General features: G+C 45.1%; 1 protein-coding gene across 1 annotated transcript; it reads right to left on the bottom strand.

The window, feature by feature from the left end:
• Window positions 1-204: 204 nt before the first annotated feature.
• Window positions 205-22,159, bottom strand: LOC142460811 (coagulation factor VII-like). The gene is made up of 8 exons (XM_075562591.1): window positions 22,090-22,159; window positions 15,960-16,120; window positions 11,673-11,697; window positions 11,457-11,570; window positions 6,591-6,731; window positions 3,028-3,137; window positions 1,531-1,663; window positions 205-797 (listed from the first exon to the last, which is right to left on the bottom strand). Exons 1-8 carry the CDS (start codon window positions 22,157-22,159, stop codon window positions 205-207), a joined length of 1,347 nt encoding a protein of 448 aa, XP_075418706.1.
• Between the last annotated feature and the right edge of the window lie 43,572 nt (window positions 22,160-65,731).

Consider the following 65,731-nt stretch of genomic DNA (forward strand, 5'->3'; position numbering starts at 1 on the left):
GGCTCTCTGCCGTTTCCCCTCTCTCATTCTGTCTACTCTTTGTATCTTGGTTCTCTCCCTCTCCCAGTCTCTCTCTCTCTTTCTGTCTCCCTGATTCCCCTCCCAAGGACCGCAGGAGAATTTTGGGGATTTGATGCAAGAACAGCTCCAAGGAATAGCAGATTGATTTTCACACGGAAGGGGGCCCCAGAGCTCACATGGAGCTTAGGGAAATGGAGCTCGCAGTACACCTGAGCTTCGTTCCCGGTCCATGTTCCTGTGCAACCACTCAATATACTGGGAGACCCTGGTGTACACCCCAACATGGCCTATGGCTGCACAGCCCTCGCCCCAGCTGACGATTCCTGTCAGGTACCATGTGCTTCTGTACTTGGTGGAATGGGGGCCACCACTGTCACCCTGGCAGGCATCTTTGCTCCCATCCAGGTCGCCGGCACAGAACATGTTCTCTGTCAGTGCAGGGGCATTGATACTCCTTTTTGCTTTCTCCTCACAGTCCTGGTTCATCATTCTGGGCACGTTGATGGTCATGAGCTGCAGGGCTGTGGAGCCTTTGTAGAGGAGCTGACCCCAGCCGCTCACCGAGGAGAACCTGATATTGATGAGCGTTTGCTCAGATAACTTCTTGTCTGGCAAGCAGAGGGGCACCACATAGTCGGTAAAGTTCACTGGTGAGCTCAGGCGGAGCAGGATGATGTCATGGTCAGCCTGGCCTATCCTGTACTTATCAGGAACAATCATTTGAGCAATTGACCGTTCTTGTTCAGTGCCTTCCTCTTTGCCAAGGTCATGCTCACCTGAAAGGACACCAGTCATTATCGGGCTGGTGGTTGTTTGGTCAGGAAGTCTTTCCCCACCTAAAAGCCTGGCATGATGGCATTCTCATTTTGCCCGCCTAGAGCCAGACTGCAGTGGAATGGGGACATAATAGTCCATTTGGGATATATGGAAAGTGTGAGAGTGGGTCTCCCTTTGGATGAAGTGGATGAGACCTGCCCCAACTATTTAAAGAAAAAATCACTCAGAGTCTTTGCTCAGATGTTTGTTGCCCTTTCTAGGAGATAAGCTGAGACCATGTGGGAAGAGTGTGCCTGGAGGGTCCCTCCGGAACATGAGATGTTAAAAGGGTGGTAGGTTGCAGATAAGTGGGGGCCAGCAGGAAGAGGGATAGGAGCTGACAATCCTGCACTGGTCTCCCCAGACCGCATCTGACACACCTCTGCTGCCCTCTCACCTTAGGCTCTCTGCTTGCCTCACTGAGCCCTCCTCAACAGCGATTGCCTCTTGGCACAAGTGACAGCATCTCTCCCCCTGTGTCCTTTCTATGTTCGGGTCAGGAGTGGAAAAGAGGCCGAGGGGACAGTGGCCACAGGGGGAGAAGCCCTGTGAGCAGAGAGGTGGGCCCGGTGGGCAGACTGTGGGTCCTCTGAGCAAGCTCCTCTGGTCTGCAGATGAGGAGTGGAGTGTGCTGAATCCTCACTCCTTGCACCCTCATTCAAGGACTACCTTTGAGACAAAGACCACACCTACCTAACACCACCTTCACAGTCTTCCATGTAGAGTTTGGGTAGATTTTGTCGAAACAGTGGGCTGCCGAGACCACCCAGGTGGCATCCAACAACACCCCTCCACACAGCAGTTCCCCTTTCAGGGTCAACGCAGCCTGCACAGGCAGAGGAGACATGGAAGGTTACATTGCTCTCACAGGTTCCTTGATTTCTCACCTCCCCACACCCGCTTCAGGACAGCTCAGCCATTCATTTCTGAACTCCTGGCACCTTTGCAAATCCTGTCGTTGGCTTCATTTTGCACAGGTAAGGGGTCTCTCTCTCTCATCTAGCTGTTCCTGCCTCAGTAATTGGAGGGGCAAGAGCATTATGCTGAGGAGAAAGCTAGAATGCAGCTACTGTGGACTTGATTTAGACTCATGGTCCCCGCAGTGTGTCAGAGTAGAACTGTGCTTCAGTTTTCAAGGACTGATTTCCCCCCACTCCTTCTGAGGTGCTGGTGATTCGCAGCTGAGCATGGTAATGGTTATCCCTGCCCTGGCCCTCCACAGAATTACATAGTCCTTCCTATGGGAATGGGAGTCCTGATGGTGTAGTGGACGATGCACTCAGATGCTCACCACAAAGACAGCAGTTCAAATCCAGCAGCTACCCTGAGAGAAAAAGATGTGGATTTCTACTCTTATAAGCAATTACAGACTTGGAAACTCTCCAGAGCAGTTAGTTCTACCCTGTCCTGTAGGGTGGCTGTAAGCTGGCATCCTCTTCATGTCAGTGTGTGTGTTTCATTCTATATTCCCTAAAACTATACCATCGGGGACAGTAGTACTCATTTGACCATTGAGTAGCATGGAGATTGGGATCAACATCCTGAGGAGCAGTCTGACCCTTGAACAACAACATGAGTTTGAACTCTGCTGTCCACTTACCAGTTGATGTTTTCCAGCTGTGTCAGCACCAGGCTTATGAGTATCATCGTACAGATCCATGAGACACTGAGCACCCCTGAATTGCTCATCGGAGATGACTAGCACCACCCTGGGTTACCCACATCCTTGCAGGCTCTAAGCTCACTGCAAGAGCAACCGAAAAACTCTTATGCATCTTAATGGCCTGTGAAGGTCAGAGCATGTGATTCAAGGGCCACCTGCCTTTGTGTGGGAGTCCACTGACTGATCGGTGTTTTCATGTCCACTGATTCCACCAAATCCACCCTTGCATCTCAGTTCAAAGTGCTGTTGTGAGGATTAAATTATATCATATTCCAGTCTATGAAGCAACTCGTGTAGTTAGGCTGCAGTTTGAACCACCAGCTGCTCCGAGGTAGACCGATGAGGCTTTCTGCTTTCTGTAGGGTCCTTCTGAACCGGAATGTACTTGGGGACAGTGAGTTTGGGTGTGAGTTTGGGTGAGTCCTCATTCAAAAGTCTGCAACCACACCAGGGCCTGGACATTCATGGAGAAAACCAGCGATGAATGACAGGGTTCTGAGCAGCTCATCCGGCCAGTGGAGACTCACCTGCCATGGACATTCCCCTGGGGGACACAGCACGCCACCCACAATTCGACCTAGAGAGGCGCTGTTGTTTCTTTTTTCCAGGACAGGTATTTTCCCACATGGATATTTAACTGTGTAGAGCAAAAGTCAGTCAGACACAGGGGTTCATGAAGGAGAGATGCATTTGTGGATCAAGGGGCTCAAGGGCTTTCTACTCAGAGATCTGAGGCTGTGGCTTTCTGTTTCCCCTTTTAGTGCATAGCTGCTCCTTCCAGGAACTGGAGGGGAGGCCTTCAGGGCTCAGAGTGGGAGAGAGCTGAGCCCTACCCAGATGCCCCTTGATCGGGGACCCTGCTGGATTGGAGCTTGGGGAGAGGCTGTTGGGAAGCTGTCAGATGAAGAGATGGGGCACAGGCTGGTGTGGCAGGAGGTAGTCCTACTTCTTGAAAGTTAATCCTGCTGTGATTCTGTGGGCTCCCTCCACTAAGAGCCCTGGTGGACAGAGTAGAACTGCCCCAGGGTTCCCAAGCTTTTCTTTGTTATGGAAAGAGCCCAGGTGATTAAGCACTGGGCCACCTGGCTGTTTGAACCCAGCAGGGGAGATTTGTGGGAGTCTGCTCCCCTAGAGACTGGAACCCTGAAGCCCTCTGGGGCATTCTGCTCTGTCCTCTAGGGCTGCTGTGAGTGAGCCAACTCAGCACCAGTGGGGATCTTGGTGGAAGCAACATGTTTCTCTGGCCCAGAAGCTGGTGGGCTCAAACTGCAACCTTTCCATTAGTGATTGAATGTTTCAAAACCACACTGTCAGGAACCTTTTCTCAAAGCCAGCTTCTGGTACATTTTTCAGAGAAAAAAGGTTTGGCATGAATGGCCCAAAATGAACTAATATTGAGAACAATTGTAGTGCTGTTTTGGGGATGGGGGGATTTCATTTTAAAATATTTTTTCTGGATATATATGTATTTTTGTGGATATATTTGTATCTAAATATATTTATATATAACTTAATACATACTTTTGTAAAATATGTAGAATGAATGAATTTATTATTTACTATACACACACAGGGCCATTTTAACTATTTTTAAGTGTACCCTTTCACTGGTATTTATCCCCAAAGATGTTTCATCACCCTAACTGAAACTCGACCTTCTCTAAGCAAAACTCAACCATTTTCTCCTTGCCTTTTGCCTGGCTTCTGGGAAGAACTACTAAACTTTTGTCTTTATACAACTGTCTATTCTAGATATAAGGAACCATGGTGGTGTAGTGAGTTAGGCTTTGGGTTGTTGACTGCAAGGTTAGTAATTTGAAACCACTAGCTCTGTCTAAGAGAGAAAGATCAGGTTTGGTATTCTTATAAAGACTTACAGTCTCAGAAATCCACAGAGATAGTTCTACACTGCCTTGTAGGGTCACTGTTAGTCACAATTGACTGGGTGGCAGTTTATTTTTTCTAGATATTTCAAATAAGTAAGATCATATGCTTCATGTGTTTGCTATATATCTCTTAGCACAACATAGTGCTAGGTTTACTCCATTTTCTATGCCTCTGGTAGTTACATATTTGGTATCAACTTGAGACTATTAAGAGTAAAGGGGTGGAATTTAGCCTGTCAATCAGGTCACACCTTCATGACCTCATTTGAAGGCACTACAGAGATAAGTAGCTCACTGGAGGTGGGGCACAATGATACTCTCTTAGACACATTCCTGTTGACAAGCCATGTGGAGACACAGTGATGGATCCAGAGTCCTGGAGCTGGAGGAGCCACATGGAGACGCATACTAGGACTGAGATGCTTCTGCCACCACTGGATCCAGAAGACTTTCCACATACTGGCTTGTGATCTTTCTGCATTCAGCATCATTGCATCTGTTGCCTGAATCTAAAGAGGAATTTATGGTCTAGTTTTGACATAGGGGTAATATTGGACTTATGGACTAGGTCTGGACTGGGCTGGGATGTTTCTTAATATACAGTTTCTCTGTTATATAAATATCTGTCTTATACACAAATGAGTGTCTATGAATTGTTTCTCTAGCCAACCCAGACTGACACCCACCCACTCCACCACCACCACTACCACCACACCACCAATCTGCTCCAATAATGTTGTTGGGCCAGCGTGTAGGGCACACATGTTTTGAAGGGCGAGGGTAAATTTCACATGAGGAACATCCATCTCCACATGGCACAATTAGAAAGGGGTACCTCATTCACTCTTTGCATTTTAGTCCTGCTTAGTTAGTGTTTGCTTTGGACCATCTTTTTCATTTTCCTAAAAACGCTTCCCTTTGAAAAGTTTGGTTTCTTGAATTGTGCCACAGGTGTTCCAAACCCTGGGTCGGGAGTCAGTAGATCTAGGAAACCTTGGCAGAAGTCCTGAGGGGCTCTGGGAATCTAGGAGTGTGGAATTGATGTGAGGCTGACAGAGTCTCAGCCTGGTGCTCTGGGCCGACTTAGAAGAGAATCACCCAGCGAGCTACTTTCAGGGTGTTAGCAGCAGGTGTACTGTCTGCTCTGGTTCTGCTACACTATACATTGCAAGTTCTGATCACTGTGGAAGCCATCTGGGTTATCCATTCCCCATATGGATAAGATGTAAGGGCACTTGAAACGATAAACAAGTTACAAGATGTGCCTTCTCAATCAACTAGAAGAGACCTCCCCTCCCCACCACTCCCTGCCAGCCCTCTGTAGGTAGACGTTTTTCAGCTACTGATTGAGAGCTGGTTCCAGCTGGATCCCGGAGCATGCAACAAGAAAACCTTGGCCTCTTGATAAGTACTGGAGCATAAAACCAAGGAAAAAAACTCCCGAAACTACCCATTTGTGCTCCCATGGAGCCATTTCAGAAGCTGGAAGTCCACTGGCCAGACTATAGTCCTGCCTCCCCTCCCCACCACTCCCTGCCAGCCCTCTGTAGGTAGAAGTTTTTCAGTTACTGATTGAGAACTGGTCCCAGCTGGCTCCCCGAGCATGCAACAAGAAAACCTTGGCCTCCTGATAAGTGCCAGAGCATAAAGCCAAGGAACAAAATGCCCTGAAACTACCCATTTGTGCTCCCATGGAGCCATTTCAGAAGCTGGAAGTCCACTGGCCAGACTATAGTCCTGCCTCCCCTCCTCCACCTGGAAGCATGCCTAGCACCTCTGAAGCTACTGCACAGAGATCAGGTCCCCTATCCCCATATGCTTAAAAAGTCCCAATCTCTTTGCTCTGGGAGTCAGTGCTCCAAGAGAGGTCCCCTGTTCTCTTTCTTGTTAGACTGAACCTGAGGATGGGCTGTAGACCACTGAGCCCAAGAAAACTGGCCCCGTAAACTGAGTCTGGACATACTACGCTCTGACCTGCTCTTGGGTGGGAGTAGCCTTCTTGACCCTGGGTCCTTCTCTCTGCCTCACAATGCGACCAGCACCTAGTGGACGCTCAGTAGAGGTTATGCCATCCCGCCTCATCTTTCAGTCATCTGAGATAACAGACACTAGAACAGGACCTCGTCACCACCTCACCTGACTAACAGTAAGTAGCGAATGAGGCCCGATGGCATGCTGGGGAGCACTTCCTGGGAACCAGTTACCTGTGGGCTCACAGGACACCTCGTCAGCCATGAGCTTGTAGTCCTGGTGACATCTGCAGGAGCGCTTGGTCCCTGGGTTGTCACTGCAGTACTGTTGACAGCCCCCGTTTTCATTCAAACAGACCAGCTCGCTGTTTTTGTCTGAGAAGGAGAAGGGGGAGTGTGAGAGAGTCAGTTGTGAGGGGCTGCCTCTGCCCTGGAGGAGAGGAACAGTTTTCTTCTGGACAGGAGGAGGCGCTGTGGCCAGCAGAGACTGAGTTTGGCCTAGCCTTGGCGCTAGGGTTGGAGCTGCATGGTCGGCACTCTTGGGGGTGGGGGAGAGCTGACATCATCTCAGCATCCCTGTGAGTAGGGGAGAAGGGTTGGCTGGACGGTGTGTGGGGAATAAAGGAGTAACGGTAGGAAGGAAGGAATGATGGTGTTTCAGGAATGAAGGGCTGATGGTGTTTGTACTTCCCAGGGTCACTAGGTGATTGGCAGGACACCTGTGTCCTTAGTCTTTCGGTAGCTATTGCTGGGCTGGGATCATTGGAAACGATGCCAGGGCCGTCCTTGTCTCTCACGTAGACTATTTGCATTTGGTTAATTCAGTGATCCCAGGTTGTCTTTACCATGACCCAAATTCCAACCACCAGAGGCACGAGATAGTAGGTTTATGGAGACTGGACTTCACAGTGAAGTTCATCAGGGCACACGGTGGGGAGGTGTGAGTAGAAGTGTTTGTGTTCAGGCAGGAAGATGATGCTGCCCTGATGAATTCAGGGAAGTAAGAAGGCAGCACTTAAATATGTTTTCGTTGCCCACCACACACAAAAACAATGGTGGAAGTTGATCATCTAAGATGCTAATGTAGCTAGTTGGGGTTCCTCTCTGATTTAGCGTTCATTGCTTCGTGTGAAAATTGAAAGCAAGGAAGGCCTAACATAAACATATGTTTCTGATTATTTAAAAATACTGTCTTGTACCTGGAACCCTGGTGGTGAGTGGTTGCTCATCGGGTTGGCAGTTCAAAACCAGCAGCAACTTCATGGAAGTAAGACTTATCTTTCTACCCCAGTAAACAGTTATCATCTTGGAGACCCACAGGGGTCATTATAAGTCAGCATTGACTCAATATCAGTGAGTTTTTTTTAATAACTGCCATATAAAACCACAGTATGATAATCTTCACATCTAGAACTCAGATTCTCTGAACTGATAGACCTAATACAAGACTGGGATCAGGAGGTCCAAGATAAATTCTGGGTGATTATTTTGATTGTGACCAGTAATTTATTAAAAATATTGTTTTTCCTCATTAGGAAGAAATACCAGTAGTAGACATATGTCTGGAAGCCGGACAAAGAAATGCCTCCAGTTGTTTGGGGAAGGAAAAAAATGTATAGAGCTAGGATGAGTCTCAGCGATCCTGTGAACCCTTAGAAACTCTGTAAAATTTTTGTGTACCTGTGGCTTTCTTTGGTTCTTGTATTTGTAAGGTTCTCTACACCTAAGGGTGTATTTCAGAGATCCTAGAAAAGCAGTAGAGGGTGATATTGGGGCCTTCATGCTCGGTTGAGGGGAGGAAATAAAAGAAGAAAGCCCCCAGTGGGATGGATTGACACATTGGCTACAACAGTGGTCTCACACATAGGAACAACTGTGAGGGTGGCACAAGACTGGGCTGTGCTTTTTTCTGGGGTGCATAGGGTCACCACGGGTTGGAACCAACTTGATGGCACCTACCAACATCAACAGCAACAAAAGTAACATTTGCAGAAAAAGCAATGATGGCCCAGTGGTAGAATTTTTTCACATGAGATGCACAGGTTCAACGCCCAGTCAATGCACCTCATATACAGTCACCACTTATTTGTCAGTGGAAGTTTGTGTGTTGATGATGTGGAACAGGCTTTAGCAAAACTTCAGGACTTTAACAGACTAAGAGGAAAGGCCTTGCGGTCTGTTTCCAAAATCTCTATAGATCACAATGGTCTGATCCATAGTTGCTCATCAGGATGGCTCAAAACAAGGTCATGGACCTTTCTGTTGTTCAGGAGTCACCATGAGTTGGAGCAGAACAACAACCACTATAGAAGAGCCCGAGAACCATTGGTCTAATCCCAGTGTAGCAGGAGAACCCGAGGGAGGGTCCTTCTGACACCATGTCTTGTTGTTGTTGTTAGGTGCTATCAAGTCCGTTCTGAAACAGACACCCTGCACACAACAGAGGAAAACACTGTCTGGACCCAAAACATCTTCATAGTTGTTTTGTTTAGATCAGTAATTGCAGCAATTGTGTCAATCCATCTAATTGACAGTCTTTCTATCTTTCTCTGCCCTTCCACTCTACCAAGCCTGATGTTCTTCCCCAAGCACAACTCCCTTCTACTTAACCAAGCACGAGGAGACAAAGTCTTGACGTCCTCTCTTCCAAGGAGCTTCCTCATAGGCAAGAACAAAGGCAGGGAGGCTGCTTCCTCTGAAGGATTCTCCATAATCATGGGCCCATTTTGGGTGGCCTCTCAGGGTAGTCTTAGGGGCCTGAGCAACAGCTTCCTTTTGCATACCGATGAGACCTGCTGGAGAGGCTGGGGCTTTGGAATTCCTTAAATTAATATTTATCCAATATTCCTTATTCAGGGAATGTCTCTAGGAACTTGGTATCCTCAACTCTTTAGGACTGACAGAGTTCAGAGTTTGGGTGTTGTGGTAGTTCCATAATTTCATGTGGACTTGAAGTGTGGGAGTGGAGTCTAGCCTGTCAATCAGGTCACAGCCTGATGGTGCTTACTTGTGGGTGTGACCTCCTCATAAGGAGGGTCTTGGGAACTTCCCCCTCTCTCTGCCCTCACCTTCCTGCTGTTGAGTCACTTGGAGAGCTGCCAGAGCCACTACCATTGGATCCATGGGACTTTGCACCCACCAGCCAGTGATGTTCCTGCATTCTGCATCATTGTTTGTGACTGTATGAGTCTGAAGAGGAACTTATGGACTAGTGTCAAACTTGTGGACTTGAGTTGGACTTGGCTGGGATGTTTGCTTGATATATATATAATTAGTTCTTGATATAAAGCTCTCATTGCACATGTATGAGTATCACTGGATTTGTTTCTTAGTCAACCTGGTCTAACACTGATGTCAAGTCATGTAGTGAGTACATAGCTTTTACAACCAATAAGTACATAGACTTCTTAGCAGGATAACAGTGTGGGATGGAGTGTTGTGGTGAGAGTTTGATTTTAGATGTGTGCATAGTAACTGTGCCAGGATGGAGCCCATCTCAAAGTAATTGAGAATAAACTTTGATTTTCTCTCTTTTTCTCGATGGTTTATTATGCACCTACTCAAGAATTCTGGTCAGATATATACATATATGACAGGGACATTTGAGTAATAGATGATCACAATTTGTGCCCTATGAGGTACCCAGGTCTGGCGTCTTTCCTTCCACTGCCCCTCACAGCTTCTGCATGTCCCTGAGTTCCAGGGAAGACGAGAAGGAGCCAAGAAGGGAGCAGGTATACTGTCTCTCCAATCGCTCCCCCAACATCACATCCACAGAGCAACCAGGGGCTCCCCTTGAAAGCAGATGTGTCCCAGCAAAGCGCACTCAATATCAGAACATACACTTGTGCAGGACAGAATTAACCTTGCCCAGAAAGAGGCTTCTGTCCTCAACCCCTGCAGGGTCATCCTTAAGCCCTTTGGAGTAATCAGCCTAAGAAGAGTGTCTTTGGTTACCTGGGGACCTTGGGCCACACTGTATGGCCTAGGCCAGGGCTATAGAACCTTTTTATCTGCCAAGAGCCATTTGGATATTTACAACATCATCTCAAGAACCATTCTGTTCAAGTATTAATTAACTCAACCAGAAGATGATAGCTAGAATGACTTCTCTTTGGTGAAATATAATGTTAGCAGATCTTGCTGATTATTGGGCTGGATGTTCCCAGCCCTGGTCTGGTCGTATTACCTGAACTGCTGGAGGAGCTGGAGAGAAGGTCAACCCCACGGGTTGCCTATGTGTACACACATACAACTATTATGTATGTATACATACGCATATACCTATGTATATGTGACTATGCTATGCATATGTGACTGAGCCCCAATTTAAGACTCTGAACACCAAGGCCCATGTTAGCGCCCTTGATTGGCAATGCACCTTGTTACTCATCAGCACTGTCCACAGCTCCACTGGGCGATGACAACAGGTAGCTTTGTGCTTTTACCCTCCTGCACTCTTACCCATGTGCCTCTTCCCTTGACAGATTTTTAATATGCATTTCTTGACTCTAATGAACTTTATCCGAAAGTATAACAGCTTCTCTTGGATTCTATCAACCTTTCTAGCGAAGCATCAAACTTGAAGGGAGTCTTTTGGAGTCTTAAACTTGTCATTGGTGTCAGAGGTAAGTGTGCTGTTGGAGGCCTACCAGATTTTGAAATACTTTAATATTTGAAGGTCAAAAAAATCCCTCTGTAATAACAAGGAGCGATGGCACAATAATAATACCAAGCAAAGTTTGCCAAATTGTCTAGGCTGGTGGGATATGTAGGCTGTAGGAAGTGATGAGGTGAGTCTCACCTGTCCTCTCTGTGCATATCAGAAGGACCCAGTGCCAGGAGGCTGAGATTTTTATACTTCTCAGAAGTGGATGTGGGGTAATAAAGTATGAGAAGTGTCATCTGAAAATTCAAGATTGAAGACGGGCACATTGGAAGTTCACCTAAATCACTATCTGACCAGAGCTCAACTCTGGCTGGACCAGTCCCTCTACTGAGGATGTTCACTCAGAAGCTCTCTTGATCAGGTGGGCTGGCTCCCATCAGTTTCCCAGGGACCCCGCTCTGTAAATTATGGGATGGGAAGTAGGGGCTTACTTTTCTCACAGTTCCGACCCTCAAAGTCCTCTAGGCAGAAGCAAATGTAATATTGTAAGTCGTCCATACAGGTGCCTCCATTCTGGCATGGATTTGAAGCACATTGGTTTCCATCTGTGGAAAGAGTTGTTGTTCCTGAGTATGTGGAAGAGAACGGGGATGTGGCAGGGGGGCAGGTGGGTGGGGCCAAAATAAGTAAAGGATTTGCTTACTCACCAGTGTAAGAACGCCAGAACTGGTTCTGAGGAAATGAGAGAAAATCATATGAGACACATAGTCACCCAAAGGAAACATTTACTGCATGGAATTCATGGTGTGGACCAGAGTGGGTGGGCGGGGGGCTTCTGATTGTGGCCCTTTGTGATGGATTGAGGACACTGGGGAGGTTTCCTGTGGAGATGAAACAGTGCTTTCCTGCTTTTTCCCCTGCCCTCAGAGGCTCTTTGTCCCTATTCCAAATTAGAACATCCAGGTTTTAGCCCTAACCCTTAGTGGTCACACTTTGGGCTGCTAACCTCAAGGTCAGTCATTTGAAAGCCCCAGCTGCTGCAAGGGAGACAGAGGAGAGTTTCTACTCTTGTTCCGAGTTGCAGTCTTGGAAACCACCGGGGCAGTTCTGGTCCCTCCTGTAGGGTACCCATGAGATGGAATTGACTCCATGCAAGTGGGTTTGAGTTTGAGCCCTGACCCTACTGCCTGTGAAACTAGACCAAGTCATAAAACCTGTCTGTGTCTCCACTTTCTTCTTTGATGATTATGTCCAACTTGATCAATTAATGCAGTAAGGTATAGAGAAGTATTTTATCATCTGCAAAAGCCAATCAAATCAGCTACTGTCAAGCCAGCTCTGACTCGTGGAGATCCCATGTCGTACAGAGTAGAGCTGCTCATAAGGTTTCCTTCAGGGAAATCTTCAGGAAAGCAGATTTCCAGCCCTTTAGTCACGGTGATGCTCCGTAGGCTCCAACTCTCAACCTTTAGGCTGTTATTGTTAAGTGCCGGGAAGTCACTTCTAACCCACAGCAACACGCTGCAAAGCACACAGAATGCTGCCTCAGGAAACCCTGGTGGCACAGTGGTCTGTCTTGTCCTGCAATCCACAAGATCCATACTTCAAAAGCACAAATCTCAGCCTAGTCGGGTGCCCTCATCACAATTGTTCACTTGGATCCCATCATTGCAACCACTGTGTCAGTCCATCCCCTTGGCACTCTTCCTCTTCTTTGTTGACCCTTACTTCACCAAGCTTTGTGTCCTTCCTTTTCCAGAGACTAGCCTCGCTTAACATGCTTCAAGTAACTTAGACAAAGTCTCACCATCTTCCCTATTAAGGAGCATTCTGGCTGTACTTCTTCCAAGACAGATTTGTTTGTTCTTCTGGCCGTTCATATACTTCCAATTTCTCACCAACACCATAATTCAAATGCATCCATTAATCTTCAGTCTTCTCTACTCATTGTGCTGTTTTCACAGGCATCTGTTGTTTGGAGGCATTGAGTCAGCTCTGACTCATAGGGACTCCATGTATAACAGAATGAAGCAAGGCCGGATCCTGGGCCATCCTCACAATTGTTCTAATGTGTGAGCCCTCTATGGCAGCCGTTGTGTCAGTCCATCTCATTGAGGCCCTTCCTCTTTGTGGCTGCCCCTCCACATTCCCAAGCGTGATGTCTCTATCCGGGCACTGTTCTCTTCCGCTAACGTGTCCAAAGTACATGAGACCAAGTCCCACCATCTTTACCTCTAGAGAGCGTTCTAGCCATACATCCTCCAAGACATATCTGTTTGTTCTTTTGGCAGTCCATGTACTTTCAATAATCTTTGCCAACCTGGTAGCTCAAAATGCATTAGATTTTCTTCATTCTTTCTCATTCAGTGTCCAACGTTCACATGAGCATGTGACGATTGGCTTAGTCAGGTGCACTTAGTCCTTAGAGTGCTATCCTTACTCGTCTAGTTTAAGGAGGTCTTATGCAGCAGTGTGCTTTCATGACTGCTGATTCCGTGAACATTGATTGTGGCTCCATGTGAAATGCAATGCTTGACCACTTCAGCCCTTTCTCTGTTCATCCTGATTTGGTCTATTGGTCCAGTTCTTAGGATTTTTGCTTTTCTTTACATGGAATTGAAATTCAACCTGAAGGCACCCTTTGATTTCCATGACTATGTCCTCCTACTTTTAGCAAGCAGAGTTTCATGTGCGTATCACATGTTGTTAACAAGTCTTTCTTCAATCCTGAAGGCTCCTTTTGCTTCACATAGTCCAGCTTCTCAGGTTGCTTGCTCAGTGTACAGACGGAATAAGTATGATAAAAGGATGCAACCCTGATGCACACGTTTTCTGACATTCAGCCATGCGGGAACCCTTGCTCTGCTTGAAAGACTGTCTCTTGGTCTCCACACTACACCCCATGAGCACCATGATGTGTTCTAGAATTCCTATTCTTCACAAAGTTATCCCATAGTTTGTTGTGATCCGTACAGTTGAATGTATGTGCACAAAAAACGCCAGCAACATCTTTGTGGTATTCTCTCTTTTTAACTAAGATTCAACTGGCATCATCAATAATATCCCATGTGCTTCATCCTTTTCTGAATCGTACTTGTATTTCTGACAATATGCTGCCAAGTTACTGCTGCAATTGTAAACTTATGTTATGGAAAAATTTACTTGAAATTGATATTAATGATGTTCTTCAAGATTTGTACACGTTGTTGGGTAACTTATCTTTGGACTGAACACAATTAAGGATATCTACCAAAAACCTTGACATGGATGGTAAGTGCTTCTGGTGCTTCGTCAGCTTGTGAAATCATTTCTTTGATATCTGTCCATTCCTGGAGTCTGATTTTCAGATGGATGCAAACCATTTGTGTTACACAGTATTCTACAAACTTCAAAAACCTGAAGCTAAAACTCACTGACATTGAGTCAATCCCAACTCATGAGGTTACTAGAGGAGAGGGTGGAACTGCCCTTTAGTGATTTTTGAGGCTGTAAATTTTTATGCGAGCAGAATGTCTCAGCTTTCTCCCAAATAAACTTCAAAGAACTGTACAATAAAATTAATTGTTGAGGTACCTGTTTACCTAGAACTTATATCTCACAGTGTTGTTGTAAGGATAAAATGAAAGAACATGTTGAAAATGCTTTGAAAAATTAAGTGGTATGCAAATGCAACACCCCCAACACACACACACACACACACACACACACACACACACACACACACAGCCTTCCAGGTGATCCTGTCTGATAAGTGAACTTATAGGACAGAGTAGAATAGCTCTGGTTCGTTTCTGGGACTGTAATTCATTCTGGGGGAAAACCATCTCAATGATCTCTGCTGGAGTGGCTAGTGGGCTCAAACTAGTAATCTGTTACTTAGCAGTGAAATGCATAACTCATTCTGCTACCCAGACTCTTTATACAAATGCAAGGTATGAATCTCTTCAACCTATGTGGGAAGAAAAATGTTACATCTGTCACAAATTGTTCTGTCATGGTAAGGGTGACATGTGTCATGATGTGTTGTTTGTGAGAAAACACACATGACCAGTATCACTAGCAAACAAAAGTCATGAAGGTCTACAGCACAACCTCCCCAGGAACTCCTGGTCCTGTGCCCATCCTGCTAAGAGAGAACATTGGAACCTGTCTCTGAACCCACAAGTGCTTGTCTCCATCATAACCTGAGCTCAGGCTACTGATCAAAATCTTCAAGCGGATGTCATATAACTTACACATGTATCTTATAGAAACCAAACCAAAAATCAACACTGCCATCACATCAATGTTGGTTCATAACACCCTATAGGACAGGCTTCAACTGCCCCAATGGGTTTCCCAGTGTGTAACTCTTTCCAGGAGTAGAAAGCCTCATCTTTCTCCCAATGAGCAACTGGTGAGTTTGAACTACTGACCTCATGGGTAGCAGCCCAGGCAGTATAGAACTAACTATGCCACCATGAAGATGGCGTTCACCATGCTGCCAAAGCACAGCAGGAGGCCTCCCTGTAGGCAAGGTAGAAAGTGGGCCTCTCAAGGGTGAAGAGTCCCTTCGTGTGGCACAGGCCGACCCTGATTCTTCAGGGGGCATGGGAGGGTCTTCCTTGGAAAAGCAAGGTACACATCAAGTGTGCATGTCAAAATGAGGGTGCGTGGTGTGATAGGAAGTAGAGAGTGTGTAATGCAGGGGAGGTTGTCTCTGAACACCGGAGGTGGTATAGGTGACACTGGGAGCTCTGACTGAGGAGAAGGAAGTCATCCTTTGGGAAGAGGAGCAGTCCAGACTGGAGGGGGTGGGGACACTGGCAATGTGTATGCATTTCCCTCGGTGAGGAGCATGCCCAGCCCAGCCACAGAGAAACCTGGACTTCAATGGAAGAAGCATCCCTGAAGCATCCTCTGGTGCAGTCCCCTTTCTAGCAGCTCAGAGAAGATATCCCGACACCGTTCAAGGCAGAGAGAGCTGACGGCACCCTCTTTGATGAGGTACTTACGGTCCTCTCTAGGATCTGGAAGATCTCCCTGACTTCCTCAAAGGAGCACTGTTCCTCATAGCACTCCCTCTCCAGTGACCCTGCCCACATTTCTTCAAAAAACTCGTTGGCTCGCCTTTGCCTGTGCAGGATGCTGTTGGCCTCCTCCTGCCTTATGAAGACTGAGAAACGGAAAATACACGAAAGTCACAGCCAGTTTCCACACCAAGATGGCATGGCCACCATTCACACAGATGACTTCCTGTTTAGCAATGGGAACCATAGTAGAGCATCCAGTTTGCAGAAGGCAATGGATAACAGTGAAAGCCCAAACCCATTTGCAGATTCTCCACCTGGAAAAAGCCTCCATTGAATGCCTTCTGACCATTTATCAGCAGGAGTTCTGGTAGTGAAATGCATTACATCTTGGGCTTCTAAACTCAAGGTTAGCAGTTCAAAACAACCAGTCCCTACTTGGGGAAAGATGGGGCTTTCTACTTCTGTAAGCTGTTTGAGTCTTGGAAACCAACAGGACCAGTTCTAGCCTATCCGATAGAATCTCCATGAATCAAAATGGGTGGCATGGCTGTGAGTTTGGGGTCTTGCTTTGTTGGGGTGGTTGTTTTATTGTCATTCAACAAGGATGTGACAAGTCTTGCCTTCAGGTAGAGTGCATTGGGAAGTAGATTACCTCCACGCGTCTAGCCAGCCCAGGGAAGAGCACTCTCCCCTCAGTGCTTGCCTGCTGTGTCTGTGATGGAGAGTATAGTACTTGGGTTACATAGTTCTGAGTCAATCATGTCTTGACTGCCTTCTTCAGAGGGCCCTGGACCAATTGGGTAAGCTCTTCTGTCTAACATATTGCCCATGTCCCATCCATTTCCAGCTTTTGTAGCCCCACCTATAACTGGAATATTGATCTGGTTCCAATCATATGTGTATGACAGCATCTTCTGCCCTCCCATGGTCTTTCCTGGTCTCTGAATCTCAGCAGACCCACAGACACCATTGTGGCCTGCTTCTCACAGCCTTTCTCAGCTGGATGAGATATCTTTGTCTTGTCTATTTCCTGGTGAAGACTTAATTGAAGTTCTCTTTAAATTACATTTGAGATTTGGGGTCTCTTTTGTACCCTGGCAGGTGCTTCCTCCGTGCTCAGGCATGTCAGAAGGCTCGACTGCAGGTTCCCTCAGCAGGTTTCTCTGTCTCTGTTGGCCCAGGGATGGAGGGAAAGGGCATATTCTACCAGCCTGGTCTGATCCTCAGTTGACATGTGACTTCTTGTGCATGTCCACAGACGTGCTCTATGTTACAGCTCTTACAGTGAACATTTATCAAGGAACTTCCATCCTGTCATTTCCTCTACCTTCTGTTGTATATTGGATAAGTCATGGGAGTGCTAACTTCAGGAAAGCCGTTTGAACCGACCAGCAGCTCCTTGGGAGAAACTCTGGTCTTCTCTTCTTAAGGGATTTATCCTTTCATAGTGTTACTTTCTTGAAAACCAACAGGCGCAGATCTACTACTCTATGTTACAGAGTCACTGTGAGTCAGAAGTGACTCAATGGCAGTGAGTTTTTGTTTTTTTGTCCAAGCCTCATCTATTGCCTAGAAATATACTTATGCTTATAAATAGAATTTAAAGAAAAATTCTCCATTTACCTTATTAGAGAGCACGTTACATGCTTATCCTAATCAGAAGCCCGCGTTAAAAAATCAAAGCAAGTACCACATAGTGTCCTAAAGGACCTGATTTTAAATTAGACTAAACTGCTTCTCACTGTTAATAGCTGAATAATTCATTTGTGGTTGAAAGTGACTTTCAGAGAATCAGAAAAAAAGTCTAAGCACAAAAAGGTACCACATTATTATTGTGGAGATTTGGGGAAAGAGAACAAAAGAGAACTAAGAAGAAAATTTCAAGTCATGGTCCTCTAAATATTTCCTTTGTTGCCATGAGTCAGAGTCATGATAAGGAAGGACAATGTGTAGCAAACATGAACTTCCTCAGATGCAAGACGTGCTCTCTTTGGACACGTGGCACGTAGTGCAGCGTAGGGAAAAACTGCCCTCAAGCTGATGCTGAGTGATAGCAACCGTACAGGATAGGGAAGGGGTGCCCCTGGGAGTTGCTGAGACGGTAACGTTTAGGGGAGCAGAAAACGATCGTTCTCCTTTGGAGTGAGTGATGGTTTCAAACTGCTGACCTTGTGGATCGCAGCCCAATGCATAACCACTAGTGGACCTACTTCAGAGCTCCTCATTTCAAATATGTTGTATCATGATTTGGAGGAAAAGTTTCAGAGCAATTGCAGATTTTTTTTTATAAATCATTTTATTGGGGTTCATACAACTCTTATCACAATCCACACGTACATCAGTTGTGTAAAGCACACTTATACATGCGTTGCCCTCATCATTCTTCACACTGGCTTTCTGCTTGTGTTCCTAGAATCAGCTCCTAATTTCCTTTTCCTCTCCCTCCCTCCCCGTTCCCCCTCCCTCATGAACCCTTGATAATTTATAAATTATTATTTTATCTTAGCTTACATTGCCTGGCATCTCTCTTCACCACTTTTCTGTTGCCTATCCCCCCAGGGAGGAGGTTATATGTAGATCCTTGTGATCGGTTCCCTCTTTCTATACCCCCTTCCCTCCCGTTATTGCCACTCTCACTGCTGGACCCCACTGCTGGGGTTCATCTGTCCTGGATTCCCTGTGTTTCCAGTTCCCATCTGTACTGCTGTGCATCCTCTGCTCTCACCAGGTTTGCAAGGTAAAATTGGAATCATGATAGTTGGGGGGAGGAAGTGTTTAAGAACTAGAGGAAGGTTGTGAGTTTCCTTATTGCTACACTGAACCCTGATTGACTCATCTTCTCCCCACTAGTCCTCTGCAAGGGATGTCCAGTTGTCTACAGTTGGGCATTGAGTCCCCATCACCTGCTCCCCTCATTCATGACGATATGATTCCCACCCACCCCCCGCCTTTGGTGCTTGAGACCTGGTCCCCTTGGCCCTTCATGATTCCACTTGTTAGTGTGCTGCTTCCATGTGGGTTTTGTTGCTTCTGGGCTAGATGGCCGCTTGTTTACTTTCAAGCCTTTAAGACCCCAGATGCTATATCTCTCAGTAGCCGAGCACCATCAGCCTTCTTCACCACACTTACTTATGCACACATTCGTTTTCAGCATTTATATGGGGAAGGTGATCACACAATGATAATTTTTTTCTTTGTTGTCTGCTACATGATCCTTTCATCACCTCGTGATCACACAGGCTTGTGTGCTTCTTCTCTGTAGATTTTTTGCATCCGAGCTAGTTGGCCACTTACTTGTCTTCAAGCCTTTAAGACCTGAGATGCTATATCTTTTGATAGCCAGGGAGAGGGCAGACCACACTTAGGGAGGTACATGTAAGTCCTACATAAAGAAGGAGAAGGGGCCCAGGTGTAGGGAGAATCGGGATGGGGAGAAACTGAGTTGCAGATTTTTTTTTGACTCAACAATCAGACACATTTTGATTGGGGGTTGATTGACTGCCCCACAATATCCTCCGTTCAGAGCGCCTCTTTACTGCCACGTTATCTGAAGCCCATGAACTAGATCTTGAAGCAGAGTGTTTGCCAGCTTGTTTCTAGATGTGAATGACCCCAGAACAACCCTAGGTCCTTAAAAATCATGATAAGAATGACAGTTGCTTCTGTGTGCATGGACTTTGCTGCTTGTTTAGCACTGTGTCAAACTATCTCCCATTCAGTTCTGACATCCTATGAGGAAATCAACCAACCAAACAGAAAACCAGACTCACTGCCATAGAATCAATTCTGCCTCACGGTGACCCTACAGCACAGGGTGGAGCTACCTCTGTGGGTTTTCTGAGACTGTAAACCTCTAACAGAGTAGAAAGCCTCTTCTTTCTCCAGAGGTGTGACTTGTGGGTTGGAACTGCTGACTTTGTAGTTAGCCATTCTTAACCCACAGAACCCCCATAGCAACATGGATCTTTTTATTTTACTTAAAAAAAATCATTTTATTGGGGGCTCATGCAGCTCTTATCACAATCTATCCATTGAGTCATTTGTATATTTGTATCCGTCATCATTTTCAATTCATTTTCTTTCTATTTGAGCCCTTGGTATCACCTCCTCATTTTTCCCCCTCCTCATTTCCCCCCTCTTTCCACACCCTTCCTCCTTTAAGAACCCTTGATAATTCATAAATTATGATTTTTTCATGTTTTACACTGACCAATTTCTCCCTTCACCCACTTTTCTGTTGTTCATCCTCCAGGGAAAGGATTATTTGTAGATCACTATGATCAATTCCTCCTTTCTCCTCCCACCTTCCCATCCTACTCCCCACCCCCACCCCAACCTGGTATCACTACTCTCATTGTTGGTTCTGAGGGGTTTATCTGTCCTGGATTCCCTGTGTTTCCAGATCTTTTCTGTACCCATGCACATGCTCTGGTCTACCTGGATTTGTAAGGTAGAATTGGGGTCATGATAGTGGGGGAGGGAAACATTAAAGAATCAGAGGAAAGTTGTTTCATTGGTGCTCTCCTGTACCCTGACTGGCTCATTTCTTCCTTGTGACCCTTCTGTAAGGGGATGTCCAACTGTCTACAGATGGGTTTTGGTTCTCCTCTCTGTACTCCTCCTCATTCACATTGATAAGATTTTTTTGTTCCAGGTCTTTGATGCCTGATACCTGATCCCCTCGACACCTCATGATCACACAGGCTGGAGCGCTTGTTCCATGTATGCTTTCTTGCTTCTCAGTTATATGGCCACTTGTTTATCTTGCTTTAAGACCACATACTCTATATCTTTTGGTAGCCTGCCACCATCAGCTTTCTGCACCATATTTGCTTATGCTCCCGTGTTGCCTTCAGCCTTTGGTTTGGGAAGGTAAGCAACATGGAATGCTAGGTTATTACAACAAAGTGTTCTTGTGTTTAGGGAGTACTTGAGTAGAGGCCCAATGTCCATCTACTACCTTGATATTTAACATATAAATATATGTACATAGATCTTTTCCCCTATTGTTATATATAAATATATTTATGTATGTACACGCCATTATTTAAACCTCTAGAAATGTCCTTTGCCTCCTAGTTCTTTCCTCTTATCCCACTATCATGTTTGGCCTTCATTCAGGTTTCATGAATTCCTCTTGGTTTCATGACCCGTGATCAAGTTCAACCAGGCATCCTGTGACCTCTTCGCCGTGGATTTTCAATCACTTGTTGTTCCCTTGTCCTTTTGTTTGTTAATGCACACTTCCTTTCCTCATCGCCCCTCTCCCATGCCCCTCACCCCCACCCCATGCCAGAACCATCAATCCCATTTTTTTCTCCTCTGGATGGTTGATCTTGCTTATCTTAACAGGGATCTTATATGAGAAAGCAAGCTCAAAACCAAAGCTCACTGTCATTGAGATGCCTCTGATGCATAGCGACCCTAAAAGACAGGGTAGAATTGCCCATATGGGTTTTTGAGGCTCAACTAGTTGGCAAGAGTAGAGGGGCACAGTGTTCTACTTTAAACCAGCTGGTAGATTCAAACAGCAGACCTTACAATTAGCATCCCTACACAGAACCACTATGCAAGTAGTGCTCCTCATGCCACCAGGACTCCTTTCTTAGGAAACAGGGGAAGTAAAATTTTGCAAATGGAGGAATCAAAGCCTAAAGAAACTAAGTGACAAAGTGAGGGCCCTAGCAGTGGGTAGGTGAGTAGGGGTACCCAGGCAGCTTTCCCTCACATGGTCCTACCAAGACCCAGGGCACAAGCACAGTCTGGAGCTGACTCCTGCCACCCTGTGGACAGCCCAGCATGAAAGCACAGTCACCATGCCTCACTCTGAACTTGCCCCAGATCCTGTACCGTGAATCCCACTTCCTGGTGCCATGTTCCTCCAGATTGGCCAGAGAAGCACCACCAGATTTGAAGAGGTCTTTGAAAAACATTTCTGTGATCCTGTGTCATGGAGAACAATTTCCCCCCAGTGCTTAGCAAGTGTTTCTTGGAAAGGAAAAACGGGATCAGATCAGAGCCACAGACAATGCTTATGGGGAGCAGGAAATTCAAGGACAAAGTTGCTGTTGCCCTTCTCACAAGTTTATATGGGGGTGCTGTCAAGACTTACCTGCAGTCAGAGATGGCTGCAACCCGAACAGAAAGCAGAGCAAAGCCAGTGTATGGACTTGGGAAACCATGATGAAATCCCAGCAGTGTCATTCCCTGTCTGTTGACAATTCCAGATGGAAGCTGTTGGATCAAAGTTCTCAGCCTTAAAGGCAGAGAGAGGATGAGATGGGAGGAGCAAGAGGAAGAAATCACCCAGTAAAACATACAGACTTGAACGCTACATTGGATTATTCATTCTAGGTTTGTCGTTGCTAACTAACCTGCTATAGCAAAATACCTTAAAGCAAGTGGCTTTAGAGAACAGAAATGGACTAACTTATGGTTCGCGAATCTGCTGTTGATTTTGTTGGTGCCCTTGAGTTGGTTCCAACTGATTGCGACAGTATGTACAAAAGAACAAAGCACTGCCAGATCTTGCTTTTCCTCACAATCATTGTCATGTGTGAGGCTATCGTTATACCCACTGTGTCATTCCATCTTCTTGAGAATCTTCTCAGATGGATCCTCTGTTGTAGAATAGGCTAGGAGTCTGCATTCAATGCTAGTCAGGATTAGGCTTTCTTTGCCTGCTTGAGGAGAAAGTCATTCTCTCTTTGGATGTCTGTGGGCCCAGCTAAATTCGTAGGCTGCTTGTAGATTGAGCTTTCCATGTGTTTCTCTGTATGTGTCTGCCTCGTGACTTTTGATAAATCCAAAACCAAACTCACTGCCATTGAGTAAATGCTGACTCGTAGTACTTCCTGTGAGTTTTGAGCCCTTCTCTATGTACAAGAGTCGAAAGCCCAGTCTTTCTCCCAAGGAGCCCTTAGGAACAGTGGTGGACTGAACCACCATTAGACAACAGAAACTTGAAATTAGAAAAGACCACCTAAGACCACGAAATGATTTTCAAAAGCCACTAAGGAGATATAAATTTGAAAAGACCTTTGCTAGGCATTCCCACCAGAGCACACCACCACGTGTTTGACTCATTAAAAGTGGCCCCCAGGTGAGACCTTCTAGAGAGCTCTCACCTGAGGCTTGCCTAGAAGTACTATTTGTGGAAGAACGCATCAGCCAGGAAAATATTTTTAGCATTGATCGAGCTAAAAGCGTTCATCTTGTCAATATTCACTCACATAGATTACCCACACTGGTACACTAGCCCAAGAGGATAAGCCTCCGGAGTGCCAACTTTTAGGCAACATGGGCCCCAAAGTCATGCGGGGAACAAATAGCTCAGCTGATTGCCAAAGACTGACATCGCTGCTGACAACTGAGTGGGTCTGATCCATTCATCATAATTTTACCTTATACCCCAGCTTAGGTTAAAAACTCTCTTTAAATTTTCTACAGATTTTCCAATAATGCTAGTTAAATTCTGTGGGAAATTAAGTTGTCATTACCCTAGGGGAAGCGCCAGTAGTTGCAAAAGGACTTCATGAATCATTCACTAACCATATCTCCTCCCCCAAGCACTTGAGGGAGCCCCTACATAGTTTATGGACCGACCCCTTCTCTGAGTCCTTTCAAAACAGAAATATTTGACTTCATTCTGTTGTGCAAATGTGTGAAGCAGCCTATTGATACAACGGTGGCTCTGCCTATGTAGTATAGGCGTGCTCTTTCATTGAAACAGCCAAGCTTAAAAGGGACCCACACTCCCACATTGGTGAGTTACGCCTCACTTTAAAAATTCAAATTAGATCCCACCTCCACCAATTCTTTATCAGACACATGTGGGTGCACAGTCCATTGCTGGTTGCCATGGGAAATGCAAACTCTGACAAACCAACTCGAAAGGTGTCACTCACATTTGCCCTCCTGAGTGCTGATCATCAAAATCTACAAAACACTGCAGTCAGCCCAAAGAATAGATATCACTTAGTTAGGGCTCAGTCCTGACAAATGGTCAGGGAGTGTGCATTGCCTTAAGGAGGGAGCCAGTGGAGTTCATCCACACAGGGATAAAGCCAATGCATTATGGCAGTTGGTACTGAAGTAGCTTCCTTTGGACCCCTAGGAGCTGTTACGATAGATACTTTCAGGTAACTAGAGATACTTTCTCAGGATTTTTGTTGGCATTAGCCATGACTGAGGAATAAAAACAAACAAACATGTCATTAGCCATTTGATGTCCTGTTGTCTGTGGTGGGTACTCCAACCTATTTGAACACAGATAATGGCCCTGGTTACACCAGCAAGAGGTTTCACAATGTTTTTCAAGACTGGAGTATTCATCACATTACAGGCCTTCCCTACCATCTTCACAGTGAAGACCTCATTGAATGAACACATGGCACTTTAAAATTGCTACTAATAATGAATGATTATTAAATCAGAATGGTGAGATGAAGGATAGTTTTGTACAAGAAAAGCATCATGTAGCCTTATTAACTTCATTTTTCTCTACTTAATGCTTCTAACATAACTAGGAGGGGAAAGCACGTGCTACCCCTAATGAGAAAGCTGATCCTGAGAGGATCTGGTGGAAGATTGACAATGGTGTTTGGGAACCTGGTTCACAAACAGCTAGGGTCCAGGGATATGTTTCCATTTTCAAGATGTCAGAAAACGCAGGTGGTCTCCCCCCAAAAGAGTACAGCCTTGTGTGGAGAAAATTGGACAAGGAGGAGGTGAAGACACAACCCAGCCCTCTTAGCACTGATTCTGCCCCAGGTTCCTAACAGCCAGAGGGAGGGGCTATTTGCTTATGCTTTTCCAGGTAAAGAACAGCATAAGTAGAGTCCTCTTTGGCAGTGAGTGGGGCCTGGCAAGGAGAGAATAAGTGACGGGGTGTCATGGGGGATGGGAAGACAGCAGACTTTATCAGAAACGTAAAAAAGACCGTGCTGATTTGTAAAAATGGCGATTGCTGCCTTTATGGGAATTATAACCATTTCTGCCACTGCTGCAGTCACTAGAGGGGCACCCGAGGAGCCCATCAAAACTGAACATCTGTGCAGAAGTGGCACGGCGACTTCCATCAGCTCTGGGCCATTCAGGCAAAGGTGGAGGATGAATTGGAAGGGACAGTGCCTGAACTACCACAAACTGCTCAGCGGTTAGGAGATCATATTATGGCCTTGCAGTATTAATTGATGCTGGAATGGGACGGGAACATTACAGACTTTTGTGTAACCCCTTACCCATAGGATGAAACCTTATCTGATAAGTTCTTAATTAGAAACTATCCTCAGGGATTGAAGGAATCACCTCATTAGATGTCAAGCAACTAAAACGGAACTTTTCAATACATTTAGGGATGGGTTAAAAGCATCCCTTAGCACTGGCATGATTAGACAGTTGGTGGTAGGACTACAGGGGCTTGACCCCAGGCCTAAGTACAGAGTCTTGCACATAGTGTGGGTTCTGGTTTGGCTGTGTTTCTTGTTGTCATTGATTTTATCTTGACATTTACCCACTGCTTTCACAGAAGGCAACTTCATGAAGACAGTAGCCATGTTGAGTAAGGAGCACCTTTGAATTTAAAACATCAAGCAGAAGGGAGAATTGTGGCAAAAGGAGAACTTGGATGAAAGTGGATGCGGCCTAATGTCTACATTTGTGACCACAGGGCTTGGAATACCAGCCCTAGTGTTAGAGGCAAAGCTCCACGTTTGAGAGAAATCAGATACAGCTGATAATACACCATCTCCAGAGAGAACGAGATTGTTCCACAACTGCTCTTGCTAACCTCAGGGCCAGAAGATCAAAACCACCAGATGCTCCTTGGGAGGAAGGTGAGGCTTTTTACCCTCATAAAGTAAAGAGTTACTAGTCTTTTAGGCTCACTAGGAGACAGCATAGCCTCTATGGCATGGAGAAATTGGAATTTTCTTAGAAGCTGACAGGAGAACTTTAGCATGAGGAGAACTTGTGGCGAGGCGGTTTGGATAAGTTTAATTGGGATAGAATGGACCCTCTGAATGTCCGTGGTAAAACGCAGGCTAGGGAGGAGCTTCCAAGATGATGGGAGACCACATACTCACAATGCACCCACCACTCAGTCAAATAATTAAAATCACAGAATTCCCTGCTGGTGGGGTAGGATCCAGCTGGCTGGTTTCTGAAAGAAAAAAAGAAAGGAGAAGGTAAACCAATAGTGAAGGGAGTGTGTGTCTGTAGTTTTAGAGGTTAGAGAGAAATTGAAGACACTTGAAGGAACTTAGAGGCCCGAGCTGACAATAAAGGAGTACAAAATCCCAGAGTGGAGTGTGGGGTGTGTGGTGGGGGTGGGGGGGTGTCATGAAGACTAGGATCCTAAGACTACAAATATCCACTGGAGAAGATAGCCTCATCTTTCTTCCAGGGAGCAAATGATGGGCTTGAACTTCAGATCTCGTGATTATCAGTCCAACACTGACCTGTCTGCACCATGCTGGCTTATGTGTTGAGAAGTTCGTCACTTGATGGAATCAGAATTGTCATCTTTTCCTTGCAGATTAATTTCATTTTTGGATATGGTAAAGGATTTTTCTCCTGTGAAAATAAGGATTTTCCCTATTTTCTTCTAAGGATCTCAGTGGTAGTGCATCTCTACAGACCCACAAGTTGGGGGTTCTAACCCACCTGTTACTCTGCAGGAGAAAGTCCTAATCGTTTATTCACATACAGATTACTTCCTAGAAAACCCAGTTCTGCTGTCACAGAAAGTGGCCAGGAGTCCAAATTGATTTGGTAGATCCCAACAACAGTGTTTTCTTCCAATGTGGGGGAAGCCAACCCCAGCCAACTAATCGTGGGTGTGGTAGGCACAGTTGTACAGTTGAGCTATATAAAGGTCATAGTAAAGTCATAGAGAAATGGGAGAGATGGGAAAGAGTGAGTACAATAAAGAAGTCAGACACATTTCATGGTAGCATGCTTACCTCCTGGACGGCCATGATCTCAACAGACAGGTCTGTACACAGCATGCGCAGAGAGGGCATGAGAGAGTGATTTATTGCTAACCAAGGCTTATATATCTTTGGGGCGTGCATGCCCCGTAATTACAGGTAAAGACATATGTCATAGAAAGGGGTTGTACAATAGGCAATACAAGCAATAGGAGGGGGATATACAATGGGAATAAGTGTAACCAGAAGGGGATGAGCTAGGGGTACATACATAATAGGGAGGGGAGGGACTAGAGGTATACATATGACAAGCAGGATGAACTCTAGATTCATGATGGTGGCCTAACCTTGGTTAACCTTGAGGGGGCTGAACCTCCCTGGACTCTCCTTCAGGGAAACAATCTACTATCCCTATCAGTAGGGAGTAGGCCCTACTTAGGTTGGGACAGTCTATAGAGCCCAATTGCTCTAGATGACTGATAGCCCTTAGGCAGAATGACCTCTGACTTACTTTCGTTGACCTCCAAGTGTATAGTCATTTACAATGTGTAGCAAGCATCTAAGTTTGGTATATGTTTGGGGGAGACAACTTGGGAGAAATCTTTCTGTTTCCCACATTCCAAGAAGCTGCAAATGTCATTTTGTTGCTTGAAGTTTAGGGAGAAATCTTAATTTTCAAACGGAATGCTCAATTTAGCAGAAAACTTTATTTCACTGATGTCTTTGATCATCTTCATCATATACCAATGTTACCATACCCTCATGTGTGGGAATCTGTTAATTCTCTTCAACCGATTTGCTGATCTCTGTACCTCTGTTGTGGCCACTTTACAGCTTTATAATAAACCTCAGTATCTGGTGGAATACCTCATCCTTTTCATCCCCTTTGTGTTTAGTTTTTTTTAGCCTTCCCTCAGGATTCTTAGTCATCCACTCAATATGTATTTGACAATAACCTTCCCAATTCAACAAAGGACCCTGCTAGGATTTAGAGAGAGAAATCCTCACCTTACACCCAACTTATGAACCTGTCAATAAGTGAGTCAGTTTGCTGGTCCTCAGGGAACAATAGGGGCCTTCCCCAGGGTCCTCTTTTGTTGACCCCTGCTGGCCCCTATACCCATTTGGGTTTTAGAAGTGTTAGCACACTGAAACTTACCCCCCTCCCCAACCCTAAATTTACCTATGCTACTCTCTATTTATCTGTGGGTCTCCATTTATTTCCACGACCATCTTTCATGACCATGTGTAATGTTTGGTCATTTTTACATGAGTACTTAAATCCCCTTTGTTACATTGATGTCTGGTACTTTACCCCTTTTGGTTTCTGTTCAGATATTTTCCAGTGTGTTGTTACTATGGATATTAAGATTGAGCTCTTGTGGTGTAGTGGGTTATGCATTGAATTGCTAATTGCAAATTCTGTGGTTCAAACCCATCAGTCACTCTTCAGGAGAAATGTGAAACAGTTAACTCCTACAGAGATTTCCAGTCCCAGAAATCTAAAGAGGAGGTTCCACTCAGCCCTATAGTAGGTCGCTATGAGTCAGAATCAACTCTATAACAGTGAATTGTGTGTGTGTTTTAAAACAACTTTCCATGGTCTGAATTTGTGGCCTCAGTTCTCACAATTTGTGGATCCTTCTGGATTTTTTGTGTGTCTGTGTATAAGAAAGAAATTTATATACAAGAGCAATTGTACATTAAAAAACAATGCAATCCAGTCCAGTCCAAGGCCATAAGTCTGATATGCCCAATACCAATCTGTAAAGTCTCACGAAACACATGCAACAATGCCAAATGCAGGACGATCGCAAGCTAGTGGGTAGAAAGTCTTTGGGTCCAGTGGTGGTGTAAGCATTTTAGTGCTGGCAGGGGTCTCTCTGTGGCTTCTCTGGCTTCAGAGGCCGGGTTGCATCCATGTGGCTTGTGTCGCTCAAAGCACTAGGGTAGTTCTATGTGTCTTGTCAGCTGCAGTGTCTCCCAGGGAGTCAGCAGAGTGAGACAGTGTCTCCTGCCTCCAAGAAGGAAGTCTCTTCTGGATGGTAACATATAAAATTTAAATCCCTATGTAAATGCTTCATTTTCTTTTCCTCTACTTTAATTACCAGTAATGGGTCTGGGTGAGCATAAACAGCACCCGACCAGTTTGAACTTCTCCTTCCCATGATTCTCTCTCCCCCCGCAGCTTCCCATGCGTGCTAAAGAAAATTTTCCATGCATGTTAGGGTTAACCTCAACCCAGCCCCATTGAACTTCCCAATCAAGAGGATGCCTGGTGCTTTCCTGAACCCAGTTATGAACCCCAGCCCCAAGGGTTTAGAAGGAAGGCTTTGTTTTTCTGTGCTCTCGTTCTTGCTCTCTGATCCTCATCGCTGGCCTCGCTATCTCGCTCTCTACCACTTGTCCTCGCTCTCTTGTTCTTACAGCTGCTTGCTCTTGCTTTTGGTTATTCTATTGCTCTGTCTCTCTGCATTCTGATTCTTGGGTCTCCCATCTAGACTAAAAACTTGAAGGGTTGTGTCTCTCAATACAGCCTGTTCATCAATGCTGCCCTCTCCTTTTCTATCACTGTGGTGCTGAAACACCGGAGGGGACTTTAGGCAGGATTGCTGCCACACTCCCTTGAGACAATGAGCTCTCCAGTGCCCCTCCCAGACCCTATGGAGCAAATATCTTAAAGGGACATTCAGTGCCTGCTGCTAAGAACTCTACATGCACAAGCACTGGCTACTTCTGGGTGAGTGTTTTTGAGTCCCCTTTTGCTAGCCTTCTGGCCATCCTTACCATCTTTTGGTAGGGTGCACAATTCAAAAACCCTGGTACCAGGTCGAAAGGCCCGGGAGCTTGAGTGGGCACTCAGCAGGGGATGCCTTCCTAATTTGCCACTCCACTATTATATCCGAAACCTAGCAGATTGAGGATGATCCCTGAATCTGTTACTCTTTTAGGAGCTCAAATTTCATCCACTCACCCCAACCTGGGAAGTAATCAATCCAGGCAACCCCAGAGTTCACCACTGGGTTGCCTGATTGCTAATCTTAAACTTCTGGACCTTAAATCTGTTCTTAAAAGGATTTCCTCTGTAACCTGGTCTGGCCCCAATACAAAGTGGACAATACATCAGTATGACCACAAGATGTCACCATCGATCTAAAACTCCTCTAAGATCTGACTAACTTCTGCCAGCATAGCAGCAGATGTTTAGATTCCCTCTTGACATGCTTTTTTCCTTCTGTGTTCACATCACCATCCATGTAAAAAATGCCCCACCGCCCAATTCCTGCGAGTTCAAGAAAAATTCCCCTCTCAGATGATGAATCTCCCTGTGACCTGTATGATGATGCACGGTGGCTCACAGCCCTTCCCTACCTGGTCTGTGTCAGATTTCTCTCCTGTCGTTTAAAAATGTTTCCTGTCTGTTCCTCAACCCCTCTGGTTCTTTTACCTCCTACCAACAGCCATCCTCTAATCCGCTGTCTCCTACTCCACTGTCTCCTCCCTCTTTTGAGTTCCAATTCTCTGGTCAGCCTTTTCCTCATTGTCACCTCCCACTTCTCTTTTGTCATGATCCACCCTTCCTCCACCGTCATTGACTCAGCCCCTTACCCGTTCATGCTCTGTTCTTCCCGGCTTAAAAGCAGCTTCTTTGTGTCTGAGGGTTCTGAAACCTACAGACCCTCCCACTTTCTCCCTGTCCTCTGGAAAAATGTCAGGGAACCTTTTGCCTCTGACCCAGACATTTATATTAAAGCATTTAAATATCTCACTCAATTTTACAACCTTCCCTGTTATGATACTTATATTATTCTTACAACTACTTGATATCCCAAAGAGAGGGAGAACGTCAGCAGAGAGGCAATGAAATTCATGCCCAGAATTGGCATAAGCCAGTGGTCCCCCATGCACTTGCCTGACAAGATCCTGGAGTGATCGGCACAGGGACTGCAATCTCTGAGATGACATGATTATTTATCTCATTGAGGCCTCATCATGACCGGCCACTAAGGTAGTCAATTATGACAAAATTGGAGAGATCCTTCAAGACCCAAAAGAAAATCCTGCCCAATTTCTCTCTAGCCTCTCAGAGGCTCTCCTTACAGACACCAGAATTGATCCTTCAAAACCCGCTGGGACAACTTTATTACATTCACACTTTATTTCCCAGTCAGTTCTGGACAGTTAGAGGAAACATCGAAGGTTAGAGCAAGATCCTCAGACCTCAAAGTGAGACCTTTAAAATGCAGCCTTCAAGGTTTTCAATAACAGAAGAACAGGAAAAATCAGATAAACTGCAAAAGGCAAAGCTCTTTATCAAATGCTAGCTAATGCTCTTCAGGGCAAAATCAGTGGATTCCAAACTAAATACATTGGGCCAGAAATGAGTAAGCCATGCGGACATTGCTACAGATGTGCCCAGATGAGACACTGGGCATGCGAATGCCCTCATTCTCTTCCTCCAGTAAAGCCATGTCCACATTGCAAGCAGGAGGGGCACTGGGGAATTGACTGCCCTTTCCAATGAAGAATGGGAAGGATTGTCTCTTCTATAACAGGTCTGGAGCCTCAGGCTCAAGATGCTTCCTTGCCAGGTTACTTGGCTTTGCTATTGAGGATTGACGGAGCTCAGAGTCAATGACACCCATGGAAATCACCCATCTATGGCTAAACAGGAACTTCTTATTAGAGGGCCTCAATTCAAAGATGGATAGATTGTGATGGCAGGTTGATATGTCTTACCAGACACAACCACACTTTCCATTCTAACTGATGTACAAAAGACTCTTCCTGTAGGGCTTTGCCCCCTTTCACAGCTAATAAAACCTGTCTTCTCATCCTCACATAAACACGATGCTCCAACTGATCACACAGGATGTAGTATATGCTCCGTGACATCCTATGAGGGAGGAATCCAACCCTGCTCATTGCCCACCCTCCAGACAAGGGGACGTGTTCCTGGACAGGACTGGCAAATCTTTTTCACACACATGCCTCCTCTTAAAATGATTGACACTCACAATGATTGACACTTTCTCAGAAAAGGTAGAAGCATTTCCTTCTATCTCAGAAGGGGCAAAACAAGTCGCCCAGATACTCATAGCAGAAATCATTGTCCATTTGGGTTTGCCAGCAACTCTACAATCAGACAGTGGTCCAGCCTTCATCTCACAAGTAGCTCAGATCACAGCTCAGGCTCTCAACATACAATGGACCCTGCACATCCAGTCGTCAGGAAAAGTAGAAAATGTCAATCACATCCTGAAATCTCACTTACCCAGACCCTCTCTTGAACTTCACCTGTCTTGGACTCACCTCTTAACTCTTGCTCTGACGCATAGAAGAACCATATCTCATAGCTCTCCTTCTCAGCCCTTTCGAGTGAATGTACGGCAGACCCTTCCTTTCATGAAACTCCCCTTCCTCATCACCTCCATTAGAAGATGACACTCCAAACCTTGATAGACATCTTCTCAGGATGCAAGCAAACATGCACCTGCCTCAATCTTATCCAACCAAAGAAGTACATTTTTCAGTTTCCCCAGGACAAATATTACTAAAATCAAGACAATTGGGTCCCCTAGTGCCTCATATATGGCCCTTCTAACTACTTCCATAGCAGGAAAGCTATCAGGAAAACTCTCTTGGTATCCCCTTTCAATGATGAAACTTTTCCCTCCCAAATCTTCATCTCCCTCCTCTTCTAATCCATCTAATAAGGAGCTTAATCAATATATGGATTCGTACTCTTCTCAGGTATTAGGACCAACACAGCTTAAATGATCTCTGAGGCTTTCTTAGATTCCTGAGGAAACAGGTGCCCACACCTCTGCAGTGCCCATTTCAGACCTTCCTTGAGTGTGCTCTGGTTCTGTCCTTCCAACAACACCCCTGGAAGCCATCGTATGGTGGATTGAAGACCTCTGGTTCCAGGTGCCTTTAGGATCGTTTCCTGTGTGGGAACTCAATTTTCCTCACTCCTTCTTTTTTTTTATTTTTTATGCTGGTAACTATTTTTCTCTCATTTTTTCTTTTCTTTTCTTTTTATTTTAACAATTTATTGGGGCTCACACAATTCTTATCACAGTTCATACATATACATACATCAATTGTATAAAGCACATCTGTACAGTCTTTGCCTTAATCATTTTTTTCTCCTCTTTTCTTTTTTTACATTTTATTAGGGACTCTTACAACTCTTATCACCATCCATACATATACATACATCAATTGTATAAAGCACATCCATACATTCCCTGCCCCAATCATTCTCAAGGCATTTGCTCTCCACTTAAGCCCCTTGCATCAGGTCCTCTTTTTTTTTCCCCTCCCTCCCCTTTCCCCCCTCCCTCATGTGCCCTTGGTAATTTATACATCGTTATTTAGTCATATCTTGCCCTATCCGGAGTCTCCCTTCCCCCTTCTCTGCTGTCCCTCTCCCAGGGAAGCGGTCACATGTGGATCCTTGTAATCAGTTCCCCCTTTCCAACCCACTCACCCTCCACTCTCCCAGCATCGTCCCTCACACCCTTGGTCCTGGAGGTATCATCCACCCTGGATTCCCTGTACCTCCAACCCTCATATGTACCAGTGTACAGCCTCTGTCCTATCCAGGCCTGCAAGGTAGAATTCGGATCATGGTAGTTGGGGGAAGGAAGCATCCAGGATCTGGGGGAAAGCTGTGTTCTTCATCGGTACTACCTCGCACCCTAATTAACCCATCTCCTCTCCTAAACCCCTCTATGAGGGGATCTCCATTGGCCAACACTTGGGCCTTGGGTCTCCACTCTGCACTTCCCCCTTCATTTAATATGGTATATATATACATATACACATATATACACACACTTATATCGTTGTTGTTTTTTTTGCATGATACCTTATACCTGGTCCCTTGGCACCTCGTGATCGCACTGGCCGGTGTGCTTCTTCCATGTGGGCTTTTTTGCTTCTGAGCTAGATGGCCGCTTGTTCACCTTCAAGCCTTTAAGACCCCAGACACTATCTCTTTTGATAGCCGGGCACCATCAGCTTTCTTCACCACATTTGCTTATGCACCCATTTGTCTTCAGCGATCCTATCATGGAGGTGTGCAGTCAATGATATGATTTTTTGTTCTTTGATGCCTGGTAACTGATCCCTTTGGGACCACTCGATCACACAGGCTGGTGTGTTCTTCCATGTGGACTTTGTTGCTTCTGAGCTAGATGGCCGCTTGTTTATCTTCAAGCCTTTAAGACCCCAGTCACTATCTCTTTTGATAGCCGGGCACCATCAGCTTTCTTCACCACATTTACTTGTTCACCCACTTTGGCTCCAGCCATTGTGTCGGGAGGGTGAGCATCATAGAGTTCCAATTTAATAAAAGAAGGTATTCATGCATTGAGGGAGTGTTTGAGTAGAGGCCCAAGGTCCTTCCACCACCTTAATACTTGACCTATAAATATAGACACATAGATCTATTTCCCCATCCTCCTATATATATTTGCATGTACATGTCTTTGTCTAGACCTCCATGAATGCCCTTTGACTCGTAGCTCTTTCCTCCATCTCCCTTGACTTTCCTCCTGCCCTACTACCATGCTTCGTCGCCACCTGGGCTAGAGTATACCTCTTCTCTAAGCAACCTTACCCTTGATCATTTCCCACCAGGCCTGCCACTCCCCCTTCTCTACCATTTGGGGTCCCATGTTTTTCCCTTGTCCCTGGGTTTGTTAACACCACTTCCTTACCCCCACTACCCACCCACCCCAAGTCCCCCCGGAACTGTCGGTCCCGTTGTTTTTCCTCCAGATAGTTCATCCAGCCTGTCCTATTCAGACAGACCTGTGGAGACACTAACATGCACGAAAACAAGACAGAAGAAAGCAACAGTATACAACCAGACAACAAAACAACAAAAACAAACCACTGACAAAGAACAGAACAAAACCGTTCACAAGAGAAAAGCTTGTAGTTAGTTCAGGGATTTTTTGTTGGCCCTTAGGAGCGTTTTCCAGTCCAGTCTGTTGGGGCACCACGCCCTGGCCCCAAAGTCCACTTTCAGCATTCCCTGGGGACCTTGCCACTCCATTCCCTTGCTGTTCCGCTGCACTCCCCCAGTGATTTGCCTCGGTGTGGTGGGATCAGGTCAGGTGCAATTCCCACACTGTGTCTCCAGTGCTGTCCCCTGTATCGCCCTTAGTCACTGATTGGCATCATTTCTCATAGTGGGGCCAGCCATGTTGTTCTCTCTGTGGACTGGCTGCTCTACTGAGGAACATCATCATCATGGCCTGGTGGGCCAGGCTGTGCTCCACTCTCTCCTCCTGCCCCTTCATCTTCTCCCGTGTGCTCTGATCAGATATCTTCATCTCCCGGAGCTGCAGAGTCAATGTCGTCCTTTGGAACAAATTCTTTTCGGGGGAGGGGCAGGAATCCACTTAATTTATGGTGCTGGGGCCAGCCTCCCAGACCTCTACACTGGTTCCCTCCTCCACGTCCTCACTCCTTCTAATCTGCTGCCTGGCCCCACTGTTTCTTCTACCATTAGAAATCCCACTGTGTTAGCTTGTCCAATGAGCCATTTGTGTTAGACCCTGTTGACTAGAGAAACAAATTCATTGATACTCATATGTGTGTAAGAGAGATCTTTATATCTAGAAATAATTATCCAGCATTAACACATCCCAACCCAGACCAGATCAAGTCTGTATATTTTATCGTAGCCTGTGGATTCCACTTCAGACTGAAAGATCACATGCAATGATGCCCAATGTAGGAAGATCACAGGCCGGTGGGTATAAAGTCCTGTGGATCGAATCGCAGTGGATACATCTCCAGTGCTGTGTCTGCCATCATCTGGTTCCATGTGGTTTGTCAACAAGAATGTGAAGCAGAGAGAGAGAGAGAGAGAGAGAGAGAGAGAGAGAGAGAGAGAGAGAGAGAGAGTGTGTGTGTGTGTGTGTGTGTGTGTGTGTGTGTCCCACCTCTGTGGAGGAAGATTGGAAGTTCCCAGAATTCTCATGATTAGGGCACTACCAGAAGGAGACATCTTCAGGGAGTGACTGGAAATGACAGGCTAAACCCCACCCCTGCATTCTTTTATTAAGTTGACATGGAATTGTATAACTAGCACACCTTTGTTCTAGTCTAGTCTCAAGAGACCCCTTGTGTTAGACAGGGTTCTCCAGAGAGACAAAAACCACATTTCAGATAATTATATATATATAAAGCTAGATAGATATATAACACGAGAAATGAACAGTAAAATTATAAGGCAGTACAAATGGCTCAGTGCAACTCACTCCCGTGAGAGTTTTGAGACACTGGCAATCATCACGTCTTGAGGGCCACCAGAGGGCTAGGCTATCCCGGCACAGGCAGCATAACAGCAAGGCAGGTGACCAACCGTCAGCCAGATCACCAACAGTCAGTCCGCAACACCAGAGATGTACATTCCAATTCTCTGGCGAGGCAGGTCTTAAAGAGGCCTCAAATTACAGCGACACAGTCCATAGGTTAGGTGTCCCACAGGTAGTGCAGCTTGCAAATTGAGGCACAGAAGAAGCAAGGCAGCCGCACATTGGTCCGATGATCAAGAGCAAAAGACAAGAAAAGCGAGACTCTCCGAGCCATTTATATCCCCGCCCTTCAATTAATCCCACATGTGTTTATTGGCACAATAAACTATCTATCTCACCCATTTAATATCATATGTCTCATTAGTGCCCTTCTTTCTGCATTCCTTTTTGGCATTGGTTAGGAGCTGTTTCTCCAAAAAATTGTAAGTGCACGCTGGGCTGTTATTTTAATATTTGGTGCTCTTTCAAGTTCAAGTTAGTAAGTGAACAACAGATGCCCTTCTGCTCCCATGATGGTAATGAACCCTCACCCCTCATACCTGGGACAAGGCCGTCCTTTAGATATCATTTAATCTTACCTGATGAGTGTGTAAAACCCACATGGTTATATAGGTGCCAGGAAGAAAATAGTGAATTTTTGACAGGTGGAATAACTGGATTTTGGGTGGGCACAAAAACAACTGAATGTCCCACAATGCTTGGTCAGTATGTCTATATGAGCCACTCATACAAATAACCCAAACAGGCATCAAAAGGCTTAAGGAGCAAAATAAATCTCCGGCTTCATACAAACCAGTAGATCCAGCCAGACCCAGAAAATAGCACCACAGGCTGACCCCAGACATTCATCTTACCTCTCTTTAACACCGCTCACCACCTTCTTAGCCAAACAATGCTCACCACACAGTGTTGGTTATGTGTTCCTCCCCAACAAAGACAATATCTAACATCTGCATAGGTAACAGCTAATATAACCGAGACAAGCAAGGCATCCCCTACCACGAAGCCAGTAGCCACTGAAGCCCTCTCCTTCCTCATGAGGACACTGTCTGCCTACTGGCCCCTGAAGGGTTTCTTTTGGCCAAATACTAAGACTCAGTGTGCCTCACCTGGGATATTTTTCCTATGTGATCTATTTGGGTACACATGTCTACAGGCTGGATGGACAGGATTATGCATCCTGATCTTTATCATTCCATTTTAGATGAATAGGACATGGAAAACTCCCTGGAATACACAGGGAAATATCTTTGGCTTTTGGAAGTCTTGGCCCCATGGACCCTGCCCCTCCTAGGACCTGTCAATTTAATATGTATGTACCTGTGTTGTGGGCTTTGTCTGCTTCGTTCTTTTTGAAATTTCTTACAGGCACGTGTGCATGGCTCACCAGTTAAACCTACTTGGAGGTGATAATGGCTGGGATTCCACTACTGAGGTGCTCACCAAACCATGCCGAGAAAAGATAGCTAGAGGTTGTTCATCGCTCCTGTCCAGCAGGAAGCAGTTACAGGAAATGAGACCTTTGGCCTCATTCCCTGTTATTAGAAGGCAGGAATAATGGTCTGGCTGAGCATAAAAAAAGGCACCCAGCCATTTTGAGCACCTCCCACAATTCTCTCCACCCCTGCACCTGCTGCAGTGCGCCAAAGGAAGCTCCTGTGCATATCAGAGTTTACGTCACCCTCACCTCATTCAAACTTCCCAATCAAGAGGATGCAGGGTGCTTTCCCGAACCTAATTATTAACCACAGCCTTGGAGGGCATAATAGTGCGTGCTGTCTGTGTTTCGCTCTCTTGCCCTGGCTCTCTGATTCTCTTGTCCCAGAGCGCTTGTCTCTGGTCTTGCTCCCTCACCCTCTCATTCTCCCTTTCAGTTATTTTATCACCCTCCCTCTCCCCATTCTGGATCTGTGCTTTCCCATGCAATGTAAAAACTCCTTGGATGTGTCTCTCAGTAAAGCCTGTTAATCAACAATCACATTCCTTTTCTGTCTCCTTATCTATCAATCAGTACATCTATTAACATTTGAATAGTCCTGGGAATCCCTGTGTGAACTTTAATGGAGATGCCTGCAATGTATTTAAATACTATTTTGTGTTTGGGTGCTGTGAAGATTTTGTCAAACTTAGTCAGTATTTTTATAATATAGCTCCTCCTCCGTATCTTCTTTTTAAACATTTTCTTTTCTTTTTTTATTAAATACTTTTATTGGGAGTTTTTACATCTCTTACACATGCACCCAATGTGTCATATCATATGTTGCCATCATCATTTTCAAAGCATTTTCTTTCTACTTGAGCCCTTACTCTCAGTTCCTCATTTTTAACCCCCTCCTTCATGAACCCTTGATAAGTTATAGATTCTTATTTTCATATCTTTTCTTCCTCTGTCACCCTTTACCCACTTTTCTGTTGTTCATCCCACTGGGAGGGGGATATGTTGATCCTTGTGGTCAATTTCTCCTTTCTCCCCCCATTTCCCCTTACTCTCCTGGTTTGTCTAGTCTTATTGTTGGTCCTGAGGGGGTTTTCTATCCTGGATTCCCTGTTTCTCTGGCTCTTATATGTAGCAGTGTGCATGTTCTGGTCGAATCTGATTTGTAAAGTAGAATGGAGGTCATGATAGTGGGGGGTCAGGGTGGGGAGCATTAAAGATCTAGAGGAAAGTTGTGTGTTTCATCAGTGCTATACTCTACCCTGACTGGCTCGTCTCTTCCTTGTAACCCTTCTGTAAGGGGATGTCCAAATGTCTATAGATGGGCTTTGGATATCCATTGCCACCACCCCCCCCCCACCTAATTCAAATTGGTATGATTTGTTCTAGGTCTTAGATGCCTGATAACCTATCCCATTGAAACTTCATGATAGCAAGGTCTTGCGCTTCTTCCATGTGGACTTTGTTGCTTCTGAGCTAGTTGGCTGCTTGTTTATCTTCAAGTCATTAAGACCCCAGATGCTATATCTTTTGATAGCTAGACACCATCTGCTTTCTTCACCACATTTGGTTATGCACCTACTTTGTCTTCAGTGATCCAGTCAGCCTCTGTCTTTTAAACATTAAATAAAACGTTGAGCTGGTCACTACCCCCCACCCTCACCCCTCTTTTAGTTTGTTAATATGATGAATTCTTTCTTTTTTAATGATCATTTCATTGGCAGTTCTTACAGCTTTTATAATAATCCATAAATCAATTGTATCAAGCATATTTGTACATATGTTGCCATCATTATTTTCGAAACCTTTACATTCAATTTAAGCCCTTGGTATCAGCTCCTCTTCCTACCCTCCCTAATGTCCTCCCTCCCTTGTGACCCCTTGATAAATTGTTATTATTTTCATATCTTTTTTTAAAATCATTTTGTTAGGGCCTCATACAACTCTTATCACAATCCATACATATATCAATTGTGTAAAGCACATTTGTACATTCATTGCCCTCATCTTTCTCAAAAAATTTGCTCTCCACTTAAGCCCAAGGCATCAGGTCCTCTTTCCCCCCCTTTCCCTCCCCGCTACCCTCTCCCTCATGAAGCCTTGATAATTTAGAAATTATTATTTTGTCATATCTTGCCCTGTCCAACATCTCCTTCACCTACACCTCTGTTGTCCATCCCCTGGGAGGACGTTACATGTAGATCCTTATAATCGGTTCCCCCTTTCCAACCCACCCTCCCTCTACCCTCCCAGTATCGCCACTCACACCACTGGTCCTAAAGGGATCATCCGCACTGGATTCCCTGTGTTTCCAGTTCCTTTCTGTACCAGTGTATATCCTCTGGTCTAGCCAGATTTGCAAAGGAGAATTCGGATCATGATAGAGTGGGGAGATGAGGGGAGGAAGCATTTAGGAATGAGAGGAAAGTTGTATTTTTCATCATTGCTACATCGCACCCTGACTGCATAATCTCCTCCCCTAGACCGCTCTGCAAGGGGATCTCCAGTGACCTACAAATGGGCTCTGGGTCTCCACCCACACTCCCCCACTCATTCACTATGATAAGAATTTTTGTTCCGATGATGCCTGATACCTGATCCCTTCGATACCTCGTGATCGCACAAGCTGGTGTGCTTCTTCCATGTGGTCTTTGCTGCTTCTGAGCTAGATGGCCGCTTTTTTACCTTCAAGCCTTTAATATAAGGTGACCAAATTTTAAAATTGATAAGCCGGGATACCATTGATGGTGGGGGGAGGGAGGGGCGATTATTGATTAAAAATTTGGTCTATATGGAGCAACAAAAATGTTCATAGAATGCAAAAATAGTATTGTAATATATTTTTAAAATTTCAACAGAAGTTCAATTTACAAATATAATACATTAAATTATGTATAGTATTATTTTATTCTTTGACATTTCTCATTTGAGTGAGTTGTTTTAGTAGATTGTTGTTGATGTTTAAAAAGTCATGAAAATTTTCACAAGAATTTGTTAAATTATATTTGACACATAAAATGGCTTTCAAAGCCTCAACACTTAATTGTAATTTTTGTGATGTCCACACTTTATTTACCATAGAAAAACCACGTTCAGTCAAAACATTAGTTCCTGGTAAGGACAGCGTGTATTCCACAATTTTTAGTGCATTATTGTATGGAACATGGTTTGTTTCAAAATGATGAAATATTTCTAACCATTTGTTCTCTATTGTGATTTTTGCTGATGCCCAAGATTTAATTTTTTCCTTATCAATATATATTTTTAATAAGGATACCTCATTAAAAAGATCATTTTCGAAAATATTACTATATGGGAAAATTTGAGTAATATGATCAAATTATTTTTGCACGGCAGGAAGAATGATATTTCAAAACACAAAGAAATATAAACATAAAAGATATTTAAATACTGCTGCATCTTCCTCCAAAATACAGGAATTTTTTTTTTCGGAAATCAACTTATGGCGACGAAGAAAAGTAATAAGCATTAGCTGATTTGTTGACATCACTTGTTTAACTAGCACTAGCATGCAGTACGATGTGTGTTGTCTGAGAGACAGTTACAAAATGTCTTCATAGCTGCCAATGCCAAAAATGCCATTGTTCATTAAGTCCAAGCAATGGGGGTCGAATTCTAACAACGGATCAGCAATTCGAATTTTGATAAGCAGTTCTCGATAATCAGTTCTCAACAATTACTTGTTATTATTAATTTTAACATTATAAAATTAACAAAAATAATATAAAACTCATATCCTGGCGAAATAGCCACATGGCAGCTGAAAACCTTATATTCCCTTCCCGTTCTCCCGCTGTTCTCTAGATTGTCGGGCATTCTTTCAAAAAATTGGGACCTTTTTAAAACACCGTGGGATGCAGGACAAATTGTTAAAAATCAGTACTATCCGCCAAAAATGGGATGTCTGGTCAACTTACTTTAATGCCCATGATGCTATGTCTTTTGATACCTGTGCACCACAGCTTTCTTCACCACATTTGCTTATGCACCCATTTACCTTCAGTGATGTTATCATGGGAGTTGAGCACACAATGATAAGATTTTTTTGTTCATTGATGCCTGATAACTGATCCCTTCAGTACCTTGTGATCACACAGGCTGGTGTGCTTCTTCCATGTGGGCTTTGTTGCTTCTGAGCTAGATGGCTGCTTATTTACCTTCTAGCTTTTAAGACCCCAGATGTTATATCTTTTGATAGCCAGGCACCATCAGCTTTCTTCACCACATTTGATTATTCACGCGCTTTGTCTTCAGTGGTTGTGTCAGGCATTTATAGAGGTCTAGATAAAGACATGTACATATGCAAATATATTTATGTATGAGGATGGGGAAATAGATCTATGTGCATGTATTTATAGGTTTAATATTAAGGTAGCAGAAGGACATTGGGCTCCACTCAAGTACTCCCTCAATACAAGAATACTTTCTTCTATTACATTGGCATTCTATGATGCTCACCTTCCCGACACAGCCACTGAATATGATCAATTCCTGTTGTTGTTAAGTACCTTTGAGATGTTTCTAACAGATAGCGGCCTTTGTGTAGCAGAACAAAAAAAACATTGCCTCGATATAATACTACTTATTTTTATTAAACCATGTTTATGTTCCTAGGGCACATTTACTTGGTTTGAATATATATTATTTTGTTTGTAACCTAGAGACATATACAACACAGCTCATGGCCATAGAATTAACTCTGATTATACATTTATAAGTTCTGCATTTACGCTCACAATGTTTTTTTCACCCTAGCAATTCTTTGGTACCAAGGTGTGGAAGTTACATAATTTCATGTCAACTTGTTCATTAGGTTACAGGGGTGGAGTCTAGCTTGTCAATCAGGCCATGTCCAATCATGCCTTTGTGTGGGCTTGACCTTCTCCTGAGGATTCTGGGAACTCCAGCCTTCTTCCTGGGAGGCACAGCACACTCTCTCTCTGCTACACATTCCTGTTGATGAGACACATGGAGTTACACTGATGGAGCCAGAACCCTAGAGCTGGAGGAGCCACATGGAGAGACCCACACCAGTGCTCACATGCTTCTACTGCCACTGGATCCACAAGACTATTCACCCACAGGCCTGTGATCGTCCTTCAGATGGCATCATTGCAATGTGTTGCATGAGTCTGAAGAGGAATCTATAGATTGATATCAGACATATGGGCTGATAATGGATTTATGGCCTTGATCTGGACTGGGCTCAGATGTTTCCTCAATATTCCATTGCCTTTTTACATAAAGCTCCTTCTCTAACACGTATGAGTGTCTCTGTATTTGTTTCTCTAGTCAACCCAGACTAACACGCAAGGTTAATAGTTTGTTTCCATTTTTCAGTTCTTCACAACATAGTGCATAAATACTTTGGTTATATGATATTTACCTTAAAGGGAGGTTGCAGCTCTAGGACGACATTGGCTTTGTATCTGGCATCGTCTTTTCAAAAACCCTTACTGTGGTTCAGTATTCCTACCTCCCTCGATTTTTAAATCGTCTTCATCAATTTTAACCCTCCCCACTTTTAAAAAAACAATAAAGCTTGCATTTGATCCGGTTCCAGACTTACTGTCCGACAGGCGGGGTAATAGTGCTCCCAGCCCAATCTGTATTTTATTTGTACAGAAGTTGTTCAGGTTTTCTACAAGTTAAACTGTTTATTAGATTTCTCAAGAAACAGGATTTTTGAAAGCCTTTCTTCTGTCAAGTGTGTGAATTTCTTCTTTGGCTTTCTTAATCTAGGTCGCTATTTTCTTGGTGTCCTTCCATACCTGATTTGTTGTGCACAACATTGAACACTGTTAAGTTATAAGGATCCATTTCAACTCTCCTTCAGTTGGCCCCTGGATTCTGATAGGCCCAACTCTGTCCAGTTTTATCAGGGTTTCTAATGACACTTCCATCTCTTCAGATGAATTAGACACATAGTTTTTAATTTCCCAATTCTTTTAAAAATTGTTTTTCATTGCTTTGTAAATAGGATGGAGCTCCAAAAATGTTGTGGGAAAACAGAGTTCAAAGGTAGTAGGTTACCCCCCACAAACCTTTGGAAGACTCCTTGTATTAGTCGACATCCCACATGTGCTGGAAACCAGTTTCTCACTTCTATTTTCATGGACAAGTGGTCATCAGTTACCAAGAGAGAGAAACTCACACTGTCTTGCAGATGTCAGTTTTTGTTCTATTTGGGCTTGTATTGCTAGATGCTCTCAAGTATGTGATTCTATGTGGTTCCCTTTGACTCTATAATTTGTTTTCATTCCGTGTGTGCATGTGTGTGTGTGATCAGTATTGCCATGCCCGCTCCCCAGAGCTATTTTCTGCTGTCTATTTGAATTCCTTCTACTTGTCACCTCTGCAGATTTTTGACTTGCCATCTCTGACTCGTAGAGGTCCTGTAGGACAGTGGGGATTTGAGAGTCTCATTCTGTAGGGAGTAGAAAGCCTCGTCTTTCTGCCATGGAGCAGCTGGAGGCTTTTAACTGCCAGCATTGAGGTAAGCAGCCCCTCATAACCACAATGTGTTGTTGTGATTTGAATCTCATCACTTAACAAAGTACAGCATACGGGACATTTGATTGCTCTGCAGCATCCTAGAAATATTATAACATCCAAATTATAGTCAATGGTTTAAAGGCTACAACTATCATAGTATTCCGGAGAAAAATTCACTTGCTTAGATTGTATTATTTATTGTCTGCCTCATTCCTGTTACTGTGCTATGAATTTGACCTATTATGAATGTGAGCTTCAAACAGGTTGGGCGTGGGTCTGCCATAATTCATTATTTCTATTTTCCTATAAATTTCTAAAAGCCCCTGGTGCATAATCATCACCAGGACCCCAATTCAGTGTGTAAAGGACATGTGTAAAATCCATGCCTTTACAGATGTGTGCAGACACCATGGGATGCTAATAATTATTTAAACTTCTCCCATAAAATAGAGAAATTTCATTTACATCAGAAGATAAAGGAAACAAACAAGGAGTAGTAAGATTGAATTAAAGTGAGTTTTTAAGTTGCCTTTATTAGGAAGAAATCACAAAAAAGTGGAGGGTGGGGGCATGTTTGGTTGAGAGAGTTTGGTCTGAACAATATATGAAGTGAATAGTGTTAGCCAGGTTTTTTTCAAGTAACTTATACAGCAGTAGAACAGCTACCAAGTCTTGGCAAGTCTTCTGTTTCATTACTGCCCTCCAAAGGCCTGGGTAGCAATGGCTTTGTATACAACAAGGCACAACAGGAACACCTGAATGACTAACTGCCAATGAGTCCCTTCTGCCTCAGGGTGCCATGTTAGTTCCGACCTGAGGGCGGTGTATCTTGGAATCCTCAGAGGGTAGGACCACCTCGGCTGGCTCAAGACTGCAGCGGGTCATGCCCCCAACCCCCAAACCATTCAGTAGTAAAAACATGTTCCCAAGTAAACCCCAGAAAAAAAATATTAGTTTTTTAAAATCAAATATAGTATTAAATCATCCTTGTATGTAAACACAGTTATTCTTTGTAAAGATTAGAGACTGAGCGAAGAAATGGCCATGGGATTTAACCCAGTTTCTTAAAAATACAATTGTAAAAACTAAACGAGTCCCCACCTAAACCTGCCCTGCTCTCTGCTCAAGCTGTTGGGTCATTGAAGCGCTCAACTTCTCTCGGGAAATGGCTTCCAGAGTATGCACGTTCCTGCACAAAGCACCAGAGCAGAGAGGTCAGTGAACACAGCTGCTCAGAAAGACACACACTAGTGCATGTGCCCGAGAGACTCCAGAAAGGGATGTGTCGGAGCAGGTGTCTGACCCCAGCCTTCCTTGCATGTGACCCACTAGCGGGCAAGCAGCCTCATCCGGGAAGCCTAGGTGTCCCCTGGGTGCGATCTTCCTGCGAACAGTGGCTGGTCTGTGGCACCCAGGGTCCTCTGGCCTTGAGGCTGTCCAGCAGAACCTTTAAGAACCTCCCCTCCTGAATGTTTCTCTGCATCTGGCCATCGCCAGAGCCCTCAGGCAGCTAGGCAGTTCTTCATTTAGATCTTCCAGGACACTCTAGTTTTTGTTTTTTTTCTTCAGGATTTTCTTGGAAAAGCATCATCCCCTCATCAAACTAAATAAATCCAAGCAAAAGAAAACGTAAGAGATGCGCATTCTGGTTGTACTGCTCTTCAGCTTTGACAAGAGTTTGCTCAAGAGTCCTGTGTACAGGAGACGGAAACTTGACTTTGGGACCAGTAAGCATTGAGGTCTGAGAAGGTGACATTGCAGCTCTCACTACAGCTGGAGGAGTTGCTGATCAGGCGGAGCCGGTGCCTGACTCTGGAGAAGGAGGGAAAACAACAGATCAGTGATGGAGGTCCGTCCTGGTTTGGACTTTGTCCTCTAAGGAAAAAGAAAAACAGTAAGTACCTATGTATGTATTCTTTCGTGGTACCCTGCAGGCTACAAATGGTTAAGCACAAGTCTGCTAACTGAGAGGGTGGAAGTCAGAGCTGCTCAGAGGTGCTTCGGAAGACAGGCCTGGCAACTTATGACATAAATATCAACCACCGAGAAGCCCAGGGAGCACAGCTCTGCTCTGAAGCACATGGGGGAGGCCCTGAATCAGAGTTGACCTGACGGCATGTTTTTATGTTTTCCTCTGAACTTGTCAGTGGGGTGTATGTGACAGGAGGTTCTGAGTGAGGGAAATGCGGTGTGTGGGCTCTTCCCTGAGCTGCTCAAGCACTGAGCTGCTTGGATTTTCTGATCAGTGTCCACAGGCTGCTGGCCGACACCCCACCCCTCCTTATTGGTGCTCAGGTTCCTAACACACCTAGGAGGGCTCTGGGTGTCACATGGCTCTAACCTGTGCAGTCAACCGGTCCTGGAGGCCCCTCTTACCAGAGCCCCTTGTCCCCCTCATGCTTACCTCCAGCATGTCCCAGCTGCTCACCGGCGCTGCCTCGTCTCCCATGGCTTCTTGGGCCTGGGCCTACCAAGCCATGTATTGATTCGCAACCTAAGTGGGGGAGACAAGAGGGAGGAGACGGAGAAGGCTCCACAGTCTGACATTGACCTCCTCTGAACATCATCAGGCAAACCAAGAGCCCACACCAGCCTCTACCTGGCCTGGCTTGTGAGACAATTTATACACACACACACACGCACACACACACTTAATACATGTTTGTGGAGCAATTTCTGAGGATGCAGAATTTGGAGAAAAGGAAGTTCTTCTTAAGTAGCTTGCTCATTACTTGCGACAGCGTGAATTTGACAGGTGGAAGACCACTTTTACCGTCCCTGGATGGTGTAAATAGTAAACTGCACTTGGCTAATACCCAAAAAGTGAAAGTTCAAGTCTAATCAGACGTAGCTGGTAAGAAAGGCCTGATGATTTTCTTCCAGAATCAATCAATCCTTAAGCAAACATCTGCCATTACCCTCTTTCTGAATCACAGTTCTACTCTGACACACATGGGATTGCCATCAGATAGCGTTGATTCAATGTCAAACTTATTGTATTATTAGTTTAATATAAAGATGCTACATTACTCCCAAAACCCACCGCCCTCCCCTCAAGTTGACTCTGACTCATAGCGACACCATAGGGCACAGTACAATGGCCTTGTGGGTTTCTGAGGCAATAAACCATTGTGAACGAACAGAAAGCCTCAGCCTACTCCTGAGGAGTGGCTGCTGGGTTTGAAGTGCTGACCTTATGGTTAGCAGCCCAGTGTGTAAGCCTTTAGACCACGGGGACTCCCACATACTTAGGAAGAACTCAATACTTCTGTGAAGTCCCAGAGTGGAGCCAACAGTTATCATGTTGGGCTGCTAATTGAAAATTTAGTCACTAAGTGGGGCTGGTCTGTGGCCTTGGCTGGTCCTGCTGCAGGTATCCAGAAGCAGAGGAAGAGCCCCTTTCTGCTCACCAAGCCACCTTGACCTCTTAACCAAAGGACCCTGCATTCACCTCCTACTTGGGCCCCATTGCAATCTTCACAACTCTGCAGCGGCCCTGTGACAATGAGAGCAAACTGCAAATTCCTTATGGGACTTGTGCAGACCTAGGGCCCACTTCCTGACCCAGTTTCCTGGTCTGCTGACTGGCCCTGTAACAGCCAAGCACTTGTAGGCCACTCCCCTCAGTCCTGAGTCAGTCTCTGCATCTCACACCATGGGTCCCCTTCATCTGTGAATCCTTGCTGTTGTCCTGAAGCCAGACAGGTCATCGTAACGTTCCTCCCTCCATGTGCATGGTCCTCCTCACTCTCTTCACACTGGGCTGGGAGACTTTTGGCTGCTTCTTGCGGGTCTGACAGACCTGCCTCGGAATGCTAGCTCCTCTGGCTGTGGCTACTACTCACATGGAATGAGTGGCCCTCGGTTTGGGTCCTGTCTTCCGGGCCCCACGCACAATGCCACGGAACAGCTCCCTGGCCCTGGGCTGGACATACCATCAGCTCCAGGTGGGGCTCTTGACATCCACAATGTCCTCATGAGCCTGCCAGGTCTTTCTTCCTAGTCTGCCTCAGTCTAGAAGCTTCAGGAAAACCTATTTAGCATCATGACACCACGCAGGCCTCCATGGATGGTGCGCAGGTGGTGGGCGTGCATGAGGGACTACGGGTGGGAATCAAAGGAGCAGGTGTCTGACTTGGCAGCAAGCACTGTACTGCTGACTTGCTAACAGGCTTGAGTGCATATGGGAAGCTCAGACAAGGGACTTCTAGAAAAACTGTTTTACTGAGAAGTCAAGGGAAGGGGATGACTAGAGGCAATTCACTTCAAACAGTCTGAAGGGCCTCTACCTGACTGTTGCCTCCCCAATCCAGCTAATGTCCTCTTTCTTTCCCTAACTCCCTGTAAGTGACATGAGGGAATTCTGGTGTTGCAGTGTGTCCGAGCATTGGGCAGCTAACCAAAAGATTGGTGGATTGAGTCACTCTGAGAAAGTAAGAGGGCAGAGTCCACTTCTGTGAGATTTGCAGCCTTGGAAGCCCAATGGAGTAGTTCTTGATCCTGTGGGATATGGACATGAACCTCCTAACCACCATGAGGACCAAGATACCTGTCCTTTTGTGACAGGTCCTTTTGGGTCTCCATGTGCCAGCGCCAACTTGAGTGCCACTCAGAGAACCTGGGGGTGAGGGGGCTCATCTAAAGCCCCCAATCTTGCAGCTCTGGGCCACTCAAGGATAAGCCAAGGACATAGAAGAAAGACATCTCTGAGCCATGGGAGCTCTGCAAGGCTGTGAGGAAACCAAGAGGATCGAGGATGAGACCATTCTGGGGAACTCCAGCACCCCCACCCTCCATCAGCAAGTAAGGCCAGTGATGACAACGTTACCAGTGTGCTCCGGGAATCGTTGGTCTGTTCTTCAAGTACTTGGAAAGGAATGAGGGCATTGTAGGATGGAAACCTTTGACACGACCCTAAGGGAGGAAAAGACCAATAAACATCTCTCCCAGGGATGGCAGAAACCATGTGAAATAGTGGCCTGTGCCAGTTGTGGCTTACCTAACTCCCCACAGATGTCCCTTCAATGTGTCACTACATGGTCCCTAGGAGAGCCTTCCACTGTGTGGGACATGCTACCTAGCTGCCAGGAACACGACTTTATACTTTCAAAACGCCTGCCTTCAATGGTCAAATCCAACCTCGGCCAGCAGGGCAGAGAAGCATTGGCAGCCTTTGCTCAGGCAACCCAATGGAAGGCAGTGCCTTCCTGGCCCTCCATAGCCCTGCCTGCATCTCGGCTCCGCAGGAGGCCAGACTGGCACTGTCCCCCAGAAACAGGAAAGCAATGCAGGTGGGAACAATGTCAGCCTGTGCCTGAGGAAATGCGGAACCTCCCAGAGACACTGAACTGAAGACCCCTTCCCCCTGCCTATGTCCCAGCTCTGCAGTAAATAGCCGTGCCCAGAGAAGGCAGCTCTGGAAGACATGTTTGCTGTCTTCACACAGATCTGAACTGTGTCAGGTGAAGCTGTGGCTACTCGCCACAGTGAGTGTCCCTCGAGCGCACGCATATACCAGTTCTAAGCACACACTAACCATGGTTCACTGATTGCGGCTTTTCAACTGCCTGGGAGAGGCCGGGGGGCTTGGGAATGCCTATTTGACAGATGAGTAAGCTGCGAGACACAGACATAGATAAACCACACTTTCTGGGACACGGTGTGGTAAAACACTTTCTGCATGGTGTGGTAGAAAGTAGAGTGTGTAGTGCAGCAGAGGGGTCTCTGAACACCGGAGGTGTATAGGTGACACTGGGAGCTCTGACTGAGGAGAAGGAAGTCATCCTTTGGGAAGAGGAGCAGTCCAGACTGGAGGGGGTGGGGACACTTGCTATGTGTATGCATTTCCCTTGGTGAGGAGCATGCCCAGCCCAGCCACAGAGAAACCTGGACTTGAATGGAAGAAGCATCCCTGAAGCATCCTCTGGTGCAGCCCCCTTGCCAGCAGCTCAGAGAAGATATCCTGACACTGTTCAAGGCAGAGAGATTTGAAGGCACCCTCTTTGATGAGGTACTTACGGTCCTCCGGGTCCTCTGGTGGTTCTCCCTGGCTTCCTCAGAGGGGCACGGTACCTGCTTGCACTCTCTCGCCAGGGACTCTTCCCTGACTTTGCCCAGGGATGAAGTGGTTGGACTTTGCATGTTTGGCAACACCTGTTCTGTGAAGACTGAGAAATGGAAAATCCATACAATTGACAGCCATGTTCCACACCAAGATGGCATGTCTACCATTCACGAATAGCTTCCTATTTACAATGGGAATTGCATTGGAGTCTCCACTTAGCAAAAGGCTATGGATCATAGTGAAACGCCCAATCCCATTTCGAAGTCGCCAGGTGGATTCAGCCTCCATTGAATTCCTTCTGACCATTAATCAGCGGGAGGCCTGTTGGTGTAGTTGCTTACTTCTTTGGCTGCTAAACTCAAGGCAGGCAGTTCAAAACTGGCAGTTACTCCTCGTGTAAAAAATGAGACTTTCTACTTCTTTAAGAGTTGGAGTCTTGGAAATCCACAGGACCAGTTCTAGCCTGTCCTATAGAGTCACCATGAATCAAAATGGGTGGCATGGCTGTGAGTTTGGGGTCTTACTTTGTTGTGGTGGTTGTTTTATTGTCATTCAACAAGGACATGACAAGTCTTGCCCTCAGGTAGAGTGCATTGGGAGGTGGATTACCTCCATGCGCCTAGCCAGCCCAGGGAAGGGAACTCTCGCTTCAGGGCTTGCCTGTTTTGTCTGTGACTGAGGTACATTGCTAGCGTTGCATAGTCCTGAGTCAATCATGTCCTGACTGCCTTTGTCAGGGGCCGGCGGGCGGGGCCTGTACTAATTGGGTAAATTCCTCTGTCTAACATATTGTCCATGTCCCATCCTGTTCCAGCTTTTGTAGCCCCACCTACAACTGGGACATTAATCTGTTGCCAGTCATACGTGTGTGACCACTTCTTCCCTCCCACGTTCTTTCTTGGTCTCTGAATCTCAGCAAACCCACGGATACCATTGTGGCCTTGTGCTCACTGTCTCTCACCTGGAAGAGATGTCTATGTCTTGGTCTTGTCTATTTCCTGGTGAAGACTTAATCAAAGTTTTCTTTAAATTGCATTTGAGATTTAGGGTCTCTTTTATTCCCTTCAACACAATCCACACGGACTCCTGCCTTTCCTGAGTAATGGCAGGTGCTTCCTTCGTGTTTAGGCACGTCACAAGGCTCTGCTTCAGGTTCCCTCAGCAGGCTTCTCTGTCTCTGTCGGCTCAGTGATGGAGGCAAAGGGCACATTCTACCAGCCTGGTCTGATCCTCAGTTGACATGTGACTTCTTGTGCATGTCCACAGATGCGCACCATGTTACAGCTCTTACAGTGATCACTTATCAAGAAACTTCCATCCTGTCATTTCCCTAACTTCTGGTGTATAGTGGATAAGTCATTGGGCTGCCAACTGCAGGACACCCGTTTGAACTGAGCAGCAGTTCTTAAAGAAAAATTTGGGCTCTCTTCCTATGGGATTTATACATCCATATTGTTACCATCTTGAAAATCAACGGGGGCAGTTTGACCTTGTCCTGTTGGGTCCCTGTGAGTCAGAAGTGACTCAATGGCAGTGAGTTTGTGTTTTTCGTTCCAACCCAATCTATTGCCTAGAAATATTCTCCTGTTCAAATCTCTTCAATATTAAAGAAAATTTCTCCTTATCAGGAACCATATGCTTAGCCTAATCACAAGGCCACATTACAATAAATCAAAGCAAGTACCACATCCTGTCCTCAAGCAAGTGATTTTAAATTAGACTAATGTGCTTCTAACTGAACATAGCTGGATAATGAATTCCTGTGAGGAAACAAAGTTGGTCTTCAGAGAATCAAAACTAAACATAAAAAAGTTTAACATGATTGTTGTAGAGCATTTGGAAAAGAAAAAAGAGAACAAAAGAAAATTTCCTATCAACCATCCTGTTGTAAATATTTTCTTGGATAGCATGAGTCAGAATCTTGGTAAGAGCGACAACGTGTAGCCAGCATGGACTACCTCCTGAGCTCTTCCTAGTCTCTTTGGACATCTGGTACTTTGCTCAGGGTGGAGCCAGCACCCCCTTTCAAACCCCCCCCCCAAAACCCAACAAACCTGAATGCTATTGGGTGGATGCTGACTGCTACTGACCCTATAGGACAGGGCAGAACTGCCCCTTGAGCTTCTGAGACTCTAACTGCTTCTGGGAGTTGAAAGAACCTTGTTTCTCCCATTGTGGATTTAAAGTGCTGACCTTGTGGGTCGCCGCAGCCCCATGCATAACCACTAGTGGATGTCATTCAGATCTCACCATTTCACAAAACCTGTTATTGTGATATGGAAGAAAGGTTGCATAGCAGATTGGTTTTCCACTCAATCATCAGACACATTTTAATGGGTGACATTCATTGACCTCCCCCACTGTCCTCAGTTCAGACCTCCTCTTTACTGCCATGAGATCACAAACCCATTAAATAGATCTGCAAGTAGAGTGTTTTCCAGCTTGTTCCAAGATTTAAGTGACTGCAACACCATGCAGGGTCCTTGAAAATCGTGAGAAGAATGACATCTGCTTCCGTGTGCAAGGGCTTTGCAGCTTGTCTATCACTGCCTCATGCAGGTCTGACATCATAAGAGAAAACCTACCAACAGACTGACCAACCAACGGACCAATGGACCAACCAACCAACCTACTAACCAGAAAACCAGACTGACTGCCATTGAGTTGATTCTGACTCATAGTGGCCCTACAAGACAGCGTGCAATGACCCTAATGGTTTTTCTGAGACTGTCCATCTTTAACGGAGTAGAAAGCCTCAGATCTCTCCAGAGGAGTAGTTGGTTGGTTCAAACTGCTGATCCTTTAGTTAGCAGTTGTTAACCTATAGAACCCACGATGTCACCAGGGACCTTTTATAAGGAGACATACTCAAAAACAAAATTCACAGCCATAGAGTTGAATCTTACTCATACAGACCCTATAGAACAGGGTAGAACTGCCCTAGTGGAATTTATAGACCATACTCATTGACAGGCGTAGAAGGCCAATTATTTCTCCCTTGAAGCACCTGGGGGATTTGAACTGTTGACTTTGCAGTTAGTAGCCTTATGCATAACCACTATACCACCAAGGTTTCTGATGCCACCAGGGCTATTTCTCAGAAAAAAAGGAAGGCAAATTTTTCTAAACGGACGAAAAAAGCCTATAGAAATTACATGACTGACCGAGGTCCCCTAGCAGTGCTGATGGAACAAGAGGTGAAACCCAGTGTACCCATCCAGCTGTTCCGCACATGGTCCTACTGAGAAGCTGGGCTCCTCCTGCCACCCTGTGCACAGCCTGGCATGAAATATTAAAGCACAGTCACCATGGCTCACTCTCTGAACTTGCCCTAGATGCTGTATCGTGAATCCCAGTTCCTGGTGGCACTTTCTCACAGATAGGCCAGAAAAGCACCAACATTTTTGAAAATGTCTTTGACAAGCAATTTTGTGATCCTGTGCCTTTGAGAGCAATTCCACCTCCACCAGCCCCACCCCAGTGCTTAGTAAGTGCTTCTTTGAAAAGAAAAATGGGATCATATTAGAGCCATTGGCAATGCTTGTGGAGAGCTGGAAATTGAAGGTCAAAATTGATGTTGCCCTTCTCACAAGTTTATATGGGTGGCTGTCAAGACTTACCTGCAGTCATCGATGGCTGCAACCCGAACAGAAAGCAGAGCAAGACCAGAATGTGGACTTGGGAAACCATGATGAGATCCTAGCCGAGTCGTTCCCTGTCTGCGGACAATTGCAGATGGAGATTGTTGGGACCATGTCCTCAGCCTTAAATTCTGAGGGAGGGTGAGATGGGAGGGGCAAGAGGAAGAAATCACCCAGCAAACACTGAGACTTGAAAGCTACATTGGGTTGCTCATCCTAGATTTGTCATTGTTTACTACCTCTGTCATAGCAAGATAGTGGGAGCATGTGGTTGTAGAGAACAGGAGTGCGTTGTCTTTCGGTTTGGCAATCTGTTGGTTTTGTTGTTATTGTTAGGTGCCATCCAGTTGGTTCTTACTCATCGCTACAATATGTACAAACAGAACAAAACATCATGTGATTTTATCCTCACAGCTATTGTTGTGCTTGAGCCCATTGTTGTAGCCACGGTGTCCCTCCACCTCCTTGAGGGTCTTTCATTTTTCTTCTTGGATCCTCCAGTGTAGAGGAGGCTAGGAGTCTGAATTCAATACTAGGCAGGGTTAGGCTCTTTCTGTCTGCTAGAGGAGAAAGTGCTTATCTCTTTTGACGTCTGTAGCTCCAGCTAAGTCCTAGGCTACTTGTAGATATAGCTTTCATTGGGTTTCTCTGTGTGGGTCTGTCTATCATGTCTTTTTACAACCTAGAGTCTAGACATTAATGCTATGGAGTCAATTCTGACTCCTAGCGGCCCCAGTGGATTTGCGAGACTTTAACTGTTTAGGGGAGCAGAAAGCCCAGTCTTTCTCCTGAGTTCCTGCTAGTTGTTTTCAACTGTTGAGCATACAAATTGCAGCCCAATAGCTACTGGATTACCACCAGGGCTCCTGTGTTTTCATAAGAAACCACTAAAAAGAAATGAAGGGGGTGTTGGTAATGTAGTAAGTTAGGAATTGGGCTTTTAATTCAAATGTATGTGGTGAAACCACCGGTCTCTCCTCAGGAGAAAAATGGGGCTTACTATTGTAGTCAAAACTCTACCAACTCAAAAACCAACAAGGCAATTGTGCCCTGTTCTAAAAGGTCACAGTGAGTTGGCATCAAATGGATAGCAGTGAGTTTATCTTGGGAAATGAAGAAGGGATTAGGTTTAGGACCCAGGATTCTCTGGAGAGGTCTCATGAAGAAGAGAAAGCACGCACCTTTTTTCCAAATAGAGTCACTTTACAGCCTGGAGAATTGGAACTTTGACCCTACTTTTCAGGGACACCACTAAGCCCACAACAATTGTCTATTTATAATACCCCAACGCCAAACATCTCTTCTGGAAGAAGAGGAGGAAAATGTGACCAGGACAAGGCTTCTGCGCCAAGAAGCATTCCCTTAGCAAACTAGCCCTTTTTGTCCTCTCTCCACCCCCCAAAGTCAAAGGATATATGTACTGAAATGTATAGATCAGGTGTATATCTGAAGTATACAATTCAATCTTTAGAATTCTGAAGCTTTTATGAAATGGCTGTAATTTTGGAAGGAGAGATGTGAATGACAGATGAAAAATTTAAATAAAGAGACTATGTTAAGTGAGACTATTTTAGGTGTGAACATCAATACTCTAAAGAGAACCACAGAGGAGATGGCATCTAGGCCCTTATGTGCATTGAAGGGTTTAAATTAAATGGTTGATTTCGTAGGGAAACAAGAGTTAGGTGGACTCCGGAAGCTGTACCTAGTCAGACGTCCCACGAAGAGGGAAACCCTCCCTGCTTATTGCTGAGGTTTCACCCGCTCCATTTTGGTTGTAGTGGCATCATAGGTACCCGTTGAGGCCCAAACTACCAGCCACTCCTCAGGAGAAAGATGAGACTTTCTACTCTCAGGAAGAGTTGCAGTCTCAGAAATCACAGGGAGCAGTTCTACCCTGTCCTACAGGGTCTCTATGAATCAGAATCCAGTTCGTGCAGTGAGTGTGTTTTTTTGTTTGAGGGTCTTAGTGAGTTCATGGTCTTATTCCTCTCATGCTGTCCTGTACCCTGGCCAGAAGCTAGGGTCATCCATCCACTGTCCTCATGTGACCATAGTAGGGAATGTCTGTTGAGGTGGAACTGGAATTGGGAGAGTCCTGGGAAACTGGGATGGCTTGTCCTTGTAGCATGACTCATCTGGCCAATGGGGGAAAAACGGGTGATGACAGATAGCAGTTACGGAGCACTTTTGCCAGATGTCCCAATACTCTCACTCCAGATAGAAGGAAGAGATGTTAGACCTGTGAATACAGATGTACAGATGTCCAGAGAACAGAATGAGGAGAATGTTGAGCCCGGATTTCAACTTAGATTGGAGTGAAGCTCTCCTGATCCCAATGTCGAGTTTATGAGAGATTAATAACATTTACATGCAATTGTGGAGATTGAAGATACCAACTCTGCTCATTCAAACAGGCAGAAACTCAGATTCTACTCTTCTCATTGGAAGATACACACGCTATTTCTGGCCCAACTCCACCACCCCAAGGGGAGAAGTCAATCACCCCCTTTGAGATCCTATGTGTTACTGATCATCTCTGCAATGGCTTTTTGTTGCTATGAATTATTGCCCCATTGTTGAAGGACTTAATTATGTAGGAAGAAAGAAGAAAGGAGGGGAGAAAGAGAGAGGAGGACGGAGAATCAGAAAGAAGCAGAAAGGGAGAAAGTGAGGTGGAAGGGAAGGAAGGATTTCCATGATAGACTGCTTCTCTTTTCTGTGCGTGTGATGTAAGGAGAGAATAAAAGAGCAATTGTACATTAGGAAAGCATCCTGGCCCAGTCCACGTCAAATCCATGAATCCATTATTAGCGCATATGTTGATGACCAGTCTATAAATGCGCCTTCAGGCTCACGCAGCACATGCAGTGATACCAAAAGCAGGAAGAAAGATGACAGACCAGTGGGTGGAAAGCCTTATGGATCCAGTGGCAGTGGAAGCCTCTCAGCACTAGTGATGGTTGGTCTCCATGCGGCTCCCGGAAGCCCAGGGCTTGGCTCCATCAGCGTAGCTCCCTGTGGCTTGTCAGCAGGAAGACAAGCACAGAGTGTGTCTGTCCTCTGTGAGCTTTTTGTTTTCTTCGTTTTTCTTTTGTGTGTGTGTGATATAAAGAGAGAACTTTGCCCAAGCAATGGTATTTTCAATTGCCTCATGTACAAGTGAAATTTCAACATTAGTGGAAGACTAAAGAAAAATTGCTGCATTTCAATTGTGGTGCTAGAGAAGAATTTTGAGAGTTTGACGGATCTATTGGAAGAAGTAAGGTCAGAGTGCTCATTAGTTCAATGCTGGTGGGAGTTTGTCTCACATACTTTAGACATACTTTCACGGAAGATGAGTCCCAGGAGAAGAATATCACGTTTGGTAAAGTAGAGGGGCTGTGAAAATGAGAAAGGTCCTCAGGGTGATGGATTGACTCAGTGACTTCAACAATGGACTCATGCCTAGGAACCTCTGGGACTCTTGAGTACCTTGTTGACAATCTGGCAAGCACCATTGGGATACTTGGTACAGAGTAGTTGCTCAGTGAATGCTCAATGTGTGAGTGAGTGAATGAATGAAGAACAGTGTGTCTCAGCAGAATCACCCGGAGTGTCTCACACACACACACACACACACACACACACACACACACACACACACACACACACATCTTCCCTCACCCCCACCAGGTATAAGAGTTCAGAACCTCAAAAAAAAAAAAAAGAGTTCAGAACCTCATGGAGAGGTCCCACAAATAGTATTTTATAAACATTGTAAGTAATTAGATTGTGCATTTAAGTTTGGGAACCAATAATATACAGTACTCTTATTTTTTGGTGAAAGAATCTAGTATAAGTAATTATCATGCGCATCAAATCTGTGGTGTGGAGGAAGCTTCTTAAAATATTTGAGTGGCAGTTTTCTTGGTGAGAAATGCAAATGACCTCTTCTGCCATCTGCCTCTCAGGGGCGATGGAGAAAGACTAAGGGATCTGCATGGACCACAGTGAGACATGGAAGCATTTGAGTGCTTCTTATAGAGATTCTGCCCACCCTGTCCCCCCAATTGTGAGGCACATTAGTTAAGTGCACAAAGAACCCTAGTGGCTTATTGGTTATGAATTGGGCTTCTAAACTTAAGGTCAGTAGTTCAAAACCACAGCTGCTTCTTGAAAGAATGGTGATGCTTTCTGCCCTTGTAAGGAGTTAATCGCCTTGGAAACCCACAGGGTAATCCTAGCAAAGCATATAGGGTCACTAGGAGTCAGAATGGATGTAATGGCAGTCAGTGAGTTTTGGAGTTACATGCCCGCAGAAATTTCTTTCATGTTTTTGATTTTTGTGTATGTGTTGTGTGCATTTTTTAATTTTTAAATTTAACAGTTTTATAGGCACATAATTTACATAACATACAGTTCCATAGTTCAATCATATTAATGAGGATTGTAAAATCATTATCATATAATTTTAAAACATTGCCATCTCACAGTTATTTCACCTTTTAAATGTGTTGAGCAATCACAGTTAGTGCCAGGGTTCCTCCCGCTCCCACCTTCATTTGTTTTTCCTGAAATCCCTGTTCCCTCCCTATCACTCACCCCACAAATCTGTGTCCCTTATCAAACCTGGTATCAGTTATTATCACTACGCATCCACTCCTCCTGTGCACCACATACTGGGAAACCCAACAGGAACATAAAATAACAAAATCAAAATAAAGTGATAAGGATACAATAATAATACTATAAAGGCCAAAATACAAATAATGAATAAGAAAGAAAGAACTCTCATCAACATTCCCAAAGGCAGGGCACAAATTTCTGTCATGGAACAAGTAAGAGATACTTGCACGCAGAACAAATTTAGGTGGGGTCTACAGGGAGCTCAACTGGCTAAGTGCCTGGTTTGATCCAGCATAATCAAGATTATAATGGTCTCTGCCTGATAGTAAGTCTGTTTGAGATTCTGGCTGTAGCTAGAGTGGATCTACCAGCTGATCAATCTGACTACACACTCTGCCTATGGGTTTTTGCCTCCCACTATCTTCCAGAGCCTTCTACAAATAGGGTGAGTTAGTTAGTTTAATGTGCCAAGCTGGCCGATAAACACATATGGGGTCAATTGAAGGGCAGAAGGATAAATGGCTCGGTGAGTCTTGCCTTTCTGGTTCTTGGGTCTCTTGTTTCTGATGGTCAGACCAGGGTGCAGCTGCCTTAGCCAGTTCCCTGCTTCAGCTGGCAAGGTTCACTTCCTGCAAGACATCCCTGAGGAGAAGCCACATGGACCTACCCCGATGCAGCCCTGGGTGCTGGAGCAGCCTGTGGAGACCCCTGCCAGCGCTGAGATATTTACACATTCACTGACTTGGCTTTCCTCTGGCAGTCAGCATCATTGCATCTGTTTTTTGAGATGGAGGAAGATTTTGTCAGTTGATGTCAAACATATGGGCTAACATTGGACTTATGGGCTTGGACAGCACTGGGTTGGGATGTTTTCTTGATGTGCACTAAACCTTTATATAAAAGTCTCTCTTATACACGCGGGTCCATTGATTTGTTTCTCTAATATATCCAGACTAACACATAGCGTGTTCCTATTTTAGCTCTTAAACTTTTCTTCTGACATGTTTAAGTTTTGTAATTGTCATCTTTGGATCACATAGGCTGGTGTGCTTCTTCTGTGTGGACTTGGTTAACACCTCACTTAGATGCCTCCTTGTTTGAATACAAGCCTTTAAGACCCCAGTCAGTATTCTGATTGCTGACTGGGCACCATCTACTTCCTCCATAACACTCTGCTGTAGCACCCTTATCATCAGTGATCTTTCATGAAGGTGACTATTGAGCAGGTTCATGTTTTCAGAACTAACTGTTCTTGAACTAGGGCTACAGGTCAATAGGAACACACATGGGGTTTCACATCTCAGGTTTACTTTGGTGCTCATAATATGACAGATTCCCAATCCTATAATATCAACAGCATCATTGGCAGCCAAAAGCTAACGAATAACCAAACAGAACAAATAAACAAAAAAAGAAAGAAAGAAAACACACTAAAACAAGCAAGCTATAAGAAAGAAATCTAATTCCATCTACACCATGTCACTCACCTCCCACCCCCTGGGTTTAGGTCAATTGGACAATTATCATCATAAATTCCCCCAATTACCTAGGCAGCACAGCTCCACCTTTAGCCTCAACCCAGGAGTTTTTGTCCTATATGGTTAGACTATATTGACCTCTGTTGACCCTAAATATGGGGATTGATGTCAGTGTGGGCTTCCTGGGTCAATTTTTCCAAGTGTATATCCCTGTTCAATGGATCCCAACTTGTCATGTCATTTCAGGGTGGGCATTGTATGGTTCACCTGGGTCCCTTTCCATTGGACACCCACCCAGGCAGGGGTTACCCCAAGGTCTAATGACCACTATTTCCACAATACTGGGGTGGCCACTCTGCTTACTCTCCTACCCAAGAACCCCTACCCTCAGTCCAAGTGTGGAGGCAGGTTCAAGGGAGGGTGCAGTTCTTTCAGCATGGCCTGTATGTGAAGTCCTTCTGCTGTAGTTCCTGCTTTGTGCCCTGCTGCCTGCGAGGAGAACTCCTGTAATCATCCCGGTATTTAATCCATAGTACACAAATGAAATTTTAGTGTCTATCCAGGTACCTAGAATCAGGCCAGTTGCTCCCCTAGGTTCCGTATCCTCATTGTTCAGCATCACTTCCTTCTATGTGGTTAGTTCTCCCCAGTCACCCTCCATACTTACCAACAGAACTATCGGCATCTCCTTTACTATGTAAGTAGTCCCCTCTGTGGCCTTGGCTTGAATTTCCAGAAAGCTTCTCCTTCCATTCCTGTGGGAGGCCCAGTGACTTGGCCCTGCCTTGGGTTGATGTTGTATAGCCTCGAGTGGATGGTCATCTCCCAATTCCCCCTCTTGAAGGAGTGACTCCAGACAGTGTTGACTCATGTGAAGCATGCAGAAGGGTGGTGATGTGTGTTTGATGTCCAGTAGTTAGACTCCTTTTCCTCTTTGGGGGAATTGGTTCCTAAGATTTGCTCAGTTGGTTTTTCTTCATATAGTAGTCCACCCATAAAATACTTGTCCTTTTGGGATGGACGTACTTCACTCAGCATAATGATTTCCAGGTCCTTCCATGTCATGCAGTGTTTCATGCTGTCTCACCGTCTTTTAGGTTTCTTTATCCGTTCTCTCACTGTTGGGCATCTGGGCTGCTTCCAGTTTCTCATATTGTGAACTATGCTGCTATGAACATGGGAGAGCACATCTCCACTCGTGTTATCATTCTTGTTTCTTTAGGGTATGCCCAATAGTGGTATTGCTAGATCATACGGAATTTGAATTTCCATTTGCTTTAAGTATTACCATGTCCATTTCCACAGTTCTTGTATGTACTTACCAGTCAACTAGCAGTGTTTACTAGTTCCAATAACTCCACAACCACTCCAGCATTTGTTTTCTTTTTCTTTCCTTTTCATTTGGTTAACATTGTAGGTGTAACTTGGTATCTCATTATAGTTTTAATTTGCATCTCCCTGATGGCTGGTGATTGTGAGCATTGTTTTCAAATGTTTGGTAGTTATTTGTACTTCATATTGGGTCTTTTGTTGTTTTCTTATTGAGATGTTCTAGAGTTCTTTATATTTTGATAAATATTCCTTTGTTTGATGTGTCATTGGTAAATTCCCAATTCCCCTAATCTGTGGGCCTTCATTCTACTCTCCTGATCAAGTATTTTGATGTACAGAAGTGTCGTATTTTCAGCATGCCCCAATAATCTATTTTGTCCTGGCTGAATGTGTCTCCTCTATTACTTGGTCACCTAAGTATGAACATCAATACGGCCTTCAGTTTGTTCCAACCTTCTCATTGATGATCCAGGTAGCTTAAGGTTCACATTTAGGTCGTTAATGCATCTTGAGTTCATTTTCATGCACCAGGAAAGATGTGGGTCTTGTTTCATTCTTCTACATATAGAACTCCAGTTTGGCCAGGACCATTTGTTGAAGAGGCTGTCTCTCTCCCATTGGATATTTCTAGCTCCTTTGTGAAAGATTAGATGTCTTTAGACAGATGTATTTGTGCTTGCCTTTTGTTTCTGATCCATTGTCCATGCATCCTGATTGTACCGGGACCAGGCTGTTTTGACTACTGTGGCTAGGTAGTAGGTTTGTAGGTTAGGCAGTGCTAGGCCTCCTGCTTGGTTCTTCTTTAAGTAGCTCTTTGCTGATCCTAGGTCTTTAGTCTTACCATATGAAGTGGGTGGTTAGTTTTTCTATTTCTTTAAAGAATTAATTTGGGATTTGGTTTGGAATTGCATTGTATCTATAAATTGTTTTTGATAGTATTGTCCTTGAAAATCATGTAAGAATGACAGCTGCTTCTGTCTGAATGGATTTTCAGCTATTTATCACTACCATGTGTTATCTTCCATTCAGTTCTGACATCCTATGAGGAAACCAATCAACCAACCAACCGACCGACCGACCGAACAACCAGAAAATCAGACTCCCTGATAAACAATAAATTTTGACTCATGGTGACCCTACAGGATAAGGTAGAACTTCCCTTGTAGGTTTTGGGGGATAGTGAATGTCTAAGGGTATTGAAAGCCTCATATTTCTCCAGAGGGGTGGCTGGTTGGATTGAACTGCTGACCTTATGCTTGCCATTGTTATCCTACAGAATCCCCAATGCAACCAAGGATCTTTGAAGAGAAAGCAAACTCATAATGAAAATTCCTGCCATCGAGTTGCTTCTTCCTCACAACAACCCTATAGGACAGGCTAGAACTTCCCACGTGAGTTTTTCAGACTGTACGTGTTGATGGGAGTAGAAGGCGACGTCTTTCTCCCTTGAAGCAGAGAGTAGATCTGGAACGCTGACCTTGTATTGAGAAGCCCTGGGCATAACCTCTATGACATCAGGACGGCTTGTGCTTCCAGGGCTCCTTTCTGTGAAAGCAGGGAAGGTAAATTTTCTAATGGAGGAATCAAAACCTCAAGAGACGAAGTGAGAAGCTGAAGTCCCCTAACAGCAGTGAGGGAGCAAGTGCTAAAACCCAGTGTACTCACATCGCTGTACTTACGGGGTCCTCCTGAGCACCTGGGCACCAGCGGAGCTTGGAGCCAGCTCCTGCCACCCTAGCATGACATTGCAAAGCACAGTCACCATGCCTCACTCTCTGAACTTGCCCAAATTCTGTACCGTGGATCCCCCTTCCTGGTGGCCGGTTCCCACAGGTTGGCCAGAAGAGCACCACCAGATTTGAAGAGGTCTTGGCAAAACAAACCTGCGCCACCGTGAGCAATTTCCCCCCAATGTTTAGAATGTGCTTCCTTGAAAGAAAAATTATGGGCAGATCCGAGTGACTGACAGTGCTTATGATAAGCAGGAAACTCAAGGACAAAATTTCTGTTGCCCTTCTCTCAAGTTTACTGGGGTAGAGGGGGTAGTGTGATCTGCTAAGATGCATCTTCAGTCAGAAATTGCTGCAACCCAAATAGAAAGCTGAGCAAGGCCAGTGTGTGGACTTGGGAAACCATAATAAAATCCTAGCTGTGTTGTTCCTCGTCTGCTGACATTTGCAGATGGAAACACCTTGGGCAAAGTTCTCAGCCCCAAAGGCTGAGGGAGGATGAGATGGGAGGGGCAAGAGGACGGGAACAAGAAATCACCTGGCAAACGTACAGACTTGAAAGCTACCTGAATCATTCATTCTCGGTTTGTCATTGTTTACTACCGCTACCACAGCAAAAACACTGTGAGCAAGAAGGTGTAGTGAACAGAAATGGGTGTACATATGGTTTGGGAATCTGGTGGTGGTGGTGGTTGTGGTTAGGTGCTGTTGAGTTGATTCGGACCGATCGCTACAGTGTGCACAACGGAAGGTAACCCCAGCCGGTGCTGCCAGTACTCACAGCCTTTGTTATGTTTGAGCCCTCGTAGTAGCCACTGTGTCAATGCATCTCCTTGAGGGTCTTCTCCAATGCAGAAGAGGATAGGAGTCTGAAGTCAATGGCAGGCAAGGGTAGATCCTCTCTGCCTGCTTGAGGAGAAAGCACTCATCTCTTCTGACTTCTGTAACCACAGCTAAGTTCCTAGGCTACTTGTAGACAGAAATTTCTATGTGTTTCTCTGTGTCTGTCTATCATGTCTAATTGCAAACCAAAGACCAAACTCAATTCCATTGATTCAGTGGTGACACCTAGTGACCCCTGTGGGTTTGTGAGACTGTATCGGTTTGGGGGGGAGGGGGGAAAAATCCCAGTCTTTTCCTGAGGAGATGATGCTGGTTTTGAACTGCCAAACATGTGGATTGCAGGCCAACATGTAACCAGATCATTACCAGGGCTCCGTGTCTTTTTATAAGGAGCCATTAAAGAATTAAGGAGTGCTGGTAGTGTAGAGGTTGAGGTGTTGGGCTGCTAATTGAAAGGTGAGCAGTCTGAAACCACCAGTGTATCCTCAGGAGAAAAAGAGGCTCTTTACTCCCAGTCAAGATGTACAATCCTGGAAGCCAACAAGGAAATTCTTCCCTGACCTATAAGGTTGCTGTGGGTTGGCATTGACTCGATGGCAGTGAATTTGGTTTTTGGAGATTGAGAAGGGATTAGGTTTAGGTCCCAGACTACTCTGGAGAGGCCCCCTGAAGAAGAGAAAGAGAGCACTTTTTGCCTCATAGAGTCACTTTAAAGGCCAGAGAGTTGTAACTTCAACTTACCTTTCCATGGTGACAATGCACCTGTGACAAGCAGCTATTTATAATACCCCAATGCCAAGCATCTCTGCTGGGAGAAGGAGATGAAAACATGACAGGCCAAGGCTTCTGCACCAATAAGCATTCCCTTAGCACACTAGATCTGCTCATCCCCACACACCCCAAAACTAAAGGGAATTTTGTACTAACATATATAGATTCAGGTGTATGTCCGAAGTATACATTTCTAACGGACTTTAGAATTCTGAAGCTTTTAGCATAGCAGGCTGTAAATGGGATAAATACAGATGTAAGGTAAAGATGAAAAATGGAAGTAATAATCAAAAGTAGAATATGTTTAATGAGTCTCTTTCATACGTGAACGTCAATACTCTGAAGAGAGCCACAGAGGAGTTGGCATCTGGGCCCTTATGTGCGTTGACGGGTTTTACATGCAGTGGCTGCTTTCCTAGGAAGCAAGACTTACGTGGACTCGGGAAGCTGTCCCTGGGCAGACGCACCAAGAAGAGGAAACTTCCTGTTTATTGCTGAGGGTCCACCCGCTCCATTTTGGTTGTAGCGGCATCGTAGGTACCCGTTGAGGCCCAAATCACCAGCTGCTCCTCAGGAAAAGATGAGACTTTCTACTCTCAGGAAGAGTTTCAGTCTCAGAAATCCACAGGGAACAGTTCTACCCTGTCCTACAGGGTCTCTATGAATCAGAATCAACTGGATGCAGTGAGTGTGTTTCTTCGTTTGAGGGTCTTAGTGAGTTCATGGTCTTATTCCTCTTGTGCTGTCCTGTACCCTGGCCAGAAGCTAGGGTCATCCATCCACTGTCCTCATGTGATCACAGTAGGGAATGTCTGTTGAGGTGGAACTAGAATTGGGAGAGTCCTGGGAAACTGGGATGGCTTGTCCTTGTACCATAACTCATCTGGCCAATGGGGGAAAAACGGGTGATAACAGATAGCAGTTATGGAGCACTTTTGCCAGACGTCCTAATACTCTCACTCCAGAAAGAAGGAAGAGATGTTAGACCTGTGGTAAGATGATAGTGAGTACAGATGTAGAGATGTCCTGAGTACAGAATGAGGAACTTCTGCAAACCAGGATGA

Source organism: Tenrec ecaudatus, chromosome 11 (assembly GCF_050624435.1).
Source record: "Tenrec ecaudatus isolate mTenEca1 chromosome 11, mTenEca1.hap1, whole genome shotgun sequence".
NCBI lineage: Eukaryota > Metazoa > Chordata > Mammalia > Afrosoricida > Tenrecidae > Tenrec > Tenrec ecaudatus.

What these genes read in the sequence shown, in the direction of transcription:
- LOC142460811 (XM_075562591.1), bottom strand. Translation starts at nt 22,159, where the DNA reads ATGGTTTCCCAAGTCCATACACTGGCTTTGCTCTGCTTTCTGTTCGGG. An exon ending in GCAGCCATCTCTGACTGCAG is followed by an intron (nt 16,121 to 22,089) that starts GTAAGTCTTGAC and finishes TCCGTTTCTCAG; the next exon opens with TCTTCATAAGGCAGGAGGAG. An exon ending in GTTCTGGCGTTCTTACACTG is followed by an intron (nt 11,571 to 11,672) that starts GTGAGTAAGCAA and finishes CTCTTTCCACAG; the next exon opens with ATGGAAACCAATGTGCTTCA.